Source organism: Dipteris shenzhenensis, chromosome 15 (genome assembly GCF_047967505.1).
Source record: "Dipteris shenzhenensis isolate YYH24624 ecotype China chromosome 15, Dip_SZ_1.0, whole genome shotgun sequence".
NCBI lineage: Eukaryota > Viridiplantae > Streptophyta > Polypodiopsida > Gleicheniales > Dipteridaceae > Dipteris > Dipteris shenzhenensis.
This window is the reverse complement of record NC_141610.1, coordinates 38,353,914-38,426,002: the sequence shown is the minus strand read 5'-3', so window position 1 is coordinate 38,426,002 and position 72,089 is coordinate 38,353,914. Positions and strand designations below refer to the sequence as shown.

The window sequence follows — 72,089 nt, the reverse complement described above, 5'->3', positions numbered from 1 at the left end:
TATTAAAAAAAAAAGAGATTAAAGTAGTTTTTATGGTATTTTTCAAATTAGTAAATTTTTTATTTAAATAAAAAAACTTTAAAATTTTATTTTTAAAAATCATCTTAAAAAAAAGAAAATAAGAGTTTAAAGTAGCTTGTATATTATTTTTCAAGTTAGTGAAGTTTTTATTTAAATGTCAAAACGTATATATTTTATTTTTTAAAATCATCTATTAAAAAAAAGACAGATTAAAGTTATTTTTTAAATTAGTGAAGTATTTAATTAAATATAAAAAACGTTTAAATTTTATTTTTAGAGACCATCTATTAAAAAAAAGAAAACAAGAGTTTAAAGTAGTTTTTATCTTATTTTTGCAGTTAGTGAAATTTTAAATTAAATGTCAAAACGTATATATTTTGTATTTAAAAATCATCTTTAAAAAAAAAAAGAGATTAAAGTAGTTTTTATGTTATTTTTCAATTTAGTAAAGTTTTTATTTAAATATAAAAACGTTTCAATTTTGTTTTTAAAAATCAACTTTTAAAAAAGTGAAAACAAGAGTTGAAAGTAGTTTTTATATTATTTTTCAAATTAGTGAAGTTTTTATTTAAAATGTGAAAATGTATATATTTTATTTTTTAAAATCATCTATTAAAAAAAAAAAGAGATTAAAGTAGTTTTTATGTTATTTTTTAAATTAGTGAAGTTTTTAATTAAATATAAAAATGTTTAAATTTTATTTTTAGAAATCATCTTTTAAAAAAAAGAAAATAAGAGTTTAAAGTAGATTTTATATTATTTTTCAAGTTAGTGAAGTTTTTAAAATTTAAGTGTCAAAACGTATATATTTTATTTTTTAAAATCATATTTTTTTAATTTTAAAAAAGAGATTAAAGTAGTTTTTATATTATTTTTCAAATTAGGGAAGTGTAGCATCTTTAACACAAAGTTTAAAATTTCTTTGAAAATGAAATAAGACCACGGATGTACATCTAAATCCTTTTTCAATAACACCGTTAAATAACTATTATGTGTGCATCTTCCATTGCAGAGTGGATAAACTTAGAGCATGCAGGGAGTGGATGTGTTTCATTTGCAACATAGCACTGTTGTAGGCATAGCCACACATTTGGCCCATCTACCGTTAGGTGCATAGGATGATCCCAACGACATCCTACCTCATCAAGGAGTACCTGAGTAAGTGTAATCAATCAAACAAATAGGATGATTTGAACAACACATTCACCTACACATCATTTTCAAATCATATGGTGCGAGAGGTTGATGCAAGGAGAGGGTAGATCATGTGGCTAGCAATCCCTTTAGGTGGCACGTGAAACTATAGAAATAGGGAACTAGGGAAGGTTGTAGATCTATGTATGGATATAGTTACATAGAAAAATACAAAGACTTATGTGATTCCATGAAACCTTGTCATGAGCTTTTGCAAAAATTCAATCAGCATTCTACCACCTTACACGCGGCACATACGAAATCGATTGCCAACCAAATCTTGCATGGATGTATGTCTAGGGTAGCCTAAGAGCTGTGCAAAGTTTCATCCTCAACAGATAAGTCCACATGCATATTTGGTTAGTACGTGTGTCATTTTTAATACGTAGTCATCACTAGTAGTGAGTGCATGCAAAAATGTACGCATTATACCTTTCATGTGGCACATATCAAATCAGTTGGAGACCAAATCTTGCATGGATGTATGTCTAGGGTAGCCTAAGAGCCGTGCAAATTTTCATCCCCAATAGATAAGTCCACATGCGTATTTGGTTAGTACATGCGCCATTTTTCATACGTAGTCACTAGTAGGGATTGTAAAAATGTACGCATTATACCTTCCACGTGGCACATACCAAATCAGTTGGAGACCAAATCTTGCATGGATGTAGGTCTAGGGTAGCCTAAGAGCCGTGCAAAGTTTCATCCCCAACAGATAAGTCCACATGCGTATTTGGTTAGTATGTGCGCCATTTTTCATACGTAGTCACTAGTAGGGAGTGCATGCAAAAATGTATGCATTATACCTTCCACCTGGCACATATCAAATCATTTGGAGGCTAAATCTTGCATGGATGTAGGTCTAGGGTAGCGTAAGAGTCGTGCAAAGTTTCATCCCCAACAGATAAGTCCACATGCATATTTGGTTAGTACGTGCATCATTTTTTATATGTAGTCACTAGTAGGGATTGTAAAAATGTACGCATTACACCTTCCACGTGGCACATACCAAATCAGTTGGAGACCAATCCTACATGGATGTAGTTCTAGGGTAGCCTAAGAGCCGTGCAAAGTTTCATCCCGAACAGATAAGTCCACATGCGTATTTGGTTAGTACATGCGCCATTTTTCATAGGTAGTCACTAGTAGGGAGTACATGCAAAAATGTACACATTATACCTTCCACGTGGCACGTACCAAATCAGACCAAATCTTGTATGGATGTAGGTCTAAGGTAGCCTAAGAGCTGTGCAAAGTTTCATCCCCAACAGATAAGTCCACATGCATATTTGGTTAGTACGTGTGCCATTTTTCATATGTATTCACTAGTAGGGATTGTAAAAATGTACGCATTATACCTTCCACGTGGCACATACCAAATCAGTTGGAGACCAAATCTTACATGGATGTAGGTCTAGGGTAGCCTAAGAGCCGTGCAGAGTTTCATCCTCAACAGATAAGTCCACATGCGTATTTGGTTAGTACGTGCACCATTTTCCATACGTAGTCACTAGTAGGGAGTGCTTGCAAAAATGTATGTATTATACCTTCCACGTGGCACATACCAAATCATTTGGAGACCAAATCTTGCATGGATGTAGGTCTAGGGTAGCCTAAGAGCCGTGCAGAGTTTCATTCCCAACAGATAAGTCCACATGCATATTTGGTTAGTATGTGCACGAATTTTCTTAGTCACATTTTTAAAATGTCCTAAAGCACAAAACACAATTACAACATAACTACTAATAAACAATTTTTTGTTTTACAGAAACAACAAATCCCATTGAGAAGACAACGGACATCATGTATAAAATAGAATCTAATATAATGATGTGTATGAACATGTATAAAACCATCATAGTGAAATACAAAATATGAGTCCATGAAAATTACAATGGTACGGTCACATAGTGAGCCTATACATATCGAATAAAAAAATATGTAATCAACTAGTGATACCCAATAAAAATCTATCTGATCAACTGATGATCCCAAAACTATGATATGTAATGTGCTACTCCTTAGGATCGGCTCTCATGCCAATATTTGCAAGTATGCTCTCGTGATCCTCCACTGCAAGGCACCATCATGGAGCGGACGTCGCCTTGTGAGTGCAAACATGACTCAAAGTAATCTTGATCGCAACAACAAGATGAGAATACATGTATGCCTCCTGATTAGCCATGTACTCCTAGAACTCAATATAATGACCATGCCTCTGTATCTACTAAAAATAGTGGCCACCTACGATCATGCTATGAGCATCAAAGTGCATCCCATGCCCATCCACTGTATCCTCATTCAGCACACTCTTCGCCATAGAGCATCGCAACAAGTAATAATCCAAACCCTCCTCATTGCCCTCTGAAGCAATGACCGTGAAGATATTACCAATACGCAACATATCTGTAAGCTGGTCATAATCTTTAGAGGAACTAAATCCTGCATCCTGATCATCATGTACCTCCTCCCAAGGCTGGAAGGGAGAAAGCACTTGTCGTGCCCATGGATCGGCCCATGGTATCATGGAGCACCCTCCCCAATCATCATCAATGCATGTGGAGCAAAAACATCCAAACCGTCGAGAAAAGATCATGGGGTGAGACTCACCTATGCTCCTGATGGAATGGAAATCAAGAGTGCCAGACACTGAATGACAATCAAAAGGCCTAGACTGATCAAGACTCCCAATGTCCACGCACCAAAAATACCAGCTCACCACCCTATCGTCACGCGACTGAAACGAGGAGATAGCACTAGTGGATAAGTGCTGGCTGCACCACCACATCACATCATGTGCATCCTTGAAGTGATCGGCACTGTGATGCAACTGGTATCGATGCAAAGCACACTTCACGCAAGCACCTGCACCATCGTGCTCTCCCTTCCTGTGCCCTGTCTCGAAGTAGCTCCATGTGATCGGAATGCCTGTCTCATGGTGCCAACTGTAGAACCAATAAAACTATCTAGCAGATTTGAACTAACCACCACAGCCGTCTGACCAGATCCAGCACCGCTGCCATGTGACACCATGATCCCTCAAGAAACTATCATGCAAAGTGAAGCAATGCTACACAAAATGGGCATCATGCAATTGATCATCACTAATGTAGAAGTGATACTCTCACACAATGATGCGTGAGTCCATGTGCTATCAATGCCATCCACATGAGCCTTTGCATGATGATAGCTAATGTGCACAACTATAGCAACCTGCAATATGGCATTGAAAAAAAATATGACTATTGAAATAATTCAATATAATGAGGCCATAAAAAAACCAATAACTTAATCACATGTCACCTGTTCGGAGAAATAATACTCCAATTGGATCTCATGCTATGATGCAAAGGTATAATTCTCCACAAAGTCCACCACTGAGATAACCACCTCTATAGGAAATGTCCTCAAACATGCACGGAACTGATGATCCTCCCACTTCGCAGTGTGCGAGTGGCGTATATAGCGGTATAGCTTCCCTCGAAAACTGTCAATGAATAGAACACATGGTGTCTCCTTCCCCACAAGCTGCAACCTCCTCGACTATGCACCACCATCTAATGTCAGGGTACCGTACTCATACTGCTGCTAGCGAACCATCTGCACATCACAAGTATCTAGTGCAACTCATGGCACTCTAGCAAAGTCACCACACAAAGTACACCTGCCTTCCACACAATCAAGGGAGTGGAATAAAGCATCGCCATCTCGTGTACACAATATGGAATGAATGAAGTCATGAGGGCTAGTAGGAACCACTCCCCTATGACCATCAAGGGAATGGAATACATCATACATCAATCCAAAATCCACATGGTAGCGACAACAGCACGTGTCACGCTCCTGAGAGCATCGCACAAACCATGGCCTGCATCGCTCAAATGAGGCAGTCAATAGAGCGAGTGAGAAAAAGTGAGCAAGCCCAAAAATGCGAGCGACAATTAGTTGAAGTGATTGGAAAATCAAGCAAGCAAAGAAAGAATCTAAGTTTTTTATAAAATAATTGCTTGAAGTATAAAGTATTCAAAAGAGTGGTTATGTGTCACATTTCTTGAAATTGAGTAGTCTAAAGCTAAGGACTATTGTAACATGACCCCATTTGGGTTTGGCAATTATCCTGGGGGGTCACTCACAAACATGTAACATACCACTTTTGTGCATTGAGGGGTATTTTTTAGTGGGGGGACTTACATGTTGTTTGTGTGCATGAGGGGATTTATAAAATAGCAACTTAATGTAATTTATATATGTAGATATTTTAAAATGTAAACACATACATGGGTTCAACCATTTACATGACAAAATGTAAATTGCAAGAATAGGGGTAATTTTTAATACATGCTTGCTTGCACATGCTTCATGGGTTTATGAAGAGTGATCTCCAGAGTGCAATTAAAAGGTAGAGGATGTCAAAATTTGGCTTTTTTTTTGCCAAAATAGACAGTGTCTTCTCGCTCCCCATTATGGGAAACCTTGCTTTAAACTTGGTGCAAAAAATTGGACAGAATCTCACAAAATTCATATTCCAATGCACACAATTTTTTTAGATGGTGCAAAAAGGCATGATATTGATCTAAATCATGCCTTGTCATTTGATTTGATATGTAACATTATGCCATTTATATTTGACAATAAAAAGATGTATGGATGTTAAAAACTCATCTTTTGGGCCAAAGAAATCATATGTTGACATCTTGCAAAAATACAGGGATGTGAAAATGCCCTCTTTTGGGCCAAAATAGGGAGCGCATTAAGATGTGAAAATGCCCTCTTTTGGGCCAAAACAGGGAGTGCGTTAACGCGCTCCCTGTTTTGGCCCAAAAGAGGGCATTTTCACATCCTTGTATCTTTTGATTTACAAGTCTAAACAGGGTCATGTTACATATCAAATCAAATGGCAAGGTGCACTTTAGATGATTATCATGTCTTTGTGCACCATCTAGTAAAATTTAATGCACCAAAATATGAATTTGTGGTTAATTTATTGCATTGGTTAGATTAGTGGGAGCTAAGAATAAATCATTAGGGAAGGATATTTTTCCAGTAACAAAGAAACATGGGTTTCATTCCAAGAGTGAACAGAGTTAAAAAAGCTAAGCATTTACATATGCATGGAATCTAGACTAATCCATGCAAGGAGTCCTTGGAAACACCCCACCTGTGTGGAAGGTTGCATTGATGATCTCAATTACTCTAGTGGAAAGAGAGAACTTGATTGTAGTTACTGTAGGGTTTGTCTTCAATGCAAACAATGAATTGGAAATTGAACATACAAACTATCTCATGGATGATGTGAAATTAGTGTTAGTGGCTCATAAAGTTATATGCATGTTTAACCTTCTAGCATTGAGGAAACATATGGACTTTTGAATAAGTTATTATTTTTTGCTACTGAAATGGGGGATTTATAAATCTTTTATTGTTTTTTATTGCTCGCTTTTTTTGGCTCGCTCGCTTTTTATCGCTCACCTTTTGGTAATCCTCCGCTCAAATGACCTCTGCCCACAATCCTGAACTCCGAGTGCATCTCTACAAACTGAGTGTACAACTCAGTCTGGGTACACTCCAAAAAACATGCACCATGCTCAATGTACACAGGGCGTGACACCCTCTTCCACAATGCCTTCTTGAACACCGGGGATACTCTGCAATGCTCCTCCCAAAATTGTTATATGAAGGACTTAGTGGAATCATCCAACAATCGATTGCTGTGAGGTGCACAACCAATCGAAGCCCAAAGAACATCAGTCTCACTATCCTCTAGACTCTGCCTCCTAATCATGCCTGCTCGGAATGTGCGCGGTGCAATCTGAAGAAGACGTGAAGCGGTATGCACATGGCATGTCATATGAGGTCTACTCATGGCAGCCACAATAGCACAACATGCTGCCAAGGCATCACTGGAGTCCTATGCTTAATAGAAGCGTAGGAACATCGAACACTGCTAAGGACCTCACTACATACAACCCTATCTCTGCGTGCACCAAGACCAGCAAGCCTCCTATACTCTACCAAGTCAAGGTGATCAATCAGGGACATGAGAAGAGCAGAATGCAAAGCTAGCATAAGGTCACTAAAAAAATACTACACAATCTTGCTAGTACGACGACGGATAGTGGACTTCGACAAGTTGCGTCGTGAAGCAACACTGCTGCTACAAGGTGGGGCAATGGGATCAATGGGAGATGGTAGGGTGGAGGGGGGAAGGGAGACGCCAAGGGGAAGGGGGGGAGGGGGAGGGGGGAGGGTGGAGGGGGAAGAGGTAGAGGTGGAGGGCAAAATGTAGGTGGCTAGGGGAAGGGCAGAGGCTGGAGGTAGGGGAGCGGATGAGGATGTGGAAGGAGGGACAATGGAGGTGGGGGTGGGGGTGGGGGTGGGGGTGGAGGTGGAGGTGGGATGTAGAGGTGGAGGTGGATCGGTGGTGGCAGCGCGAGCTCTAGCTCCAGAGGCTCTCTTGCACTCATGAGCCTTCCACTTGCGCTCCTCGTCAATGAGATTTGGGGGGGGGTTCCTACATCTTTCATGTCTACTAGCTCTATGGCTTTGAGAACCCATTCTCAATGAAAGTAGGATGGAAGGTGTGACAAAGTGATGGGGAGGCAAGAATGGCTAAGAATGGGTGAAATGAACCAAAACGTGGTGTCTTATAGAGAGCCTGAACTCATCCACTAGATTGCTCTTGATTATTATTGGTGGAGAAGGTGCTAAGATTGAAAATAATTGGCTATTAAAATTCCATTTGATTTTGTTTTGAAACTAATTTTTGTGGTCTAATCAAATAAGTTGATTTTAATCATATTATATATATATGGAATCCAATGTTAATTTTGAATATTTGCATTGTTTGATTTTATTTCAGTTTAATATTCACATAACATATGTGCCTATCTTGATTAATATTTTTGTTAATGCAATTTGAGAATAATCTATGTGATAAACCATGATAATTTGATTATTTTGCCACTTCCAAATATCTCCAAATACCTCGATCGTGGTCATAAACCATGACAATTTGATTATTTTGCCACTTTCGGATACCTCCAAATACCTCGATCGTGGTCATAAACCATGACAATTTGATTATTTTGCCACTTCCAAATATCTCCAAATACCTCGATCGTGGTCATAAACCTCGATCGTGGTATTCTATGCCTCACGTACTCAAATCACATGCATGTATAACTTACCATGCATGTTGATGATGTGGCTCACCATCATCATGATGTGTATACATGTGGCTGATGTGGCACCATGCATGGTGATGATGTGGCAATATGGTGTGGACTATATGAGGCTCTTCCATGATGTGGAAATGTGATGTGGCATGATGAGTTGGCATTCATGAGGTGGTAGATTGACATGGCAAATTGAGGTGGAGGGATTGGTGATGTGGCAATGTTGATGAGGTATGCCAAGGTGGCAAGGTCTGATGACATGGCTCCAAGAGTTCCTATGATGTGGAATGATGAGGTGTCACATGTAGCTGATGTGGTAGCACGTGTGGCAATCTAAGGTGACATGGCAATGAGTGATGTCACATCTCCTTGATGACATGGCACCATGCGGTCTAACAACGTGGCATGGTGGCAAGGCAAAAATAGATGACTCAGCCTTCCACATGGGCAGCATGCACACTCCAAAGGCTTGCCACTAGGGTCGGTGATGCTCCTAGCCTATCTCACCAAGCCTAATACCAAGCCTACCTTGTCTTGGTATTAGGCTTGGGTGGCCCTTTTTCCCCCACAAAAGGGAGATTTCACTTGTGGAGGCCATATTGTACCTTTCCCTTACTCAAATTTAACCAAATTTTTTTCCTCTTATTCATCATGCAGAGGACTAAAAATATTGACATTTTTGAAATGTTTGGTCATGTTTGAGAATTACGATTTATTTTTAATATTCTTTATTGATCCTCTAAGGAGTAAAAGTAAAAATTAAACTTCAATCTCCCTAAATCTAACCGTTGGATTTGGGATTTGATGATTAAACCACACACCCTTATGTGCCTACTAACCTTCCACTGAATTGGATTTGCTTAATTATTCAAAATACTAAAAAAATGTGGTGCGCTACTAAAATGCATGTATTTTATGACTTTATTTATTATAAATAATTATTTATAATTAGATAAATCATTCAAATAATTACCAATAAATCAAGTTAAGCTCTACATAATGTAAAGAGACCACCTACAAAGTTTCAATAACATTTAATCTAAAATGAGTGAGAAATTCAGAATTTAATATGACACTCTCTGTTCATGACAAAGGTGTGACCGCCCTAGAACCATGCCGTGTGACCCAAAGAAATTTTTTGTGTGTGCATGGAATTTTCGATCAGACTATACCATTGTGTGCACAATAGCATGCGTGATGTTGTGTCTGAAGACTTCAAAGACTAGATCCATAGGGAAGTAGGTGAGATTTGCATTTTTGTGTGCTAAAAAGCTTGTTTTTCCACCTCCTAAGGATTGGGGAGTGAACAAAAAGTGGACACCCTTAGCTTGCTACTTCCCCTTCCCTCATTTCATTTGGACAGACATTTAATGTCTTCTTCTTTAGCTTCAAACTGCAATGCTTGCATGTGTTGTGAATGCATTCAATCCTGTGCCACTCACGGTCTCCCTTTGGACAAACCACTAGCTCCCACAGAGATGTCAGGCTACAAAACCTGCCCTCCCTTGCTACACATGATGAGGATTTAGGTGGCCTATAGACTGCACATTCATTGGGGAGGCATGGGCATCGATCCCCATGGAGCAATGCTCCAACACAACCAGATCTCAAGTCATTCATAGCTTGCCAAGCTAGGTCAAAATCTATGTGTGTTTTGGAGGTGTTTTGCAACAAGAAACATTCTTGTCTTTGGGTTTCCTGACGTACTAGGGCTTACAATGCTCAAAGCTCCTCTGCCCAATTGAAATGTCCAAATTTTGATCCATAAACTTGAGATACAACTCTGTCTGCTGACCCAACATGCGAGAACAATAGAACAATGAGCCTCCTTTTTTATACTATTAAAAGAATACAAAGCACAGTCTAATTAAAATGTATAATGAAGCAAAACAATTTTCAACCACCACGCTAGTTTAGGGCAATCACAATTTCAATCACTGGGCTAGTTTAGGACACATTTAGGATAGTCACAATTTCAACCACCGGGATGGTTTAGGACACTGTCAGAGTTTCAACCACCGGGATGGTGAGGGGATGGTTTAGCCTGACGGTCTCAACTTCACATAACAAACAACCACTAGGCTAGTTTAGGCACCACTGACCTGCTTTGTATCTAGCATGTGTATGATGTGCTCCTCAAACACCTTTCGTCCCGTCTGCTTCTTACATATGTCCTTTCTATTTGGAGAAACTCTCGTATTTTTATGCCAAAATGTCGTCACTGTAGCAATGACTTCCGCACTTAGGATGTCTCTCCTTTTCTTGCATTCTGTTGAAGCCCACAGACTTCTCGGATCGGGATGATCATGTATTGCTTCTGCTCTACATTCAACCACTGGAGCCACGTTGGTCCTTCTTATTGATAACATCTTCGACATTGTGCGCCCAAGTTATTTCTCCTTTGTTTCAGGGGACACCAACATAGCTAATGTCGCCCTCTTTCCAGCTAGTTGATCTAAGCTGTGCACCCATTTCACTTTTTGTAGGCCATTTTGAGGTTAGAGAGCATCGCTTCTTGGGTGTGCATCTCCCGAGGTGTTGGTAGGGTTGTTACTCTATGAACTTTAGGGTGCAAGCTAACTCTTGTGAAGACTCAAGACTTGTAATCATCTGAATGGCCTGATGTTGTTGCCTCGAATGCTCCCACCAATCATGACACCACAGCTCATGTTCTTCACTCCAACGGTAATGATCAAATGCGTGCATCTGCAATCGCTTCTTACTGCTACTCTACAAGGAGTCTTCTTTGTTCTTGTTGTTTCTCCCTTCGTAGATGTTGCAAAAGTGTCTTCCGTTGCCGATTCGATACCATGCCAATGCTTTTCTTGACCCACACTCTATTCCTTGTGCCTTGACCTCGCTTTTCGGCTTTCCTGTCTCACAACCTCTATCTGCTTCTCTTGCAAGCCATGGAGAGCTGCATGTTGCCATTGATGCCATGGCCACGATGAGTCCAAAATACACCTAGAGAAGCTATCTAGTGAGGCAAGAAAAGAATAGAAGACAACTTACCCGAAAGAAGACAATGGCAAACCAAAGTCTACGCAAGGTCGTGTCGAGGGTACGTGTGGGTTGTAGGGCGTTTGCAAGGCAGGGGTAGGTTGCAGGTACTTAAATCTTCTAAGATTTGATGGGCAAGAGGTGTGAAAATTCAAAAGTCACGGGAATAGCGAAATTTCAACCGTCGATTTTTCCCCCTCCGACAATACACGTCAGTAGAATTGGATATCCCAAACAAGTGCAATATGGCCTAAAATGCATCTAAAGACAAATAGGTCAAAGGGCACGCTATTAGGTTTGATGCCAATACCAACAAATATCAATGTTTTAAGAGCACGATGCACTAGTCCCAATAGTTTGGATTCCAAATTTTCAATCCGTTTTGGTTTTCAACAAATCAAAAGAGCAAAAGAGTTTGGAAATTTATTCAGGTTGAGTATGGAGAACCTGTGAATTGGAAAGCTATTGTATTAGGAGAAGCTTGCAAAACAAGGCATGAGCCTTGGTTTCAAAGAAGAGCTCATGCACTATGGTTCATTTGGATCTCTACAGATAATTTTTAGTTTAATCATCATAAAGAGCTTTGTATTGATGTCTTGTTTGCTTCATGGTGGGACAAGAAAAAAGATGCCTTGATTTCCACATAAGTGCTTATAATCTGGAACACCCAAGGTTGAATGCTGATATCTCAAGACACAAACGTTACTGTTTTATCTCTGATGAACACACAAAGTTAGAAAACTCGTCTTTCTCACTTGGAGTAAGGTCTAGGGAAAGCATAGATTCAAGCTGTTGAGGACTAGTTGTTACCTTTTCTGTAGGTGGAGGGGTCGGAGACACCCCCATCATGTAAACTTCCTCCTCTAAGAACTCCTCCCCTCCGTCTGATCCTTCCATTGATTCAGACACCAAGGATGAGAGAGTATCACTATCTTGCTCCTCTTCTTCTTCTAGTTCTGTGGCACCTGGTTGCACCAGGATCTTCTCCTTAGAAGCACCAAAATACATGTGTCATGTCTTCCAATAGCTGACTGCATCACTCTTTCTCAACCATGGTCTCCCGAGTATGGCAGGGTAACTCTTGCCTGTATCTTCGATGTCCACTACATAGAAATTGACGGTGGTGGTCAACCCATTGATAGTGATGGGCAAATCCTCAATGATTCCCAAGGTCGCAAGTCATCGACCATCTGCTACCTTGATTCGAGTGGAGGAATGCCTTGTGCATTTCAAATTCAATTTCTTCATGATTTGGGGCACCATGATATTACATGCAGCTCCCCCATCAACACACACACTTTTGACACAGCAATTATCTATGATGACATCTATTGTATGTGGGTGTCGATCAATTTCTTCAGAGATAGAAGAGACCTCTCGTACCTTTCCGTTTTTCTTTCTCCTCCTTGTTGAGAGCCCTTACTGCAGCTCATGTCTCACCTTAGGGGTTAATGCTATTAGTTGAGGGAGTGTGATGCTCAAAGATCGATGAGCAAGGTCACCGAATAGTCCTCTTGCCCCGAGCTGATGGGAAAATCCAAGGGCGACCACTTACTCATGTGAGATCTTTAGTCTTCTCTGTTGGTGGGTCTGCCATCTCAGCATCTGAGGGCTCTGAGAATGACACCTTCTTCCTGGGGCGGCCTACTCCACGGTTTGGAGAGGGGTACGAGGTGGTACGACTTCTTTTCCCGAGGTCAAGGATCTGTACGTCAGAATCCTCAGTGCTTGATTCACTTAGAAGATTTACCCTTGGAATATTGGGACATTCCGTGCGATAATGACCCTTCTAGTGGCAATTGTAGCACACAACATTGGCACGTTCTCTTGGAGGGTGATTGGATTGATTTCTGATGCCCACCATCTCAAGCCAAAGATCCATTCAGGGCCTCGGCTAGGTCATTGACTCTGGGTTCTTTAGCAGGAGGGGTCGGGGGAGTAGGAAGGAGGGGGGCTCGTGGGCGAGGCTAGGGAAATCTTCCAGGCGGAGGTTGAGGATATACTCCTTGTTGAGGGTAAGCATCTAAGGGAGGACCATACATTTGAGGTGGAGGTGGTGGATACATCCCTGATGAGGGGTGGGGGTATGTCCCTGAGTTAGACCCCCCAGGTTGTTGTTGCAAGAATTGAGGGGGTTGCGGACGGACAATCGTCTTCTTTGAAGCAGGGTCAGACTGAACTTTATCAAACTTTTGAACAATCTCATGTGCTAGCACCATAGTTTCTAGATTCTCCCATTTAAGCTTGAGGCGGAATTTGTCACTTGCTCCTGCTACAAGGTAGCCCAGCACATGCTAAGTCATTCCAGCTTGAAATCTAGCATTGTCCTCCTGCATGGCAATTAAACGGTCCAGGATCACGGCTGCTCGATCCACATATCGACGCACCGTCTTACCTTCTATCTGCTTCAAGTTTGCCACCTGCAGGTACACATTCTCTGGCTCCTCTTCTTTGCCGAAATACTCAATCATCGCTACTGTTAACCTTGGCCAGCTTTGGCGAACTTCGTCGGCCTGCTTCTCATACCACACTTGAGCCAAACCCTCTAGAAATGTGGGAAGAACCAACAGCCATCTATCTTCAGTAAGAAAGTTGAGAGAAACACAGCAGCGCTTGAAGGCCACAAGATACTCATTTGGATTTTCTTCAACACGTCCACAGAACACGAGAATGTCAGCCATGCTTGGAAAATGGAAAAGAGAGAGACGAAATGAGGTTTATCTATGGGCACACAATGGAAAGAGGTAGCTTGAACTGAAAATCAGGTGAAGATACATCCACAAAGCACACATAGGTAGGGTAGGATGTGACTGGTGTATTGTGAAATACTACACGGGAAGAATCTTTAGCATAGAATAGCTCATAGACAATCTTAAAAGGACCAACCCTCATGATATCGCATCCATCTTTACAAGCAAGGGTTAGAGGCACGGTGCTGCATGAGGTTGTTCATCAAGGCAAAAAAGAATGCCATGACAAATGTCAACAGTTGGAGAGCTTGCACATCACCTTCAACTTCTTCTAGTTCTTGTAATCGCCATGCTATTTCTTCAAGGGGTGTGCAGTGTGGCATCCTTCTTTTGAGCAATGTCCTTGAGGACCTTTCTGATGATCTTTCGAAGTCGGTAAACTCGTATCAAATATGCCCAACACTTGGTTTCATGATGACCACAACCTTTGCAATCCTTACAAATGATCACCCTCCTTCGTGGCTTGTGGCTTTGTTGGGGTGGTGCTTCCACTCACGTCATTCGTGATTGAAGTACAAGCTTCACGTGCCAAGACATTAGCGACTATATTTTGAGCTCGAGGGATATGCTGAATTTTTACCTCTTCAAATTGTTGGTACGGTTCCAATGCTTGTTGATGTCGTGGAACCAAGCCTTCGCTCCACACCTTCCACCTTCCACTAACTTGTTCACACACGAGTTGAGAATCTCCCTGCACCTCAAGTTGCTTGATGTGATGCTCTTGTGCCTTTTGTAGCCCAAAAATGAGTGCCGAGTACTCAACTTGGTTGATGTGCAACACGCGCACGAATGCGCCAGTCGCGACAAAGAGATGTGCGGGTGCACCCAGGAGACGTACGAATATGCGCACAAGACCCCAAAGAAAGTGCAGATGTTACAGTTTTGCAGATGCGACCGGTACGACCACAAGATTCGCCAACCAAGACATGCACCAGAACTGCAGGCAGACTAGAGGCACAGAAGCAGGGATGCGCAAATGCACAAAAACTGCGACCAGAAGTAGATTGGAGGCGCTGAAGCTGAGAATAGCAGATGGAAGGTGTCACAGAATCACACCCAGTCGTAGGAAAAATGAATTTTACACCACTAGCTGTGGAGATTTTGATCCCAACAGCCACACCAGTTCAGTTACCTAGAAAAGAAATCAGGACATGAGGCTAGACACTAAGCATGGCGATGATCAAGGGCCATAGAGGAAAGGAGAATGTAAGGGCAAAACGTTATCATGGGTAGGGAAAAGGGATTAGAAGGGGAGGGAATGAAGAGGGAGACTATGGCACAAGGGGAAAGGGAGAGGGGAAAGAGAAGCATGTACATGATGGGAGGAGGAATGTAAAGATGGAGACATCAAGGGAAGAGGGCCATGCTTTATTTGAAAAGAAGGGAAGGGGGAAATCAAAGTACTCGCTAGGTGGCTTTACAAGAATGAGCGTGTCCCATCAAGGAATAGCCCCCTCCTTTTATAGCCAAGAGAGGGGGTCTCTCCCAATAAAGGCATCCTCCCACATGCATGGTGTGTGTGAAAAAGTCTCCCATGTGGGCTAGGCGGTTACACACTCTCAATTGTGTGCGACAATCCTTTGCCTCATTTTTCCACATACATCAACCCCCATATCCCAAGTCTAAGATACTTCCTTGGTCTCTTCCCAATTTTATAATACGTTCAAACATCTAGGAGGACAAGTGGAGGGTTGGCACAAGGAATCTTGCCACCTCATCCTACTTTCCCCATTATTTAACTTGCATTTTTGGACTATCTATACCCCCCCACATGGGCCTATCCTACATGGAGGGAATAATCCAATATAATATCCATCTCCACCTATTTTATATTACTTCTCTCATGGACTTTAGGCCATATCTCACTAAATGCAGGCATGGGACTGCCTAGGTGGAGGGGTGGCACATGGAGGAACCATGCCACCTTACATTTTATAATATTACTACCATGGATTATGTACATCACACATTATGGGTCCTCTTACATGCAAGGGTGGCACATGGTCATGCCGTGCCACCTCAACCCTGGGCCCTATGCACACCATATTTTATTATACTATTGCCACACATACAAACACACACACATATTTATGCCTTTTTCCTTAGACAAATTTATCCATAACAACACCTTTTGAGCATTTAAAAACTCTAAAATCTTGTAGATATGGCGTCACACATGACGCTACACATGCATGCATGGAACGTACATGTCCCTAGTTCATCGATGGAAGGCCAATGATACATATGGTGGGACCGTGGCAATGCACTTGTCCATGTGGCATAGGCATGCCTGCAAGGCTTTTAGTTGATGCGTGTCCATGTGGGATTCATGCTGCGATGACAATTGACGAAGGGGAGGGAGGGGGAAATAGAGAAAGGGAGGGAGGTAAGAAAGAAAGGAAAAGGAAGGGGAAAGGGGAGGGGAGGGCGAAAGGAAGGGAAGGGAAGGAGAAGGGGTAGGGAAGAGGAGGGAGAGAGAGAGAGAGAGAGAGAGAGAGAGAGGGAGAGGCACAGACAGAGAGAGAGAGAGAGAGGGGGGGGGGGGGAGGGGAGGGGAGGGGAGTTGAGGGGAAGGGAAGGGCAGGGTGAGGAATGGGGAAAGGCGAAAGGAGGGGAGGGAGGAAGGGGAGGGGAGCGGAGGGGAATGGGGATTGGGAGGAGAGGGAAAGGGAGAGGGGTGAAGAAGGGAAGGGGAGGGAAGGGGACAGGAAGGGGGATAGGGAGCAGAGGGGAAGGGGGAAGGGAGGGGATGCAAGGGATAAGGGAAGGGGAGGGGAAAGGTGAGCAAGGGAAGGAGTGGGGAGCGGGACTCCCTAATGCATGCTCTGGTAGACGCAGCCGCCAAGCCCCTCATGCATGCTATTGGAAGGGGAGGGGAGGGGTGAGGAAAGGAAGGAGAGAGGAGGGGGCTAACAAATACATGCTCTGGTGCTCACAACCGCCAAGCCCATGTACACAAATTTTATTTTATTTTTATTTTTTTTGCGCACAGGAGCTTGGCAGCCGCGGCCGCCCAATTTGTGTTTTGGGTTAAAAGGGGGAGGGGTGAAGGGAAGATAGAGGGAAGGGAGAAGAGAGAGGGAGAGAGGAAAGAGGAAAAAGAGAGAGAGGGGAGGGAGAAGAGAGAGGGAGTATGGAGCAGAAGGGAAGAGAGTGAGAAGAGAGAGGGAGAGGGGAGAGAAAGAAGAGGGAAGCGAGGAAGGAGAGGGGAATGGAGGGGAGAGGAAGAAGAGGGAAGCGAGGAAGGATAGGGGAATGGAGGGGAGAGGAAGGAGAGGGGACGGGGGAGGGGAGAGGAAGGAGAGGGGGAGAAGGGAGAGCGACAAGAAGGAGAGGCGAGAGGAAGCGAAAAGTGAAGGGAGGGGAATGTGATGAGCTCTCATTCCCCTACCTTCACCATGGAACCCTAAAAATTTGAATTTCCCTCTCTTTTTCCTCTCTCCCTCTCTCGATCCATCTCCCTCCCTAGAATTCAAAGGTCTCACTCTCTCTCCTCGCCATTCTTTCCCTTCCCTCTCCTAGAATTCAAACTTCCTACTCCTTTCTCCTCTCCCCATTTGAATTCAAAATTTCTAGGGTTTCAAGCCTTATATATCGGCATTCCCCTCCCTCCGCCTCCCTCCGCTCTCACATTCCCTGTCCCTCTCCCTCCCTTTGCTTTTCCCTTCCTCTCCCCTCCCCTCTCTCTCTCTCTTTTCTCCCCTCTCTCTTCTCCCCTCTCGTCCCCTCTTCTCCCTCTCTTCCCTCTTCTTCCTCTCCCCTCTCCCTCTCTTTTCTCCCTCCCCTCTCCCTCTTCTTCCTCTCCCCTCTCCCTCTCTTCTCTTCCCCTCCCCACTCCCTCTCTCTTCTCCCTCCCCTCTCTCTTCCCTTCACCTCTCCCCCTTCCAATCCAAAACACAAATTGGGTGGCTGCGGTCACTAAGCCCTTGTAAAATAATAATAATAATAAAATAAAATAGTAGGGGCTTGGCAGTCGCGGCCGCCAGAGCATGTTTTTGTGAGCCCCCTCCCCTCTCCTTCCCTTCCTCACCCCTCCCCTCCCCTTCCCATTTCCCTCCTCTCCAATTAGGCACTCGGCACCTGCGGCTGCCAAAGCATGCATTACGGAGGCCCCCTCCCATCCCCCCCCTCCCCTTCCCTCTCCCCTCACCTCCCCCTCCCCTCCCCTTCCCCCTTCCCTCCCCTCCCCTCCCCATCCCCCTTACCCTCCCCTTCCCTTCCCTTCCTCACCCCTCTCCCTTTCCCTCCCCTCCCCCTCCTCAATCCCCTCCCCCTCCTTAGTCCCCTCCCCTCCCCTCCCTTTCCTCCCTCCCCCTCCTCTCCCCTTCCCCCTTCCTCACCCCTCTCCCTTTCCCTCCCCTCCCCTCCCCATACCCATTCCCCTTCCCTACCCTCCCCTTCCTTCGTCCTCCTCCTCTCCCCCTCCCCCTTCCTTACCCTGCCCTTCCCTTCCCTTCCCCTTCACCTCCCCTCCCCTTCCCCCTTTCTCTCCCCTCTCTCTCTCTCTCTCTCTCTCTCTCTCTCTCTCTCTCTCTCTCTCTCTCTCTCTCTCCCATTCCCTTTCTCCTTCCCTTCCCCATCTCCTTCCCTTTCCCCTTCCTTTTCCTCTCTTTCTTACCTCCCTCCCTTTCTCTCTTTCCCCCTCCCTCGCCTCCATCAATAGTCATCGAGCATGAATCCCACACCAACAGGGATCAACTAAAAGCTCTATGGGCATGCCCATGCCACATGGACAAGTGCAGTGCACTACTCCCACCATATCTATCAATGGCCTTCCATCGACGAACCAAGGACATGTATATTCCATGCATGCATATGTAGCATTGTGTGTGATTCCATATCTATTAGATTTTAGAGTTTTTAAACTCTCAGAAGGTGTTTATTAATGCCGTTATGATATCTTAAAGATTTTAGAGGACTCTTATGGTAAATTAATGTCATGCATGGGCCATACATACATACATACATACATACATGCATGCATGCATGGATGCATGCGTACATAAATAAATGCATGCATACGTATAAATTTTTCATACATTTAAATTGCTTTTATTATTTTAAATGTAGTTAAACTATTATTTTTTATTAAATTATTAATTCAAATTGTTATTAAGTGCATCATTATAGAGAGATATTTTTAAATTTATGATGTGGAAATGACAGTGCCAAAAAGTAAACTTTTGATTCTTGAACAATATTTTCATAAAGTAAACTTTCCATTTGGGAAGGAGTTTTAGGATTAGTCCAAATGTAGACATATGAGTCCAAAATCATATGGTTCTCTGATGAGGGCTTGTGGGATTTTGAAGATCTTTTTTTTAAGGTCTCTAGAGTCGGCCCACTTCCGATAAACTGGCCCTTCAAAAAAGATGTGTATATAGAGCTTTGTATAATTGCATTTGAGAGGTCACTAATAGAGGCATTGTAGAGACCAACATATTTGACATGGTTCAATCCAGCCCTCCAACTACCATGAATAGACTCTGCTAGATTTGTTTGAGGTATCAAGTACTTCTCGTTATCTAACATACTCTGCAAACCAAGCATTGCAGAGATATCGTAATGGCAAAATTACATTATTAACATGATTAAGAAAATTTCAAGAGAAATACAAAACCAACCTCTATAATGTAGTGGCCCCAATGGGAAATCCTAGCATGCCACCATGCAAACCAAGTTTCAAGCCGTGGCAAGTCTGAATCACTTGCATGGCCTGCATTCCACCATGCCCTTAGGCTTCTCATTTTGACTTCTACAGCTTGCTCTGTAGAGGCATCCTTCCAACGTCTACATCAGATTTTAAATTCCTCTTGGCTGCCAACTTTTATACATGCCTTTGCATGGGAATGAAGACTTTGCTCCCAATGGAAAAGGCAAGAACGCTCTTTCCCTTCCATTATATTGTCAGGGCCACCATTGAAAGTGGCACATACAGCTCTCCAGTTGGCTTGGGCCTCATCTGCCATGAACCCTTTAAATTCAACATTGTCAAACCCTTCTAAAACCATTACTTTGTTGAGAGTATCCCAAAATAGAATTTGTGCGTCAGTATCTTCCACCTTGAAGTCACAAGTTGCAATTGTTTGCAACTCTTGGATAAAAGGATTATACACATGGCAAGCCATGGTAGTCCAATCTTTCATTCGCTTCACAAAGTCAAACAACACCCAACAATGACCCAATTCTCCTCCAAATCTCATTTTATTTACCAAATCAACCCTGAACCAGAACCTTGGGTAGACATTTTAAATACATGACACCTGTTGAATGAACTATGTTGCAATTGTCCAGGAAACACTACACTTTGGAAATAATTATATCTACAATGTCTTTTCAAGTATAAAATTCCATCTAGCCCATCTCACACAGGTCGAGAGTCACGTTGACCCTCCTCAATCCATCTTGATAATCTATACACAGACATAAAGTTGGTCAATATTCATTGTCAATAACATAATTTAATAAACCAATGCAATAACAAATATTATGGTAATTACCTTCTTTTGTCGAGTAAAGGTTCACATTGTTTTAGCAAATCTTGTAGCTCAACATCCGACATCTTAATCCCATCTTGCACTTTTTTAGACAATAAAGTTTCCATAATAATGTCTTGGACAATTATATTTTGTATTCCTTTAGGGCATACAGCACCACCAGCCCTCACCATTTCAGAAACTTTGGTTTTAATGGCATCCTTTGTTCTCCTAGTCAAACCATCTCCAACGGGATGATTATGATGGCCATGGTGTATGACTGCACGAGTAAGATTCACACCATCTCTACATTCTGGCATGCAGAGTAACATTTCACAGTAACATCTCTCCAAGCAAATTGGTGGACGACCACAATGTATACATGATAAGGAGCCATATGATTCAGTTGACACATTAGTTGGGGCCACTCTAATCAATCTCCCATCCCATTGTGTCTCATTCTCTATCCCAATTCTTTTTCTATAACCACAAGTTGCATTTATACAACGGAGGTGACCTCCACATTCCTTTCTATGAACCACACCAGGAAATACTATATTTGTTGTAATAGGATCACTCCAAACATGACCATCAAATTTTGACTCCGTACCTTTTGTGCAATGTTTCACTGAAGTAGTTGGTAGCTCAAAGAAAACATCACCATCATAAGTAGAAGGGAACTCATCCACAGTGACATGCATTTCAACCTTCTCATAGGCCTCACACAATTTGTTCTTTATAGGTAGTTGCATAATAATCTCAATGACACTATGTTGTTTGTCATTCTCAATGTTGCTAGCTGAATCATGTTTCCTTGCCTCATCATTTTTGTTGCAAACAGAGTAGAAATCTTTTTTGTTTTCGTGCACTAGAGTCTTCTGAAGTTCATTGTCATCAAGCTTGAATCTTTCTCCCTTCACGGTGAAAATATCACCAAACTACACATCAAGGTGAAACATTTTGTATCCATCGTCATGTACTTCGTATTGAAGCTCCATTGTCAAATCAGACCCATTATCACCAAAGTGCTGATGGACAGATATGGACCCAAGTGCGAATTGAAAATGGCTAGCAAGCACCATCTTTGACAACACTCCTCTACCTATGGAAGTGCGAACAAACATATGCAAAGATCTATCCTCATTTTGAATTGTGACAGATTCCATAAGAACGGAATGGTTGAGCTATGCAACTCAATGAGATGAAGTCCAAAGGGTGAGATGAAAAGCAGAGTGTTTGTTTCAAGAACTCATTTGAAACAAGAGTCTGCTACAAGAAAAGTTGCTCACAAATGCTTTGCACACACTGCCCATTGTTTATACTCATAACTTTGTAAGATAGGTCTTGTGAAAGTCGACACAAGTGTGACAATGGTACTGAACCATGATGTAAATTTTAGCCATTATTTGTTAACAACAATACTATAATACCATGGACTCTTAGACCTTTTAATCCCCAACCTTTCTTTGACACGTATGGGAGTTATTACAAGCCATTCTTGCTAGCAATGACATTTCATTATTGCTACATATTCATTCTGACAATTTGATATAAGTATTTTAAAGTTGATAGATAGATATAAATTATAATTGTGGTGAACAAGAAATGGTTGGTCAGCACATCTCTAACCTTTTGAATATAAATTATGATGTTAAAAATATGCCAAAAGAGTTTTTCATCGATGAAAGGGGTCTATTGGACTCTATCTTTCATCAATTATTTATGAAAGATAGAGGCCCACAGACCCCTTTCATCAAAAGACTGTTTCGTCGATGAAAGAGGTCTATTGGACTCTATCTTTCATCAATTATTAATGAAAGGTAGAGGCCAATAGACCCCTTTCATCGACGAAAGGGGTCTATGGGCCTCTATCTTTCATGAACCATTAATTAAATATAGAGGCTAATAGACCCCTTTCGTTGACCAAAGGGGTCTATTGGCCTCTATATTTAATTATTTTCTCCAAAAGGGGTCTATTGGCCTCTATCTTTCATTAACAATAAATAAAAATTATTTTTTCCAAAAGGGGTCTATTGGCCTCTATCATTAATTGAATATTAATCAAAAAGATATTTAATTGTATGTCAATAAAAGGGATCTATTGGGCTCTTTTTTTTTTAATTTTCAAAAACAATTATGAAAAATTATCAACCTCACATAGTAATGATGTTTAATTAAATGATCACTCATCATTGCTGCATTCTCATTAGCAATCGAATTCGTATGATAATCATTATAAGTCATGGTTCCTATTAACATCATAGTTTGGTAGCATTTCTATAGCCAGTATGTCGTCCCGTCATGGTGAATAAAATAAATGCATTGATTGTAATGATTTGAAATAATAAAAACGACAAAATAAATGAATTTTTGTGTGGTAAGGAGTGCTAGCTAATAAAGAGGCAAGGTTAAGTACTTGGGTCGGTCGAGGACATGTGGTGGTCCCTTGCTAGCAAAGGTGTTCTTTATCATGGAAGAGGGATGCATATTTCTACAAATATCAATGTGAACTTTAATTTTTATGAGAGCCCTTGAGAAAATTAAAGGCCAATAGACCCCTTTCGTCGACGAAAGGGGTCTATTGGCCTTTAATTCTCATGAGAGCCCTTAAGAAAATGAAAGGCCAATAGACCCCTTTCGTCGACGAAAGGGGTCTATTGGCCTTTCATTTTCTTAAGGGCTTTCATTTTCCCCTCCCTCGCTCCCTCGCTTTGCCTCCCTCCCTCCCTCCCTCCCTCCCTCTCTCCCTCCCACGCTCCCTCGCTCTGCCTCTCTCCCTCCCTCCCTCCCTCCCTTGCTCTTCCTCTCTCTCTCCCTCTCTCCCTCCCTCCCTCCCTCCCTCGCTCTGCCTCTCTCCCTCCCTCCCTCCCTCCCTCCCTCCCTCGCTCGCCTCCCTCCCTCGCCTCGCTCCCTCCCTTGCTAGGCCTCCTTCCCTCCCTCGCTCCCTCGCTCTGCCACCCTCCCTCCCTCCCTCCCTCAGTTCGGGTAGCATCGGATCAGCTTCTTCAATCCGATTGCCTTCGGCCAGACCTCAGGCAGCAGCAGAGAAGCTGTCTTTGTTCAAAGTTCAGTACACAAACCCATCGTGTCAGAGTCCTCTCACACTGATGGTTGTTGCCGAAGCTGGTAGAGACGATGCTCACAAGGAAGTAGAGCGAGCGGGTTTAGTGCTTGCTCTTGGTATGCTTTTGACCACCGCCAATCCTACCCGAGCTGTCACTACACAAGACATCACGACTGCGCTCTTGAAGGTAGGATCTTCCACCTCGTCTTGATGTTTCGAATTGCCTTCATCATCCCCACATGTTAGATCGCACCTCAACCTCCTCCTCTAAATACGTTGTTTTCTTGGATGGAGGAATTGGGAGATCTTTTAAAGGGTAGTTTCAATGCCATTCTGTATTCTTCACCATCATTTCAAAATTCAGCGTGCCATTCCTATGCAAAGTAGTCCTTCTGGCTAGAGCGCCAATCCCAGCTAGTGATGATGCATCCCGCCAAGTTGTGGTGGAAGAATGAGAGATTTTTTATTGAAAGAAGAATGAGAGATGTTAATGTTCGAGTCTGCTTGTACGGTCTTGGATTGTTCATTTCTCTTCAAGCCAGTTTGGATACTGCTTCTGTGCCATTTGCGTCCCTCCCTCGATAAATACACAAATGGCTGGCAAGGAAGCAATGGAGCTTCGATAAATACACAGATCAGATAGGTCTATGATTTTCTACTTTAAGTTTCTAGTCGCTCACGAGAAGCCATTGCTTGTGTTGCAAAACCACTAAAGTTTACAAGCATATATACATTGCAAAGTGAATAAGTATCCACTCAGCTACACTCGGGGAAAATCTTTTGGTGAGCTTTTTAATGTGAGCTTTTCTACCATTTCCTTTGTTTTTGCGAGCTTTTCTTAGAAATCCATATGTGTTTTTGTTATAAGAAAGATGGGGAGCTCATGACAAAAAGCTCACCAAAAAGCTCACCAAAAATTGAAAAAAAGCTCATGACAAAAAGCTCACCAAAAAATCACACCCCAATAAGATATCATTATCCACGAGATTTTAGGACTTCAACGAATTGCTGGACCTTAGGTTCTACCATTCGCCTCCCTCCCTCCCTCTGTACCCTCTCTGTGTCCCTCCCATGTACATCAATTAGGAAAGAAGTCTTGATCGTAAAGAAATCCAGCTCACATGTCACCTTGTCATGCAAGTGCTTATCCGGGTTCCCATTAGGTATGAATTCTAAGATCAATGCCTTTGTGGTAGAATTCACAACACTGCCAAGTATCCTTACCAAATTTCTGTGCCGGACCTTACCCAAGGTTTGGCATTCTGCCGTGAAGATTCTATACATTTTGGGTTCATGCTCCAGCACTCTTAGTGTCTTTATGGCAATAGCTTTACCATCGGGCAAAATGCCCTTGTATACAATGCTGGAACCTCCTTCTCCAATAATATTGTTGTCACAGAAGCCATTCGTTGCAGCTCAAAGATATGCTTCTATTAAATTCAAGAGCTTACTACACAAGACAGGTAATCTCCATCCTAGCTCTTGTGGGGATGCACCGGAGCAAACTGTGATTGAGACTACTACAAGCGACGTTACACCCACCAAGCAGGCTGCAAGCGGAACCACAACTTTCCAGCTGATTAATATTCTCTTTGTTATTGTAGTGTTAGCATCCCCACTTTTCTTACAAGATGCCAACGGAAACCTGCACAAGTCAAGGTTGCCCTTATAGGAAGCATTGGTAAAGGTGTTGAACTAATTGGTCTAGAAAGATGGTTGTTGCTGACATCGAAACTGGATAGTCTGTGTATTGCAGCCAGACTCCATGGGATCTCACCATCCAAGGCATTATTGGACAAATCCAAAGTCTGTAGATTTGACAATTTACCGAGGCTTACAGGAATCGGACCACGGAAAATGTTTCTAGACAGATTCAAGTAGGTGATGCCAATTAAAGAACCTAAATCAGAAGGGATGTCACCATCTAGAAGATTCCCTGACAACCAAATCCAGGGATGCCATGGTTCCAAAGATATACAAGTACTGTAAAAATTTGCCTTTTCCAAAAATTGTCGATTTGTCCAAGTAGAGAACTTCGGAACCATTCAAGTGCAAGGCAAGGTTAGGATTCCGGAAGGCCGGTAGATTAATTCTCTATGGAAGACTTCCTGAGAATTGATTATCGAAAAGATGAAGCACTTGGAGCAGCGGAGAAAAATTGAAAGCTATGTGTCCAGTTAGGGAGTTGTTTTGCATCATGAGGATGCGGAGGGATGGCAATTTACTGAGGACTGCTGGCAATGTCCCTGATAGGGTGTTGCTGGCTAGGTTGAGAATGGCCAAATTGAAACAATCTCCAAGTGCGTGAGGAAGACCACCACCGAAAGCATTCCCTGACCAGTCCCCCACATTGCATGTTCATATTGTAGCTACTCATGAGGCTCAATCAAGTTGGTGCATGATGAGCCTCTGAGAGCCTTCGCGGTACTCTCGCTCGCTCGCTCGATGTTGTAGCCCGATTTTCAATTTTCTATCCGTTTGTTGTGCAGCTTGTCTGTTGCAGCCATATGTTATGCTCGAAATGAGTCTGGTGTGCTTTGCCTTTAATTTTCATGAGAGCCCAAAAATAAGGCAAGGAGGGGGAGGCAAGGAGACGAGGAGGCCTTAGGAGACACAACACGGTATATTCAAGATATTGTATGCTTTTGTGGTAATAACTTGTTCTTGTATGCTTAATAACTTTTCCTTGTATGCTTTTGTTTTCCAGCAAGTCTCCTCAAGCCCCATCATCTTGTCAAGTGCAGCTTCAATTAGCAGCATCACGATCAAGCTTCAGGTATTTTCTATTTTGAAGCCTCTTGGGCTTTCTTTGTATGCTATTGAAGTAATGATGGGACTTAATTGACCTTGTAAGTCTATTCTATGCCATGCGATGACTTCTTTTTTTAAATGCATTTTTGTCACATTGGCAGGATGGTAAAAATAAAAACTTCTGAGAGGAGGGGGAGAGGTGGAAGAGGAGAACGAGGAGGCAGGAGAGGTGGAAGGACAAGTAGCAAGAGAAGTTTGCAAGTGGAATCTACACCAAATTTAGAGTTTCAAAAAGAGGTTGAAATTGGAGTTGAAGAGGATAACGAGATGGAAGACTTTGAAGGCACTACTATAATTGTGGAGGAATCTTCTAAGAAGAGAAAGAAAGAGGATAAACAACTGGATGAGGAGTTTGAGCAAGAGTTTCCTACTGCACTTGATATTGGCCAGGGGAAGGATGTTAGTGAATCTCTTGCAATCAATCCTTAAAAGATTGCTCCCTTGATCCCATTATGTCGTTGTGTTGTAAACACAAGAGTGAGAGGCCTACGAACTTATATGGATAGCCTAAAGCAAGCTCTAAGGCAGAAAAATATATTCAACAGAAAGGAATGTTTATTTTATCTACAACACTTCTGGATGGTGTTTCACAAGAGGTGACAGATGAAATTGAACAATCATGGGATTCTTGTTGGAGGGATGTAAATGCAGAATTTGAGGCACAGATTGTTGATGATGCTGATTGGTCATTTTTGTCTCGAAAGATGTTTTTTGTGTGGGAGGGAATCACCGTACTGTTGCATGGATGTCTCTAATTGAAGAGAAATTCAAGACATCAAAGGCATGGCATATTCGAGTTTTAGCAAGTTTTATTACTCCAGAGAAACCTTTTTTCGAACTTTTAAGGGTTTTGTGAACAATTCTTAATATGTTTGAAGCTATATATTTTTTATTTTTCAGCCTTAATGTAACAACAATTATTAAAACAAATCTCAAGGATTATTTGTACAACACGAAGACAATGTGTTCGTGTGATGAGAATGAGTACTTATCACTTTTTTCTGAGGAAGAAAAAAAGACACTTGAAAAGCATAGGGCAAATGAAAGCAGTAAAGGATCAAGTACTTGGTATTCTTTGACATCTCTGATTCTAGGGAGAATGGTATTTGCGGTAAGTTTCATACCATTTGTCATGGATGTCTTTTGAATTAGAACCAACTAATTCATTGTACTCATTCATTTCTTTGGAATATATTTTAGCCACTATACAAGCAAGATTATGAGGCAAAGCTAAAGGAACTTCAGCCAAATTTGAGTGTTGCTGATATGGAGAAAGCACTTAAAAGTATTCGAAAGGATGTGAATCTCAAGTATGGTCGAAAAATGATCAAGGTATGGTTAATTTAATGATTCTTAACATAAAGTTGATTTTTTAAAGTGTTCAAGTGTTTTTTGAGATTGATCATATGATGTTTGTTTAGAAAATGATCAAGGTGTGGGATATGCATGTATTGTATAATTAAAAAAAATATGGTTGAGTGTGACGATTACATGTATTATTTATATGTAGATTATGTCTATTGTCAAACCAACAAATGGTGAAGATTGGTTTAATATCTTGTGGAGCCTCCCATTTGATGATAAATCATCCATTGTCACATTGGAAAAGTTGTATAAGTTCATCTCCATTGCAAAAGTCTCAAAGGAGACACAACTAGCAACCCTTAGAATCTTAGGGTCAGATTCAAATTTGAGAACAAGTTATGGGATGCCAAAAGCTGATAGAGAATTCATGAAGTGGATGGCGAAAGAGGCATGGATGGATCAGTTGCTTTGTGAATCTGAGAGGTTACTCTCTCAGGTCTTGGTTGCTAGTCAACAAGCTAGCTTTGTGCTTCCTCAAGATCCTACGTTGAGAGAGTATTTTGGGGAAAGACAAGCAATGAATAGACTTGAACTTTATGAAGATTTAAAGGATTCAATGACTGTTGCTACAGCTGCAACAGGACAAATGGAGATGACGAGGGCATCTCGACGATTGGTATTTAGGTAAGCAATACATGTTTTTTTCTTTTCAATTAAAAATCCATCCTTAAGTATTTCACTTTTGTACTGAGACTCTTATTGTATGCAGATTCTTGCAATCCTTAAAAGCTGTTGGTAAGATTGAAAAATTGTTGCCCATATGTCGAGTATGGACAAATTTCAGGACTTAAAATTCTATATGTACTCTCCAAACATGATAGAAAAAGAAGGGAAGCAAGTGCTCTCTGAGTGGGAGAGAAAGAACTGCCCGTGGTGGCTCAATATGAAAAAAGGATGTTGCATCAAGGAGGAGGTAGAGCTGTACACACTGCATAAAAAGGGAGAGATGGGTTCATCAAGCTCAAATTCAGTCCACGAGGATGATGCAGTCATTGAGGTTCAAAAAACACTTGAGAAGATGACTAAAAAGGACAAGGATTCAAGTATGGAACTAAAGAAGGGTGGTAGGCCACCAAAAAATTCTGGTACTAATAATGGTAAGTTCTCTTGATCTTTTTTCAAGCTGTTATTTGTTTGTGTAACATATGTTGTTATCGCTTTGTGTCTTTATATATGTGGTGTGGGTACAGATGTGCAAGTACTGCAGTCTATACCCATTTTAAAAGGATGTAAATGGAAAGATAGGTCTGTCCGCTTTTTGTACATTCCATTGACCTCTCTAACTTTGAATCGGAGTGGCACATGTGATGCTTCACATTGCAAGGTTTGATGCTATGATTATGTCGAGTTTGGGAAGCAATTGTCTGTCTCAAACTTCACACAAGCCTATATAGACATGAAGGAATACTTTGTGGGTCTTGGAGGTGAAAGAAAAACAAGAAATGGTAAGAGTGTTGCTTGGGCTGCAGATTTTGTCATTCTTGATCTGCCTACACAGCTAGAAGCTCTTGGAGTAGAGGATTCCACATCTCCATCTTGGAATTTATTAACAGAGGACCATGTACGCTACTCCTTGCTAGTAGCGGCCATAGCTGTTTTAGATTCTGGCTGGATCCTAGTTATGTGTGCTCCTCATGTTCTTCATTTGGTTGAGCATTATGCTAGGATTTGTAGATTGGAGTTTGCATGTCGAATGTACATGCAATGCTTGGATGCATATTGTACAATCAAAGTTGGTGGTATTGATCATAAGGTGAGACAATTGTCTTACAATGACCTGTTGAAAGAATTTATGCTCTTGTATAATGAAATGGCTTGTAATAAGTGTAAGTTTAATTCTTTTCTTGTCTTTAGGTGGATGTTGTGGTTTTATGCCTTCTTCATCGGGTTGGTATGTCTTGTGTTTGTAATCCTGGAAATGCTTCCATGGTTGGTACCAAATTGGGCATTGCTTTTGGAAGTAGTTTGTTTCATCATTATTTACCAACAAGTGAGCAGACTATAAAACATGGAGAGAGTATTCCATGGAGAGGTGCATTGGAGAAGGCTCCATGCATGATGTTGTGCTTCTTGGAGTTCTTGTGTCCAATTTTTGGACATGTGGTGGACTTAGGCGCTGGGATTGGTTCTATGCAAAAAGCATGCGTGCATTCTGGGAGAGCATGCTTATCTATTGAGAATGATCCTGACATTTGCAATTCTATATTGCAACCATTTTTGGATGGACAGAAAGGAAAGGGAAATGTGTTAAGCAACTATGGGACTCTAAATGATTCTGAAGATGTGGAAATGGTTGTTAATCTTCCAGACAACTAGTAAGTATGTTACTCTCATGTTTTATCTTTTTAAACCTATTTGTTGGAGAATATTATTATCAATGAGGCATTGATATTGATTGATCTATTTTAGCTTTTTACCTTCTTATGTAGGTACTATGGCTGAGATGATGTGTAATGACATTGCATTCAATGCCCCCATCAAAGAGAGAAGGCATCATCGCAATATCTATGTGGATGACATCAGTAGAGAAGATTGAGTCTAGTGATTTGACATGAGTTTTTCCCTTCAAGCAATTCATTTTTCTTGTGATGCCCTAGTATTGAACATGCATAACTTTTGTGGTGTCTTGCACCTATTTCATTTACTAGAGATGTAGTAATCATATTGAAGAACTATTAGTACATCATGTGAGTACCCACCATGAATATTAATTATTCAATTTTGAGCATGTTGGTTTCATAAAACTTTTTCTATTTGCTAGAGATGTGATTGATCCTTAAAGTATCTCCTTGATGCAACTAATAAATGTTTCGGCATAGATGCATGCAAATTTGCACCCTAAATTCTTCACCATGTGACTTGCAATCATTTCATCGATAAATCACTATCTATCATGATAGTATGAATGATGGATGATATAGGTGGAGGGTGTTGAAATGAAGTAGACATGAAAAGTAGTTTTGTGAATAAAGGGATCTTATAAGCTATAAATACTATTGGAAAGAAATGTAATTAAATGTATATAGCATCTTTGTGGGGTAGTTTTATGACTAAAGGGTGTGATGTTAGCGGCATCTTTGTGGGGTAGAAATGTATATAGTATCTTCTTGGGGTAGTTTTATGACTAAATGGTGTGTGATGTTATGATAAAATTGTCTACGAAATCACAATATAGGCCATGCATAGAAAAATGTGCTCAGACCAAGACGCTCAGAGAAAAGACGTACCCCCTCCCCTGTGCCTCTATTGTTGTTGCTCTGTCCCTCTCCTTCTCCCTCTTTTGTGCCTCTGTTGGAGCTATTCTGTCCCTCCTTATCCCTCTCCTCTGCCTCTGTTGCTGCTACTTTGTCCCTCTCCTTCTCCCTCTTTTGTGCCTCTGTTGGAGCTGCATTGCCTTGTGTAGAAGTCCCATTCTTGCTGTTGCAACCTCTGCAAGCATGGTGAGGAGAAAGGCTACAAGACCACGCAATGTTGTGACCTCTTGTGTCTTCCACAACACCAAAAATGCATTGGATGAGTGGATCCCTTGCACCTACAGCTTAAATGACTGGATAGTGATGAAACAATCGACCAAAGGTCCACATAAACTTCCCAAGAGCAAGAGAGGTGACATCTTGCATGAGTGGAAGGGGCGCATCTTGAAGTTCAAGTTTGGGAAGAAAGGATGGCTCGCAAAAGTGCAACATGTTTACATGGGAAAAGATATGTGGCTTCCTCCATCATTCAATCAATCTAGGATACCATCACACTGTGAGCCTTTCTATCTATGTACCTTTTTCACCTGTAAGTATAATGAGTCCATTTGGAAATTTTGTGTTTGGTTTCTAAGAGCTCTTATTCATGGTGGCAGATGTTTTCCCTTCGGACCTCGAGGAGTGGGAACTAGTTGAATCATTCATAGGCAAGTTCACTCTAGTGTGTTCTGGAGGCATGGCGAGGAAGAAAGTGACACAAGCTGGCAATATTGTGAGCTCTAGTGTGTTGTGGAGGCATGGTCGGGAACAAAGTGACCAAAGTGGCCAAAGATGGCAATATTGTGAGCTCTAGTGTGTTCTAGAGGGATGGTCAAGAAGAAAGTGATAGAAGTTGACAATATTGTAAGCTCTAGTGTGTTCTAGAACATGAAAAATGCATTGGATGACTTGAACTTAGAGATTGACTAACTAGATAGTCATGGAAGGTTTTGCCAAGGGTCCACATAAGCTTCCCAAGAGGAAGGATGTATTTCTTAGACTATGTGCCTTCCTTGCCTATCTTCTTTACAAGATCCTTTTAGTCATGGAATCTTGATATAACTGACAATGGACTGTTTGTAAGTTATGTGCAGGAATACCTTTTAGTCATGGAAAACAAAATGTATATTCCTTCAACTTTACTTGAAATGGTGAAATAGCAGGCAAGAATCTAGAGAAATGCATGAAAATGTCCATTTTATCCCTCGTGCAACATCAAACAATGTGTTTGACTAGTACAAGCTCTCCATAAATTGTAGGTTGGGCATTTTGGAATTTGCATAGGTTTTCTTCATGACTTGGAGGACATTAAAAGCATTGATGAATTTTATTTTGATGGTTTTATTGTGTGGTTTCGTGTCCAAAGTTTTCAAGTAATATGTATAAAGTTTTCATGCCTAAAGTTTTCATGTCTAAAGTTTACAATTTATACCTATTTGCCTTGCTTGCATCATTAAAGGAGACAATGTCATGACGGTAAGCATCCTATGTATTGATTTATATTTTATGGTCTTTTAATGTAATGTGCTTTGTTAGGTTTACTAATGTAATGATTGTTGAATTGATGCAGGAGGCATTTGAGATCTCTCATTGGTGCACTATATTAGTTGAGCAGGAGGATACGTTGTGGTCTTCCACATCCAATTTTTACAATGGCCTACTTAACTACTAAAGTGCATCAAAGTATTGACAGCTTGATCATTATGATTCACATCACATGGCTTCCCCTATTGCATTGTATCCCATTGGCAATGGTGTAAAAAACTTTGTGCCCGGCTACCCTAAGAAGAGAGCCTTAATGGTATTAGTATTAGGATCTTACTTGGGGATTTCAAAAGTCTCTTTTTTCTATGTATTAGAGGTAGCAAAGAGGAGGTATAGGCTATGAAGAGTCTTTGTATTTGAATGGAGGATTATAATACAAAGAGGTAGCAAAGAGGAGGTATAGGCTATGAAGAGTCTTTGTATTTGAATGGAGAATGTGATAAAATGTACATTTTATCACATTCTCTTCCTTGCAAGATACCATGTCATGAGCAATAATTTTGATTGAGTCATGGTTGGAATTTTGAATGTGTTGTTAATTCAATATAAGGTAATGTTGCCTTGAATTGTAGAGTATTGAATACACCACCTCCAAGTTTGTTGTGTAGAGAGGTGAACCTTTTAGATGCAAACTTGTCCCTTTTCCTTCATTTTATGACCCCCTCAACTTGTGATTGATTTTTGAAGGTCTTCTACATTGAATTTGAACATTCGGCATAGACCATATTTTTGTAGTCAAATATCATAGAGCTACTCATGCTCTCGATTTTGAACTTAAAAATTTTGCAATCAGAGTTATAGCGCAAAAGTTATAGCTATTTTACTATTCTCTTCATATTCCATGCAATTAAGTTCTATTACTTGTATATATAGACCCCATGATGTCCCGACCAACTTTGCCTTCTCTGATTTGCTGAAAATTGACATTGAAATGGCCAAAGTTGTCAAATTTCTTCATCTACCCCTTCAAAATCTATATTTCTTCATAGAAAATCATGAAATGCATCAATCCTTTACAAGGTGATGTAGGAAAATCTCAAATTTTGGTTTTTAAACACTCCATCTAATCAATGTGGTGCCATGGTCAAATCCCTTCTACATATGTATTGGAATGGCCAAACTTGGCAAACAACATTTTATTGACTTGTAAGTTACATCAAAATGTGATATGACTTTTGTGTGCAAGGTTTTTAAACACTCCATCTAATCAATGTGGTGCCATGGTCAAATCCCTTCTACATATATATTGGAATGGTCAAACTTGGCAAACAACATTTTATTGACTTGTAAGTTACATCAAAATGTGATATAACTTTTGTGTGCAAGTTGATCTAAATAAAGATGCAATATTAAAAACAACAGATAATTAAAATAGACATAACAAAAGACTCACCATTTGGCCATAGATACATGAAATTTTTTTGCTTTAGATAGAAGAATATTATTAGAAATAGGTGTTTGTATTTCAAATTGTATCACAAAGAGGCTTCATAGCCTATTTCTCTTCTTCTTCAACTCTAATACACCAATAATAAGGTCTTTGAATCCTCAAATAAGTCCTTAGAAAGACCGCTATGCTATTTGGAATCTCACATTCAACTCGTAAGTTCTTATAATCTCATGTACAACACATTGGAATGGATCACGTAGGTTGCCTTGGGTCAATACTGTGAATTCTCCATGCCTTCTTGTTCCAAATGGATAGATTCTCCATTCCTGCTTGCTACTACACACATGAAGAAACATCATTTTAGAAATTTAAATTTAAATAGATGTAATGCAGCATGTGAATTCTTCTTCTTCAATAAACTTTTGGACTTCAAGACATACATTAGTAGCATCACAAGCTCCAGGCATCTCGTTTGCATCACCATTCCCTTCAAGTCCTGCATCACCTCCAAAACAACTTGCTCATGCATGACTTTGTGTCTTTCGATATGAACAGTCCATATCATCCATGCCCACCATTCTCATATCATCCTCCACGAAGGTCCTGAAAGAACAACTAAGCGAACCTTAGCAAAAGCAATGCACCACTGTGGATAATCCAAAGTAAGAAATTACATTGAAACACTACGAAATTAACATTTTATCTCATATTCTCCTCTTTAGAGCACATATTGAGGTTCAAGATGCTTCTTTTCTTGAAAAAAACAATCATGGATCACATATTGATCCTGCAACTGTAAAGTCACATAGTAACATGGGAGATCTCCTCAAATGGTGCCATCAATAGTCGCAGAGTTTACAGAGACTGTGATAGGCCATGATAGAAGATAGGTGATGTTTGAGGAGGGATGAGAAAGACCATGAATGATTACAAGGGAGGAGAAGCAAGTGGAGGACTAGGTATGAGGATGAAGGCAGACGAATACACATGAGTAGGAGGAGTAGAAGCAATAGGAGCAAGGATGTTTTTATCGAAGCTATGCCTATATATTAATATAAAATCTTGGCGAAAGTTTTCAAGCTCATTTTTTTAGTTTCACAATATTGGTAGAATGTAGTACTTTTTTATATTTTGAATTTTGAATTTTGAAGGAAAAAATGTAAATCCTGGCGAAACTTTAATTTTTTTTGCAAAAAAGTTTCAAATCTTGGCGAATGTTTCAAACGTTTATTTTTATTAGGGCATACAAACTTTCAAAGCCAATATAACATTTTAGTTTATTAACGAAACTAACTTGAAAAAATCATCCATGAATAGGAGCAGGCGTGAGCATGAGGAGTCAAGAGGAGCTTGCATGAGTAGGAGGAAGGAGGAGTAGGCATGAGCATGAGGGAAGATGAGAATGGATGAGCATGAGGGAGGAGGAGGAGCAGGAAAAAGCAGCAGGGGGGGGAGGAGGGAGGAGGAGGAAAAAGCAGCAGGGGGAGGAGGAGGATGCATGTGGGAGGAGGGAGGAGGAGGCGTGTGGAGAAAGGGAGGAGGAGGGGGGGAGGGAGGAGCGAGGCAATGGGAGGGAGGAGGAGGAGGAGGAGAGAGAGGGAATTCAAATTCGAAATTTGAAATTTTGACTTTGGGAAAAGTGCCCCCTCCTTGGTGTAAGAGGTGTAAGAGGTGGCCCCCTCCTAGGTGTAAGAGGTGTAAGAGGTGGGATGAGGGTGGGATCAACTGGGCTTAACCCACCTAGGTAGGGGGGGTTAGGACTCCCTTGGACCCCACAAGAGGACTTGCATTAGGCCTAATCCATTTCTTAACCCATTCCTTATGAGGCCCTTTTGAGACCCCATTTCTCCCCTAATGATTTCACGGGCGGTGTAGATAGCCACCATGGTTGCTCCATGTGTTGAACATGCACTGAGCTAGGTGTGTTTCAATGGAGACTTAGTTTTTTAGCTACAGGATTGATGTGTTCTTAAAGGTGAGCTTTTAACTAAAACCTAAAATGGTTATGTGCAAAACTAGGTGGAAGCCAACACTTAAATTAATAAGTGGTCTAATTTCCTTTAAAATGGACATGTAGCCATTTGTGGATAAAAGGCTACATATGTGGAATCTTGGAGTATCAAATATGGAATTAGAAACTATGTTTGAAATATACTTTGTGAGAGATAAAACACATTTTGGTTCTTTTCATTAAAATAGTGGAATATAAAATTTCAACCCCTTTTAAATTTGGTGGGGATGAGTTTATTTGTAATATGTACTTTAGTCTGAACATGCATGGTATTCTATAGAAGAACTTATTTTCCTCTGAGGAAAAATAAATGGGCTATGTTCTTGTGTGAAGAAGAGACTCCATGAAAGAATATGAACATGTCAATGTATGTTTTCATCCCTATGTCGGGAATTTTTGAAAAGTAGCATTCATGATCACATGCTTGTGTGCATTTTATTCCGAAGCTTTGGATTACTTTGCAATTTTGCCATGTGTGGATCACACAAGCCATCTTCATTAAAAGCAACAAAAGGTATAAGTACATCTATAAGATACCAATCTTTTTGGGGGGGAAAGTTTCGGCACATATGTCAAGAAACCTTTAAAGAATGACCATTAGCTAATTTGACATTGTATGGTGCCGTTATTCCAAACAATTTCATAGAGAATGATATCCTTTTATGGAAGGGTATCCAAGAAACATAAAAACAAAGACCATGTACATCTTTGTAAATTGAAATGTGGTATAACTTACTCCCTTAATTGTAGTTAGGGATTTTGAAAACTACTCCAAGTATAGAAGTTGAATGTGTCACATAATCTAAAATCCCATATGGGACATTTTAGCTTCATTTAGACTTTCCCTATGGTCAAATGACTCTATAGCTTACGATTCGTTTTATGACGCCTCGCCTCTATGATACAACATCACTTAAAGCATGAAACTCATAAAGCTTAACTATTGCGCTTCCATCTAAAATATACATTTGAGATAATTCTCTCAAAGGGTTCACTAAGAAACATTCAACAATAAATAAAATAACCCTCTCAAAAAGAGAAAAAATAAAAAGAACCTTTCAACATACTCATTCAATAATAAGGTGTTTTTGGCCTGCCCTCCGGGTAGCCTTAGCAATCGTTCTAATTTTGTAAAGCCGAAATTCTTGAATTGTTTGAAATATGAAAACCCTTGAATTTTCATTGGCTCCTCGATGGAGGCTTTATTGCCTGGACACTTAGTTTCAAAGTTTGATCCTATTTTTGGCGTGGAAGGCTATAGTGATGGTTTGACTCTTCATAAAGGAAAACTTCATATTTTTCAAATGCCTTAAATCTTGTATTGTTATTGGCTACTTCAGACCTTGCAGAGTATTTATGAGTTAGGCCCATCCAATTTTAATTCTGAGTAGCGTTCACTGGCAGTAGCTGGCAGATTTCCTCCTAAATTTGGAGAGTGATGGACAGCTATGAGCACCTTCCTCCTCGCCTTGGCAACAGTTGTTGCACACGATACCTGTTTCTTCTCGAAACCATTGCTGCAGCTTCTATCCAAGATACTCGAATACTTCTTATAGATTTTATTCCTCCTTCAAGGGCAAGCTCAGTCCCTCCCAGCTCCTCCACTTCACCCTCGTCAACCTCGCCTGGGCTGTCCAAGGCTTGCTGACCTATTGTTGGTCTTCTCCAACCGAATCCCCTCCTAGACCTGCACCTCCCCTCTTGGTTCTCCCTCCTCTCCCTCTACTCCATGGCCTTCTCTCTTAGCCAGTCCACTGTCTTCGAGTGGGAGCTCTTTTCTGATGACGACTGCAAGGTGGGCTTTGTGCAATCTATTTTCTTTGCGAGAGCACTGCGTCTGTTCTCACTATATCTGAGCTTTTCTACTTAAGGAGGCTGTGCTAGCTGTTTTGAGTCCCTCTTCAAGCAGGCGGTAGTGTTTTTGGCAACGTCTCCAACTCCTCTCTTGGTCGTAAGGGCGTTCCAGCTCTCTACTACTCCTTCAATGGCATCTTCAATTTCCCTCCTCTCCCAACTATTAGGTATTTTCTTCTCCAGAGTGGCGTTAGCCTCTCTTCCTTCATCCTCACAACAAAGCTTGCCGGACCATTTATAAGGTCCGTGGTCGGCATGTTAGCGTTTTTGTACGTCTTCTCCACCGGCATCATGTTGTTGTTCGCTCTCACCTACTTGGCTGCCTCTTGGAGATATTTCCACATCACCATTTCAGGTCCAACTGTTCCTTATTGTGTCCTCATTTTGCCATTCATGACCGTATCCCCCCGCTGTTATCAGTGCGAGGCAGGGTTCTAAAGTCCATAGCAGAAGGGAATGGGAGAACCATAGTGGCAGGACAGCGAGCAGAGAGAGAGATGCTAAAACATATTTGGCACTTAGCTTGTCTGACGAGTCTCCATCGCGGAAAGATTTCTTGCGACTATAAGCCTTTGCCTGGCCTTCTTACTGGTTTCGTCACAGCTCTCCTTTGCAGATGACGATCTGCTCTTGGTGTGCAATCATCCAAAATTCAACAGCAAAGCCAAATTAGCGTTAAATGAGTTATTGATTTCTAGAAGGAGAAGAAAGCGTAGTAGTAGAAGAAGCACCTTTTTCATCTGCAACAGACGGGGGAGGAAGCAGTGGCTGAAAGATGCGAATGCACATGGAAGAAGTGGAATGCATTCCGCTTCAATTGTCGCTGCTTGCCTAAGCTCCTTGGCTTCGATTGTTGCTGTTTGCCTATGCGTAAAAGAACGCATCACCTAACATAACGCTCTTTCGTAAATCATACGTGGTTCCTTCTCTTGGACAGCTATCTAATCTACTGCTGTTTTGAATCAACTACAAGGCTCTCATACTATGGGCGTAGCTCATTGCTCCAACTTTGTATATCGCTTGTGGACCCATACTTGGGAGTGCTGCTCGCTACCACTCGAAAGGCAAAGTGCCCAAGGCGTTTCCCAAGCAATGCATTTGCAATAGATACAACCAATTTTCTGTTCGATAACACGTACTTCAGGAATGTTAATCTCACTGGTAGCATCATATCTTTACGTGAGCGTTTTTTTCTAAATGTGATGCGAAAATCCCTAGATTCGGAGTTGGCAGGCTTGAGGGTCATTTTGTCTTCCGTTTGCCATGCTGTCGATAGTAACATGTAGCATAACCTAGCACTTTCTTCTCTTTCGACCAGCCATTTTGTCTCACGTTGGAGTATTCAGACTTATCGAACCAATTGATGACTTGGAACTCAAGTGGAGTGTTTGAGGAGGCATTGGCAATGGCAGGCTCGCCTGGTAGTGCACCATTAAAGGGAAAAGGCTTTGGAAATCTGAAGGCAATTGTTCTATATGGACTTGGATGAGATTTTTGGGAGCCTAAGGGCCTTAGCACATGGATGGGGCTAGCATGGGTTTAGGATGGGAATATTTTTGTCATTATTACTCCCATCCTACACCAAGTGGTCTAGGATGGATTTAGAATGGGAGTAGCCACTTTTTTCCCCATCTTGGACCATGGCCTCTAGACCCTGGTAGCCAAAATGGATTCCCCTTTTTTAGGGATTCAAAAACATGGAAGGATGACATGTGTCCTTGTCCCCACAAGGTCCCCACCTTTTAAACACATGAAATGATGCCATGTGTCCTTCCTCCTAAACCCATACCTAGTTCTTTAGCACATGGTGGGATGGGAATAGGATAGAAATATGCATGGGACCACTTGGGACCACCTTTTCCCATTCCCATCCTATTTCTTCCCATGTGCTAAGCCCCTAAGTGAGGATGAACAAGGTTCTCGGGATGCAAGTGGAGGATCGAAAAAATCTCACAAATGGGAGAGCAAAAATTGCAAATTAGAGAAACTAATTCTTCAGCAAATCATTTTCGCCCCTGCTTGATGCATATCCACTTCTTGCTATTGGCTTCCCCTCCTTTCCTTCCTACCTCACTTTGCTGCTAGGGAGATCATCCACGAGTGGAAGAGGAAATTGTGTTATGGGAGGAGAGCGATCTGGACTGGAGAAGGGAGGGAAGGTATTGGAGAAAGGAGAAGGAAGAGGGCAGGTAGGGAGGGGGGAGCAATGCGGAATGATAATGGTTGGCTATGGCATATGAAGGAAGGAAAACAAGACAATGAACTAAAGCCTTTGCAAATCTCTACATGGTCTCATCTCCTACAACTTCTCTCATCCCTCCAATTGTGTTCCCTCTCCAACAATTCCCTCAATTTCTCGAATCTCCTCTGATGGCTCCTCTTGCTCTCCAACCTTCTAGAGTCCCTCCTCAACTTGAAAGTCCTAAACGTGGCCTACAATCGGAGTCTTAGGCTTTGGGTTGTTCCTCTCTTGCAAGGCAAGCCATTTGAATGATACCAGCCCGTTGAATGATAAAGAATGATATCATTCACCTTGTTAAATACCACTTGCCATAGAAAGTCTAAATACATAAAGGGTTTATTTAGAGAGTTTGAATTTTTACATTTTAAAAAAACTAAAATAACCCTCCCAAAAAGAGAAAAAATACAAGGAAACATTCAAGACATGCATTCAATAATAAGGTGTTTTTAAATACCACTTTCCATAGAACGTCTAAATGCATAAAGGGTTTATTTATAGACGTTGAAAACATTCAAAAAATTTTAGTATAAAGATATTTGACATAGTATATGTAGGTAGATATTTTTTATATGCACCTTCAATGTAGACATTCTATATATTGAACCCTTTGAGGATAATAAATCCTAGTGTCTTTATAGTGCAAAATTCTTGATTCCAATCGGCATATCAAAACAACTATGATGTTCGTATCCCAAGTAAGCACTTTTGCATAAACCAAAATGTTTTACATTGACAAAAAGGAATAACTTTACTCTTTGGCTATCATCAAAATGTTTGTGTTGGCTAAATGCATGAATAATCAAAAGAGATATACGATGACAACTTTCACAAAGCACAAGATCGCCACTTGCCTAGTATTCGCATCAAAACACTTTTTGATAATGCTGAAATTTTGCAACATTTAACGTTGATGCATAGAAAAATGAAGAAAATGTAGAGTTTGAAAAGGAGATGGGTTAAATGAAGGTGCTTACCAATATTGAGCCGACTTTACCCTTTCATCAATTTGAGTTCCATTGTGTGCATGACGTTAGGCTCACAATTTTCGCTCATGCAATTTGATGTTCCAATGTGTGCATGATGTTATGGGTGCTCATGGGTGGCTACAATTATCCTCATGGGATCTCTTCATATGGGAGTGGATGCCCATGACGTCGGGGAAGGGGGCCGGGAGGGGGAGTAACAATGAAGGGATTCACCAGGGCTCTTGTAGTTTATTTAAACTACCAAGTACCATACCTTATACTTCATGCCCTCCAATTGGATTACACAATTATATTGATAAGTAGCATACCTAATGCCCTATGACCCATCTTTTCCCCTCCTAGATTGGTGGCTATTTAATGCATTAATCTTGCGCCCTTATTGCATTTGAATTTACATGTTTGAGACATCTCTCCCATGCCAAATACAAAATTTGCAATTCACCCAAATAGATACTCTTGAAAGTGCTACATTAAATGCTTAAATGGAACGTGAGCATAGATGCCATGTGTTTAATAAAAAAAACTCAAGAGAACAATGCCCATTTTTATAGAAATATGTTTCAATCAAGGGTGATCAGCCAATCCAATCCATATAGTTATTTTTTTGTTGTTGACTGTAGAGCCACCTCATCACTTGATCAATCGTTCTCAATGGGTATAGAAAAGAAAAGGCATGCACTACAACTACGACTGAAATAATTGAGGCCTTGGGAAAAGCCATACCATGTCCTTAAGGTCGGATCCAAATAACCAAGTTTGGCTACGTCACCCATGACCTTCGAGGCTTTCCCTTACTTATTATGGAACCATCCTCTCCGTACCTCCTCTACAAACTTTACCTTCGCTATTAAGGAACTCTTAGCACTCTCCTACTCCCTCTTTTAGGTTATTTCATATGCTTGCTCATTAGATTTGGTTAACACATATCTTTAAATATCGGTGTTTTGAAATAGATACATCAACAAGAAGCAAAGGGCCAATGTGTCACCATCCAACCTTTACCCCACTTCTCAAAGTCAAATGAGATCAAAATGTCCTTAGTACCCCCTCCATGCTCACCTAAATATCTATCCACCCGAGTACCTCCCACCCATGACTCTTACGCATGACCAAAATGAAAAAGAAAGAATTCTTCACTTTCCATCCTTGTGTAGATATAATATAAGTCATTTAAAGAGAGTCTCTTTCTCTTTAAATTCCCCACCTACTCCCCTTATCATTAACCAACTTTCCTCCCCTCGCAACCACGTGCTGGATTCCTCCCCCACCAACAAGCAACTAAGAATTGACTATGCCTCCATCTTCTATGCCTCACAAGATGTTGTATTATAAGACAATTTGTGCCTAGCGTTTTAGTGTCACTTCCCTTTTTTCACAGTCTCTTTGAGAAAGGGTAATGCTCTTGGCACCTCGTGCATCCTTGTGGACCTTAGTTATTAATGTCCCATGGCCATAAATTTTCCTAGCCCACTAGAGTGCTTATGATGGAGGCATCAACCTATTTGATGGCATGGGGGTGGGCTAGGTGACACCCTCAATAGGGTGCTCTACCCCATCATACAAGCATGATTTGGCAAGTTTTATTCATGCACTCGACATATTATGCATTTTCACCTATGTAGATATCTTCTCAAATGTAGTCTTTAGACCAAACTTTAAATAAGAGGAGAGAGAGAGAGAGAGAAAGAGAGAGGCTCTCTTGGTAAGGCAATAACCAATGGTTTAAATTGAAGTCCAATGGGGTACCATTGGTTGCACAAGGAATGTGAGTGCGTGCGTGTGTGCGCACACGTGCGTGTTTGTGTGTGTGTGTGTGTGTGTGTGTGTGTGTGTGTGAGTGAGAGAGGCTTTCTTGGTAAGGCAATAATCAATGATGTTAAACTAGATTCCCATGGTAACATGTGACCCAAGCTTCTTCATGGGGTGTCATTGGCTCCGTAAGGAACGTTTGAAATGTTTTGATTGGAGCTATATGTATAGGTTATGATTTTATGTGTAGGTTTAGAGAACTTGTTTGCAAGATGCTTTTAATAAGTGTTTGGTAGCCAATGTGTATTCCTTAGATGTCTTACGTGGAGAGTTGTTCTCCTTGATCTAAGAAAGATTGAAATATTGCAATTGAAAGGTTGAATCCATCTGTGCATTGGCTGCAACAAACCCAAATGGTGTTATCATGTTGTTGCGATGAACATCACTAAAGAACGATGATGTTAACAGAGCTCTTTTGAGATCCTTTCAACAACACAGCTTATCATATGGGGTCTTCTAAGTTGATAGATATCCCTAGCGGTGCAGGAATGCGTTGTTAGGATATAAGAGCTGGGCAACCGGGGCAAAAAAGGCAAACGTGAAAAAGGAGGGGATGGGGAATTTTGCAATATATAATATTATTCATCCTTTTTTCAAGCCCCGAAGATAAGACATATTCATCCTTGATAGAAAATAAAATAATAAAAAGGTGCCCTCTAAATGCCGCTTGCGTTTGACGCAGAGAGGGTCAACAAAGTGGGCCCGACGACATGCTGGGCCAGGTCAGATTGGTCGACCCCAGAAGGCCACGTGTCTGTGACGGATTGGCGGGGAGGAAGATTGGAGGAAGCCGCGTGGCAGGCGAGGGTGACGCGAAGCAAGAGGGGTCGGCCAGGTCAGCAAAGCGGACACCTCTGGGGTTCTGAAACATGCCAGCAGGGCGCGGACGTGTCTACCACGGAAAGAAGGGAATGAAAACGTGGAAGGCAGGAGAGGCCAAGTGGCAGGCGAAATGGGGGGGAGCTGGAGCGACGCAGGGGGAGGTGGTTTTGGAAAGGAAACTGTCTACAAAACCAGGAGGGGGAGGCGGTTTTGGGGGAGCGGGAGTGGTTTTGGGCCTTGAATCATCACGCCGCTTTTCCTTTGTCTTTATTCTTCTTCTTCTTCTTCTTCTTCTTCTTCTTCCTGATTTTCGTCTTCTCCATCGCCGGAATTTCCTTCTTCTTGTTACAGTTTGTTGCTTGCTTCCTTGCTCCGCCATCGCCACCATCTCCTTCTTCCTTTCTTTTCACTACTATCATCTCCCCCCCCCCTTCTTTCTTCGCCTCTGCCGAACAATTCTTGGTGGAATTCGCGGTGATCATGATCACGAAATTTCCCTCCTAGCTTTTACCCTCCCGATCCCTTCTCCTTCTTACCTCCTCCTCCTCCTCCTCCTCCTCCTTCTTCTTCCTCCCCCCTCTTCATCTCGCCGCCCATCTCCACCATCGTCCGTCTCTCAACCTTCCTCACCACGCTTCGATCATATTTCAGCAGTACCAATCTGCAGCCTCCTTCATCTTCCTTGCATCAGACGCGCTCTGCTTTCCTCCCGCGCGGCCCTTTGTTCGAGTGAAACTGGTGTGAAAATGGAAAATTGGAGGCAGTTCTTCCAAGGCAGCGGCGTGGACCTGTGGACGGTCTGCGAGCGCGCTCTCACCCTGGCTTACTTGGACAGTGCGGAAGACTTTCCTGCTAAAAGAGATCGTCTCGCCCAGAAGCTCTTCGCTCCTGAAAAGCTTGATTTCCACGTATGTGAGTTCGATGCACCGCAGCTATCCGGAAGCAAACGAGGCTTTGGCAGCGACGTTTTGGCCAAACGTGAAGGCGCTAGCGTTGAAGAACGTATTCTTACCCCATGTCGAGCTTACGATGAGGCGGAAGCTCTAACAGAGGAACTGGAGGAAGAGATACTGTCCAAAAGAGATGTTCTCGATATCAAAGAAACACTTCGAGACTCTTATCAAGTACGTTTCGGAGAATGCGTTCGCTCCTCTAAGCTCTTCTAAGGGACATCGTCCTGACGGTTGCCACATTGCATTTATTTCTCAAATTTTGATTTTAGTGCGAGGCCTAGCTGATCGCTTTTCGCAAAACGATCCGATTTTTGCTACCATATCTGATTTGGTTACTTGTTGGAGGATCTGTAGTCTGAGACGGAAACGTTCAACTCATTGAGGAGACTGGAGCTCATGCATTTGTCTTTCGATGTACTGAAGGTATGATCTGTTTGAACTCTCTCTTTCGCACCAGACAATTGCTGCTTCAGCCGATTGAATGGTCGCTGCCGGATCGACATGCTGTAGGAAACGGAGATCGGGAAGGTCGTGAATAGCCTCCGCAAGCATTCTTCCAAAAGGGTAGCGATTCTGGCGAAACGGCTTGTGAGGTAAAAGCCTAGGCAACAATTTTCATGCTTACAATACCCAATTATGTTCCATGTGTACCGTTGTGCCGGGCCCTGCGAAATCTTCACAGTTGATCGGCTTTGTCTTGCTCTTTAGTCGTGTCGTGCAACTTGATAATCTATAATCTTTACTGCATCCCTGTTTCTAATACTTCTGGGCACTACAGAGGATGGAAAGAACTCGTTGAAGCTTGCTGTAGAAGCGCAGTGGACGTCGCTGCAGCGGCAGCGACAGGTATGACTGTGTACAGTAGTTCAGCATGTCTTCTCCTTTACATAGCCCGAGATGCAAAACTGCTTCTATTTACTTTGAAATGGTTGTGATTAGCAGATACAATTGCATCCGGCTCATTGGTAATTAACGAGGACGAGGAGGACGGATTACCCTCACCTCCGATGGATGAGGCAGCTCTGTTGGTAGCTCCGACCGCTTCGGTGGAGATGCTGCAGGTTCCATCCTTAAGTCTTAACCCATTCAGAGATGCTGCAGGTTCCATCCTTAAGTCTTAACCCATTCAATAACCTTAAGGAATGTAACTTTTCTCAGATTGATTTCGAAGTATATCTTACATCTTTGAACTGTGTTGTGTGCATGTGGAGCGAAGCTTTGGGACTTGATGGACGACGTCACATGTAAGTATTCTTCATTCTAGCTAGGCTGTACCTAGTTCAGAATTCTTGGCTGTGTTTGAGACCAGCTTCCCTTTTTAATAGGCTGTGGACTGTGGTTATCGTGTTGCAAGATATCCCTGTCGATTGCCAGTGATTGCTTGCGTTATTCTGGACTCTGGAGAATCTTAGCACTATGTTAGTGAGTTTTCGAAAGCTGCTTGATATGACTTATGTGTGAAGGGAATAGGGGATCTTATTCGTCGGTATCTTGGTGCAGCAGCAGCAGGCTGTGATTATCATGAAGCTGTGGAGTCAAGGACGTCCAGCTCCAAAAAGATCTCGGAATCGCATGCTTTGACAAAGGACTCAGAGCGGGGGACTGTCATATCAAGGGCATCGACTACCAACGAAAAGGACACCGCAAGCAAAGACCTAGACCTCGGTGCTACGAGGATCGGAATCACAGAAGAGCCATCTAATCTTAAGGAGTGTAGTACTCTCGTCATTGCCCATCGATTTGATGAAAAGAATGAGCTAAAAAAGGTCTCCAATGGTAGTCATCGCAGCCTCAACGAGGAGTCTACAGAAAGAAGATCATCTAACAACAACAGTGTAGAAAGAAGAACTGAAGCTGTAGCTCCTCAAAAGGCGCAAACCTCCAAGCCTTCTATCAGTTCCTCTTTCTCTGTGAGCACTGACTACACTTTATTGATGCATGCATTGAAGAAGAAATAAGGCATAACATTAATATGAAAACTGTTACTATGATTCCGGCATTTTCACGTTCTAAAACAGAATTCTGTTGTTTTATGAAGGATGAGAAGATGCAGGCTACCAAGAGAAATCTGCGAGAGAATTACGAACGAGAAGAACACGGTCAGTTGATGCTTCTCTCAGTCCTTTTTCGAACAGCAGGTTTTGTTTCTTCCTGTCTGCAAACTCTTTTCTTATACTTTAAACGGAACGTACTGTAACAGCAAAAAAGCAGCGAACCATACAAGTTTTGGACCTTAACGATCTACCAAAGGGAGGTCTAGGTCGAGTGAAGAGTTCTCATTTGATGCACGGCAGACCCAGCTCCCAAATTCGACCTCGGGCAATGAGCTGCAGGTAGACAGATCAGGGGGAACAAAGTAAAAGGATTTTGCACGTGATAGATGAGGCAAAGTTCTGAGATTTCTTGCGAGGATCTGCAATTGCAGATCTTGACATGTTTGTTCGCTCCGTTTATGATGCTATCTACCAATGTTCTCCGATTAGCGATGTGCAGCAGTCATAATTCAGCCTCTGAATTTCGGGCCCGATGTATGTTGAGCATCATGCTCACCTGAGTAGGAGAGAATTGGAAGCCTCTCCCCTTTGGAATGAAAAATAAGTTTAGAGAGGCAAAGCTTCTGAAGAAGTGTGATACACAGCTTACTTCAGAGACACATATGTGAGTTTACAAAACTCCTTGAGGCTCGCAGTGCCTACAGCAAGACCAATTCACTCCTGCAAAACCATTTGCAAACAGTATCTATTTATTATACCCCTCCAAAACTTGGGAGGTTAGAACATTGATTCCGGGTTCATTTTTGAGCAGGATATCTATTTAGTACTATCTCCAATGGGCATTCAGGAGGAGTAGCCCCTCAGGCCTTGGATCAACAACTTTTAGACAATATGCCACATGAGAAAATTATTCTCTTTTAACACATTTTTCTACACATTTCATGTGTGAATCTTTCCACATATGAATCTGAATTTTTGCTTATGGCAATCAATTCTACTTAGGTGACAAACCTAATTTTCTCACATGAGATTAAATTCTATCATGGTATTGTTATTTGCCACTTTGCAATCCCCCTTTTCCATATGTGAATGTCATCACCCACATTTCTAGTCCATGTGGTAATGTCACTTTTATCACATGGCAATGGTGTCCCTAAAATTTTCCTTGGTATTGCTATTTGGCACTTGGCAATCCCCCTACTTCTTGCATATGGCAATATCATCCCTCACATTTCCCATGTGTCAGCTTCTACTTTTCCCATGTGGTAATGTCACTTTTCTCACATGGCAATGTTGTCCCCCATTTTTTTTGCATGCGGCAATGCCTAGTTTTACCATGTGGCAATGGCTAATTTTCCCATGTGGCAATAGTAGGATTTACCACATGGTAAAATTGGAGAGCAACATTGCCATATGAGAAAAGCCCATTGCCACATGAAAAATAGGAAACCACCACATATGACACTGTGCATGTTAAAAATATTTAACATGATTAATAATGTTGGAAGCTAATTGGAGTACATAATGACCTAAATACAATTGACATAGAAAAGTTTATCCAAGCAACGTAATGAAGGAAAAGACATTGAAAAATCAAGGCAAATGTTAGTCGTAATTGATGATCTTTACTAATTGATGATCTTTACAACTCTCTCTAATGATGAAAGGTTGTGACCATTGTATTCAAGAAATTTCTTCATCTAATTTAGAAGGAAGAATAAATTGGCTCTAATTGTAGGTGAAATATAAGTTAGGATGTATGAATGATTATTTGGGTTCGATATTCTTTAGCACTATAAGTTTCAAGGAGAGCTGTGGTGAAATTATCTGACAAATTCGTTTAGTAGAATAGGTGTCTGAGTTGAGACGCCCACTCAAGGAAAGATGTGAATAGAAATCTAGGTGCAAAACCAAATTCATAATGTTATACACGTAAGCTCTTAGCTTGGCTAAAAGTATGAGAAGACCCACAGATTGAACTTTAGTTTGACCCTTATATAGCTAGCACTTATTCTAGCCATAAAGATTATGAACGATTCCATCTCCACTAGAACAAAAGGGACTTGGCTTGATACATGCTCCTAGAATACTCTTTTTTGAGAAAGCGGCTGAACTGTAGGGAATTGGAAACTAGATACGTTTAATCAAAGTTGTACCTTTGCTGAGCCAAAGTGCATGTGGATTGGAATGGGAATATCTTTTAACCTTCACAAAGTAGTAGAAGAACGCTATAGCCATGGTGGTTGCATTGATGGTGACATAACCTACATATTGGCCAAAAGAAACTAGTCCAATCTATCCAATTCAAAGTTGTGAGATCAGTCAGGAGTATAGCCCAAACGGGTACAAGGAGGAAAAAAGACTTGGATTATAGTTAAGAGCAAGAGGATATAGCAAAAATTGAGATGCCCCATTATGACTGGCTATTCAATTGTTGCCTCTCACATATCTTAAGTACAAAAATAGATCATGATATGTTTGGAACATTAGCAGCCACGGAAATTCATTTGACAAGCGAGTCATATAGTACTAACATTGTTGAAAATCTTGCCTCTTAGCAAGAAGCAATTAGATAGATCCATCTTCATGATTTTTACAATAACATGTGACTTGCATTTAAGAATTTATGGCTTGGTGTCATATGTAAATCATGATTTATGATCACAATCCTAAAATGCTAAATCAAAGAGCTTGCATGAGTAAAAATACTCACATGACAAAATAATAACTCTTTATGACATGGTTATTTTATAAGCCCCGTGTTGCATTTAAAAGTTTCATGGGTTTGTTCCACACGTAAAGCATGCTTCTTAACTACAATACATGAATTTTTAAATCAAAGGATATGCACTTATGTGCGTGAAAAAATTCATATGAAAAATAAATGGACTCCTAACCTGACTTAATAATAAGTGTAAGAATTATCATATTTAACAAAGTTGCAAAACATTCATTCACATAGTATTGAAAGAATAATGTTTTCTCTCAATCATAAGTGTAAGAATGCCAAATCTAGATTTTAAAAAAAACATAAAAACTTATAAAAACTCACCAAATTTAAATACTAACATCCATCTTAATACATTTTCTACCTAACTCCTCAACCAAGACTTAGTCCATAAGAGCTAGTTGTGAATACATATGTTCTAATAAAACTGAGTATATTAAATACCAAAACTTCCCATACATGAGATAAATGCTTACATGTAATGAAAAAAGCTTGTACAAATCAAAATGAAGCTAACTCTTAGGTCTTATACCAAAATTGTGGCCAATAAAAGTTCATCCTAAGACACATCTGTACACAACTAATACTCAAGAAAGGAAGCCTGCATACACTATCTTGCATACATCTACATGATAGAGAAAGGAGACTGCATTTAACATTTTTGAATTCTCATTTGCACTACATGTATATTTTGCTAAAATTGACTACATTGAATACCAAAACTTTCAACACATGAAACACATGCTTGCATATATTGGACAAAGATTATACCGATCAGATTTGGACTAATTGTCAAGTCCAAAACTGTGACAAACAAACGATCCTCCCAAAACATATCTTTGCATAGTTGAAGAAAGGCTGCACAAACTATTTTGTATAGAGCTACAAGGTAGAGCAAGGAGATATCACAATAAGGCTACATGTAACATTCCTGTATATTCTATTAAAAGTGTGTACACTAAACAAAATTTCATGTACATGAATGACATGCTTGCAAGCACTGACAATTGACAAAGCTTACACCAATCAAAATTGGACTACTTCTTAGGTCATGTGCCATAACTATGGTCAGCAAAATACCCTCATAAAACACATCTCTGCCAATAAAGGAAGGCTATGTACATTGCTTTGCATGATTTTCATGGTAGTAGAGTAAGGGGACATCACAAAAATTTTAGACTCTCATTTGTACAACACTTGTACGAAACAAATGAGACAAAATGCACCCTTCCAAATTGACTATGTTGTCATGGTCTTGGGTGACAAGTTAACCACTCTTGACTCCACCATTGGTTAAAACTATCATCGTGTCCCGTAGCCAATCAATGCACATGCCCATCCACAAGCATTAGTCAAACTTGTCACCCCTCAGTCACATGCAACCACTCATGGAGTTAGCAGCCCTAAAGGACATCAACATTGTCTTGAATGACCCCACCAACTCTAGCTTTCTTTACATTGATTTCATTGTTTACAAAAGCCCATGAAAGTAATAGATCTAACATATGTCGTTCACTTGTAGTTGATTTCAAGTCCTTGCACCAAAAATTTTTAGACTTTCTTAAAGTCTTTAGGAAAACCCCCAACTTCCCATACATAATGTCAACATCATTTTTGTTTAGAAACTTTAAAGATATCGCCTCTTTCTCCACTAGATTAACATCTTTTGCCTACGAAACATATCTTTAATATGGTAGTTATTTCTTCATATTTAACAATTACTCATCATTTATCATATTTAGCATTGAACATCATACAGTCTAAATCACTTATTGCAAGCAGACATCCATAAAGGCCATAACCATAATTGAATTGAGAGAAGTACAACCAAGCCAAGCATACAAAGCATCAATCAACACTTAAAAATAGTAGAATTTATTGCATGGAAAATAGAGCTAGAGGTAACCTCCAATATATCAATCAATACAATGTAGCAAAGCTACAAGTAAAGTTACACAATGTATCTTTATCAATCTTACTATAATAAAAACACTTAGTGAACTTGAGCAGGCTATTTCAACCTATCCAATTTGAGATCCAGTCAAATATAAGAGGGAGGGAGGGATTTGTTAGCAACAAAGATCAACGTTATCATGGTAGTTCCATGCTATAGAAGACTTCAAAGGCATCACACTCTCTAGAATCTCTCTCAATGTAAGCACTAGATGGACCAAATCACAAACTAGAAATTAATAACAAAAGTAGAAAAGCAAGGAATTGGAAAGAATTGCTCTTAAGTGAGCTACGGTGCACCATTTACACTTATTACCCCTACTAGGCCTCAACTCAGCCAACTGGCCTCCCCATCCCACTTTGGGTCTAGTTGTTGGCCAACGTGGTTGGTTAGTCGACCACTCGAGGGGTTCACCTCACAAAATTTTAGTATACCACGTGCATTCAAAAGGAGGGGTATTTTAATAGAACTTTGGGAAAAAATTTAACAGATTTATAATAATAGCAGGAGTTTTTTAATTCAACTTTAGAAAAAAATCCGTTAGTTCATAAGTAAATAGGGGTATCTTTATTGGGGGAAAATTTTCAATTGAGGGGTTGTTTAAATACCCCTTGAACGCACATGATACCTAGGGTTTCTTAGTAGTGCATCCCCGGAGGCCGACCAACCTAGTTGGGTCCTACACACAAGGACCAAGGGCATTTCCATTGCATCCCCCTTTCCTTGTTGTTCCTAGGCCAAAGATTGCCCTACACTTGTCGGCCTTTTCCAGGCCTTGGTACTCCTTCCAAGGTTCCTTATAGGCTATTTTAGATAGTTGGACCTATCTGTATATCTATGCCACATGTCTCAGCTCCCTTTCGGTGATTCTAGCCTATCATATATGTGATTCTTTACCCCATGTAGTCCTTGAATGTTGCATGGCAATTCCATGTAGCCCCATGCCTCCTTGACAGCCACAATAGTACTATGTCCTTGTCTTGTGTATTGCCCACTATGTGCTACCCATTTGGCCCCATGTCCATGCCTCTATGAGCTTGTATGCTGCCCACATAGTAGCCACATTAACCCTAAGTCCACCTCCCCCATGCTCTGCTCATATGGGGGATTATGGATGGGAAGGTGACATCTCCAACATTCCCTCTATCCTCTATAGTGTATTTTAGTAATGAGGAGCCTTACATAGCCTCATTCTAGTCCCTAAGTGGGACCAAATGTAATAGCTTGTAACTTCATTGAGGGAACTAATAGATTGTACATTAGGTGTCTAGTGATTGCCAAGCATGATTGTAAAAATAAAAATAGTAGTTCACATAACTATCTTTGTGTAATGTTTTTCATACATGTCCTCTTTGTTTCTTATTTATAGCATATCATGATTCTAAACCCGAATAGATAGTATGGGCTCCGCTATAGATAGAGTGATATGGGTCTTCTTTTTTTTGTTCGTGCAATAATTTGGGAGCTCCTAGGCCCTACAATCGGAGCCCCCCAAGGGGGAATAAATCACTCTCTAGGGACCCAGCTTTAGAGTAGATTAGTACTGCTTGGAGCCTGTCTCAACATCCTCTAGAGGAGCACAAAGTTGCAGCAAGGGAGTACCTACTACAAGGATCAAGGAGATCAAAGTTCTTCATCCTTTCATTGTCATCCAAGATAGCAAAAAGAGCAAGAGTCAGGAGAACCTTGGGCCTCATCATTGGCAACACATTAGGGCAGCAAGGAGGTCAAGAGTTCATGGCATTCACTACTTCACACTGGTTGTCCGAGAGGGATAGCTTGGAGGTGTGTTTGCGGGGCATGGCAACAAGGCCCACCTAAGGTCATTGGCAGCACACAAGATGAGTGTTTTGGAGAGAACAATAATTGGTTGTGCACAGGAGCCACATTTGGGTATCACACTACTACTATAGGGTAAGACACTAGACATACATTTTTTATTGTGTTTGCTATGGATGGAAATAAGTTTTGTTGGTTCTACATCTCTCTTGTGCATTTCTCATTAACTTATTGCACATTTATGTTGACATACACATAAGTAAAGAAGTTTTAAATTCCATGTGAACACCCTTGGGTGAATTCTTGGGACACTTTGTCAGTCTTTCCGTTGGACATACCCTCTATTGCAATTTCTAACATGGTATCATAGCCCTTACAGAAGTGAGGGCAAGACCTTGCTAAAGGACGACCTTGATTCAGAGCTTGGGGAAATCATATTTGATGTCTAAAGCATAATTTCCCTACAAGGGATGCTCAGGTTCAAATAGGTGTATGAATTCCTAACTCTATCTCTTCTCAATTCATTATCATAGCCCTTACGAAAGTGAAGGCAAGAACTTGCTAAAGGACGACCTTGATTTAGAGCTTGGGGGAATCTTATTCGATGTTTGAAGCACAGTTGACCTATGAGGGATTCTCAGGTTTAGATGGGTATGACTTCCTAACTCTATCTCTTCTCAATTCATTATCATGGCCATGGGATATGCTATTTCTAATTTTGGGATAACAAGCAAGTCAGATGCGACCAATTACCCATTGTGGAATATGAAAATATGGAGCCATTTGGTATTGAGGAAGACATGGGAGATTGCAATCGGCAAACAATTAACTCCTCAACCCACTGTGACTCTAGCCATAGCTATTGCAATGGTAGTGAATGTACGGACATATGCTATTTTAGTGAGAGCATGGCATATGCATGATGTGGAGGCCTTAACCATTATCATTGGCACCATGGCTGGTTGTAGTACTTTCTCACATTGAGATTGTGGACACTTCAAGGCATGGACCACATTGAGACATGTGCAAGTTGAAAAACAAAGCAAGGATTCTTGACCTTGAGGCGGAGCTCTATGGCATGAGCATGGATGAGGGAGATTCAGTACAAATCACATCACAGAGATGGTGGTGAGAGATCAACTGGCAGTAGTTGATCAAAGGACAGGTTCAACCAAGATGGCTAGGCTATTGCCTAGCATGCTTCCTAGGTGCTACAATAGAGGTGTGACCATGATTATGGTAAGACAGAGGGAGGCTCTAGTTACATTTGAGGAGGCAACAAGAAGATTGATGGAAGAAATACTCTAACAGATGTAGTAGTAGTGAGGATAAAGCCCTTATAGCTCACACCAGAAGCAAAGGTAAGGAAAAGGCTGAGCTTGGCAAAGGCAAGACAAGAAGGACAAATTTGATCTCTTCACATGAAGAAAATAATGATAAAAGAGTGGAAGAAGAAGAAGTGGTTCTATTGTGATACGCCAAGTCATTTTGCAAAGGATTGAAGAAAGAAGAAGGGGGATCAAAACAAGAAACGAACCAAATCAAATTTAGAGGGTCGAAGAAAACAACTAATATGGCGGTCAATAGTGAGCTTTTCTTGGTGAAATCTCCAACATTACTGAGGTAAGATATGAAGACCCTGGTGTCACAGTAAGGATGTTTGACATTGGGATGCGGCTAGATGAAGAGCTAAAAACTTTGGTAAAGATGAAGAACAATGATTCATCTAAGAACTTGGCTAGTATTACTAACTTGAAGGAGCGTTCCTCGATAGGACCTATGGATTCAAAGTCAAATAGAGGCCGTGGCTTAGAGGGGGACATATATGACTACACATGGAAACTATGTGCTCATTCCAAGGTTATGGCCCAAGTAATATGGAGTTATTCTTGGAATTTGATTTCTCAAGATTGTTGTTTGGTTGTAGACTGGTGGATGAAATAGAGCCTAAAAGGATGGTCCTTAGAAGACTTCAAACTGGTCATCAGTTTTGAGGGGGACAGTTGGAATATGGTGGTAAATGGATTGCTCAAATACAATGGTGGGAATGTGATTGAAGGAGATGGCACCATCTGGTCCTACTAGTAGAGATGGACCTATGTACTAGCATGGACATAGAGTTGCCACATTGGCAACACATAGGCTGCCATGTGGGTAGGACACAAGAATGTTGAGGCTGTCAAGGAGGCTTGGTCCTATACAGAATTGCCACACAACAATCAAGGACGAGGCTAGAGTGACCAGAAGGGACCTAGGACATATGGCGTGAATGTGCAGACATGTACAACTATCTAGAGAAACCTATATGAAAGCAGGGAAGGAGTATCAGGGATTGAGAGGTCTGAAATAGGTCAGCCAGGTACAGGGCAGTATTTGGGCCAGCCAAGTTGGCCAACCAACACACCCTGTCAAGTCCCACAGACCCAAAGGGGGGCTTGATTGATTGGGCCCAATAGGGCTGATATTAGTTAGGAGTCTTAGGGACTCACAACCACTATAAAAGGAGCCCCTCAAGGGGGCATAAAATCACTCTCTAGGGACCCAATTTTGGAGCAAAATGGTACTGCTTGAAGCCTGCCCTCAATATCCTTTAGAGGAGCACAAAGTTGTAGCAAGGAAGTTGTCTACTATATGGATCAAAGGGCTTAGAGGTCTTCATCCTTTGCTGTCATTTAGGATAGTAAAGAGAACAAGAGTCAGGAGAACCTTGGCAGTCACCATTGCAAGTCAAGAGTTTGTGGCATACACTGCTTCACACATGGTTGCCCAAGAGGGATGGCTTGAAGGTGTGTTTGTGGGCCATGACAACGAGGCCCACCTAAGCTCATTAGGAGCACACAGGCCGAGTTCCATGGAGGTAGGATAAGAACTGCTAGTTTTGAGAGTTCCATGGAGGTAGGATAAGAACCTCTAGTTGTGCATAGGGGTCCACATCTTGGTAGCACTGTGCTACTAAAGGGTGAGACACTCAGCATACACTTTGTATTGTATCCATTGTGGATGGAAATATGTTGGTCATGTGCATTGCTCATTTATTTATTGCGCATGCATGTTAAAGTACACATAGGTAAATAAGTTTTGGATTCCATATGAAAACCCTTGTGTGAACTCGTGGGATGCACTGTTAGTCTTTCCGATGCACATACCCTTTGTTGTGATTTCTAACATCAAAGCCCTAACAGAAATTCACAAGAGGTGGAGCTTGACGGGAGGACGACTTTTCCAGAGCTTGGGGGAATCGTCTTCTATATCTGAAGGATAGTACCCTTACAAGGGATGGCTAGGCTATTGCTTGGCATGACTCCTAGGGGCCACAATGGCTTCATGACACGATGATTGCAAGATAAAGGTTGGTGCCGGGTACAATTGAGGAGCCAGTACCATTGCTTTTGTGACAACAGGCTCGAGAGAAGAAATGTTACGATGGATTTGGTAGTAGCGAGGATAAAGCCCTTACTTCAGGGTGAGAACAAAGGCAAGGGAAAGGGGGAGCCTTGTAAAGTCAAGCTCAAGAAGGAAAATTTTGACAAAGGAGAGGCTCTTCACAAGAAGAAACCAAGAAGAAAAAAAGAAGAAGAATTGCTTCTATTGTGATACGCCATCTCATTTTGCAAAGGATTGTAGAAGAAAGAAGGTGGATTATAAGAAAGAGAAGGGGGCTAGTGCGAATTCAGAGGTGTCTATTAATAATATGGCTAATGTGGTAGTCATAGGTGAGCCTTTCTTGGTGGCATCTCCAAGTGTTGTTGAGGTAAGCTATGTAGACCCCTGTGTCATAGTAAGGATGTTTGACATTGAGATGTGGTCAGATGAGGATCCAAAAATTTTGGTGAAGTTGAAGGATAGAAATGAGTGGCTAGATTCATCTAGGAACTTGGCTGGTAAAACTGACATGAAGGAGAATTCCTCGACCAAACCTATGGATTCAAAGTCAGATAGAGAGTGTGGCTTAGAGGGGGACATTAGCGAACTATACACGGATGCTGAGAGCTCAATTTGATTTTATTATCCAAGTAATTTGGAGTTATTCTTGGGATTTTATTTATCAAGATCGTTATTTGGTTGTAGACTTAGCTAGATGGAGGACAGAATGAAACAGACCCTAAAAGCATGGTGCCCAGAAGACTCCAAACTGGTCACCTACTATGAGGGGGACAACTGAAATATGGTGGCATGTGGATTGCTTGGATTTGATGGTGAGAACATGACTGAAGGAGATGGCACCATCTCATTGTGTAACAGCATGGACCCCGGGGCTGCCACATGGTTGCCATGTAGGCAGCACACAAGACAATGACCTAGAAGAGTTGGGAGGTGGCCTGGGGATGTATAGAGCTGCCACTCAACAATCAGGGATTGTTTGGGGCAGAGAATCATAGATCTAATGGGTTGGATTTCCAAAAAGGGACCCTAGACATGTGGCACAAATCTATGGACATGTAGAATTGTATGGAGAAGCCTATAAACCATGGAAGGAGCATCATCCAGGATCAAGTCGCCTAGGTGCAAGGCCAGGAATAGCACTTTGTGGGGTTGGTTGACTGAGTTGACCCAATAGGGGTGACCAATCAAGTGTTTTGGGGCCTCCCAACCCCTATAAAAGAAGCCCCTCAAGAGGCATAAATCACTCTCCAAGGACATTGGATTCCATACAGACAACACACAAGACATGTAGCTAGTAGTGTTGGAAGTGTCAGGGAGGCATGGAGCTGATTAGAACAACCACGTGGATGATAGGAGCTGATCTACGCAAGCTAGATAGTATGGCAAGTGATCTCATCATGCCAACAACATGGGAGTCTACACTAGCGGGGTCTAGTTAGTAGTGCTAGTGTACAAGTTGCTGTTGTAGACATCAGTATGGGCTTGCATGGAGGTCTAGATCAGGGTATACAAATGTGTCATAGTTGATCAAGGGAAGGAATAGGATCTGAATAGAGCTAGAACAATAGAACATATATTACGCCTATTTTTTAATAAGTTTAGTCCCAGGATTACACCTATTTTTGAGTAAATCTAGTCCAAGGAAAAGGCATGAAAGAATCCTCGAGACAGGGCATATCTGTTTGACGTGCTCATCCTGATTGTATACCTCATGGGCAACCTCCTATGAAACCAATATTAAAACCCCACCACTCCTACCAACTATGGGGGACTAGACCTCAAGGCCTCTCCCTGAGAGAAGAAGGCACTGGAGCGTGATATCTGATGCTGAAACATATGGTCTTGTAGCAAGAGGAAGTTCAATGTCTGTCCTACCATGCTCTACTAGTATTAGGATTCTAGTTGCATTATATGCATAGGAGGGCCTTACAGAGGATGAGTTGCATTATATGCAGAGGAGGGCCTCACGAAGGATGTGTTGCAGATTTGCATGTGTCATTTGCAGGATGGAGTAAGATCTCCTCTCCTTATGGCAACATCCCTTTTTCATATTACTGATTTACATCATACTATCACTAATACTAGAAGAGATGAGATTCTTGGACGAGAGATTGGTCTCATGCAATAGTTAGCGGCTCTGTAGAGAGAAGAGCATAAATGGTCAATGGATTCCTTGATTCAGGAGCATCTTACCATAGCAAGGGCTCACCAACAAGTTTTGCTAAATGAAAGAGCAGAGTATGCCTTTCATGTTAGAGAGTCATCTTGGATACAAATGGAGGAAGACTCAATAAGCACTTTTTATCAGCTGATTGTTTCTCAACTTATTGACTCAGATGGGGTTCTTTAATCAAATTCTAATGCCACCTTACACATAGCTATAGATTTTTATGCATCCCTCCTCTTAGTCAATCTTGAATACCTACCAAAGCTGATGTTGGATTTAGAGTTTCATAGGATATTCTAGCTTTGCAGAGGCTAATCCAATCCTGGGGATTGGATTACCATGCATCCCTATGGAGGGCTACATCCTCGGGATCATATTAGCCCAAGAGATGCAAGCTAATCTAATCCTGGGTATCAAATTAGCATGTAGCCTCCACAAGTCTACATGCTAATCTGATACTCGAGATTGTCTGCATCTCTTGGCTAATCTAATCCCGAGGATCGAATTAGCCAGCCGAGTCAAGAGGGGAGGCTACTAAACCGATTAGCATGCTTCTACACAATAATCTGATTTCGAGCATTGATTGAGATTAGAAATCCTATAGATAGTGTTTTTGAACATAAATCTGATCATTGAGATTGGATTTGATTTAAAAAATTATATATTGTGACCCTAAATTTGGTTTTTGTTAATAAAAGAATTGTGCAGTTTAAGCATATTTTGGGATATCCCTTAGTGAAACTTATTTGCTAAAATATTATTTTTTAGTAGCTTTTATAATTTCTTTTAGCATTAAAAACATCTCCTTATCCTATAAAATTCAAATTGTTCTTACTTTTTTGTCTTTCTTGCATAACTTTGCCAAATTGTTAATCGATTGGTTAACAATATGCCACCACTAGTTAGTGGCAAGTCCATAGAGCTAGGATTGTGTCTTGGATCCAAATAGGCCCAAGGAAAGAAGTGGTATAAGAGATTAAGGTTGGACCTCGCTTCAAAGGTGGCATGTATAAAAGGCCAAATGGTTCACTTTGGTCTTCACTTGTTGGTTGCACACATTGAAATACAAGCTCTCCTTCTCCTCTTTGGAGTTATCTCTTGTTCCCTCATAGTGCCTTTCATGAATCCCATGTTCTCTTCTCCACTTTCCTTCCTCTTCTTCTTCTCCTCGTCTCCCTACTTCTCTCCCCTCTCCTCTCCCTCTCCTTCTCCTTATGGATTCACGATTGCAACAAGCTGAGAGCTGCTAGAGTGACACTAGTGGATAGCATTTGCATGCATTGCTCTCAACCCAGAGTAGCTTGGAGGAGTACTCCATCAACATTCTTGTAAGATCCCCACCACATGTGAGTCACCACTAGAGACGACATTTTGGCACTGCTCTATTGGGGAGTTCTAGGTGTGCTTTTGCATTGCATTTGCTTCTCTTGTTGCCCCCCATTGCCCAATGCTGAGTATTGTAGAGAAAAGTTATTGGTTCTAGTGTATAGGAAGGGTCATTAGGGGAGAATTGGGGTCTCAAAAGGGCCTCATAAGGAATGGATTAAGAAATGGAATAGTGCTAATGAAAGGGCCAAGGTAGGTCCAAAAAGTCCTAACCCCCCCTCACCTAGGTGGGTTAAGCCCAAAAGTGACCCCACCTCTTACACAACTCTTACTCCTAGGTGGGAACCAAAAATTCAAAATTCAAAATTCAAAGTTTGAATTCCCTCCTTCTCTCTCCTCCATCCTTCCCTCCCCCTCCTCCCTCCCCCTCCTTCACTCCCCCTCCTCACTCCCTCCTCCCCCTCCCTCCCCCTCCCCCTCCCTCCCTCCCTCCTCCCCCTCCCCCTCCTCACTCCCTCCTCCCCCTTCCTCCTCCTCCCCCTCCCTCCCTCCCTTCTCCATGCCTACTCCTCCTGCCCTCCCCCTCCCTCCCTCCTCTACACCTATTCCTCCTCCCCTCCCCCTCCCCCTCCCTCCTCCTCCACCGTTGCTCCTCCTCCCCCCTCCCTCTTGCTCCTCCCTCCTCCCTCCCTCCTCCTCCATGCCTACTCCTCCTCACCCTCCACACCTACAGGTCTGGCCCCCTTTCCTCCTCTTAAACTACTGGTTCTCCCCATCCCTCCTCCTCCTCTCCCTCCCTCTTCTTGCTTGCTGCTCCTTCAAGCCTGTATCTCCACACCTTCTCCTTCTCTACACTCCTTTAGTCATGGCACCATTCGAGGACATCGCCAGCAAGTACCAAGTTCACTTAGAGTTGGAGGCTGAATATGCAAGCACACGTACTCTGGGATTGAGGGGAGCTTCCAAAATCCACAGTCTTCGTTCACAAGGAAACAAGCATCTCGACCTTTGGGTAGAAGGATCCTTGTATCCTTTGAATCCTACCAACCAAAAGAGCCCTCCTTTCCATACAATGCATGAGCTAGTTTGGTTTGTTGGAAATGGACATGCGGGGTTGCTTGGTTATTGCAATCGGTTAAATAATGCTCAGTTAATGGCTATGCAAGCAAGCGAGATGCGCAAAGCCCAAGCAGAGATGCTAGCACATTTAGGAAATAGCACCATTATTACAATGCATAACTCTATGCAGGATCTTCAAAGGAAGAACCAGGATCCTCATGATAAAGCCAAAGCATTGGACTTGGAGTGAAATGCATTGGACTTGGAGTGACATAAATTAGAAGAGTCACTCTGTAAGCTAGCTGAGTCCAAAAAAGGCTTAGAAAGATCTATATACAATCAAGTTTGATGAGCCGTAGAGAAGGAATGAGAGAAGGCAGAAGAACGAGTGCAAAAGATGAAAGAAACTCCTTTGGGATTGAAGGAGAGGAAAAGAAGGTACTTACATAACATGGATGCATTGGCACTTACTGGTGGTGCTAGAAAGAGGAGAGTCCGGGCTACAAGGTTGGTTATCAATAGTTCCAATGAAATTACACTCTTTTGTGCTACACTGTTTGTGACTAAGTTTTTCTTGTGTTCTTCTTTAGGAACTTCATGGAAGATGTGATGGGAAGAATGGACGGGGATGATATTGAATGTTCATATGCTCTAGCTAGTTTATTGAAGTCAAGTGATGTCATTGGGATACTAAGGGACCCAAGACACAAGCACCTACGTGTGCTTGTTGGCTGAAGATGTGATGAAGGACTTCAAGGATATTGTGGATGCAAAGGAGATGCTTGCAGCTTGTGATACTGCCGGTGTCAGTCATGAAGCTTACACATCTGTTTTCAAAATTTTCAAGTCTGCTATTTTGGGAAAGTATAAGAAGTCTACAGTGCCCCTACCCACACCTTGGTCTATGAGACGTGCACGGCAAGAAACAAACCAATGTGTAAGAGAAATGCTTGGAGGGTACCATTGCGTAAGGGGAACAATGACTTGGAAGAGAAAAGAAATCTGGCTTGCAAACCTTTGAGATGTTCAACAATGTCTACTTAGATGTTGAGAAATTGCAATAAGCAATGGTCAAATTCTATGGCATGTAAGAAGATGGTAAGAGGAAATCCATTATAGCATTGCACTTTACTTAGTTCATTTCCTATATCATGTTTATCCTAATGATTTCTCTTTTATTGTACAGATTGCAATGGAAAGCTCATATTTGTCATCAAAATGCATGAAGCTCAATTGGTGAAAGAACACAAGTTAGAGAGAGTGAGCATCTGCATTATGAATAAAGCCTTACCCATTTTTCAAGGGAACAAAGAAGTAGAGCAAGATTTCTCAGTGCAATCAAAGAAAGATATATGGTGGCTTGCAGCATTTGAGACTCCAAAAGAGTGCCATGAGACATTGAAGTGGGTTCTAGATAGAATAGGAATCCCATCGATGATCCGAAGACAAGAGGAAGGGAAAACATTGATAGTTGATGGCCATGGAACATTTCGAGTTGAATGGCATCTTGCTGGTGATTTGAAAACCCTCAAGTGCTTGCATGGTTGTGATACAGGGGCAAATGCATTGAACACATGCCTTTATTGCATGTGATCGCAACGTAAGCAAAAGGCTGGCTTACAATGGGAGAATGGCATTCTATCTTGTAGCCAAATGCAAGCTTCCAATCATGACAAGAAGGATCCAAAGTGGGATCCCATCTTGCCCATCCCACTTGAGAGAGTACACATATGTACTTTACACGTAGAACTACACGCACTTATGATAAGTTGTTGTATTTGCATCTTGTTTATGCTTGGAATTTAATTCCGCAAGAAGTAGCCACACGGTGTTGAGATATCGAGCTTTACTCGTGATATGCCAGGGTGACCGTTGTGCATTTATCTCACCGACTTGTTAGCTGCAAATGCGGTTGGTAAACCGCCCATGAATAATAGCTGGATGATAGCTATCCTTATGTACTCTAGTTCGTGGCTTAGTTAGTATGCCACCTTAGTTAGCTGAGTTGGGTTTGAGACCCACATATAGGGTTCTTCTATTTCTTTGTACTAGAGTTCTTTTGGCTTTCACAACTAAGAAGAGGAAAACTGTTTTCAGCCTCCACCTTTGTGTGTATTCCCCCATTGTGTATGTGAGAAAGCCGTAACTGAGACTCCTTCCTTCTCTCCCACTATCTTCACATGGTATCAGAGCCTGGTTCGTGGTAAGGAGCTCAAGAAAGCAAACCAAGTTCGCGGTGTCCTAGTAAGAGGACCAGTGTTGCTTTCCCTTTTCGAGTTTGGGAGCAAATCTCTGCAGGTAGCACAACCGGAAAGTGCAAGAGTGCATTGTCTCAAATTGAGACGCCCTGCGTGGTGTGGCGAGAGGGCAATATATTCTGCGGGTCAGGGCAAAGCCCTAGGTGACTTTATTTTTCTGATTCGAGGCCATTTCGGGGCCCGTTTTGGAGGCGGAAGTTCTCTGCAAACACTGAGAAAAAGGCCCTGTTTTTGCTGTGCGACCACTGCTCTGCAAGTCGGTGAAAAGTTGCCGTAGAAATTGCATCGTATGCTTGTTCATAGAGATACTAGGAGTTACAGAATCATCCTTATTTCCTGTTGATGCAAAATCCTCACTAGGAAGTGACTGTGTGGTCAAATACCACTTTCGTCAGTTTTGCAGATTTGCCCTTGTGAGGCAGAAGCTGTGTTTTTTGTAGTGACAGAATATTTTGCAGTGTTCTGTAATGGCGTCTGATTCTCTCTCATAGATTGTCACTGAAAAGCTTGACAAGAACAACTTCCAAGCATGGAAGTTTAGAATGACGAATTTCCTTATGGGAAAAGGCTATTGGGAGTTCATTACAGGAAATGAAGAAGAACCAGTTCTTCCTAATGTTCCCAATCAACAGGAAATGCAGGCATTTAAAGGATGGCATGAGAGAGCCAAAAAAGTTATGTACTGGCTGTCTATCAGTATTTCAGATTCTATGATTGTGCATATTCAGGATGCAAGTATGCCAAAGGAGGCATGGGATACTTTGGCAAAAATGTACAGCACAAATACACAAGCCAGGAAAATGCAGAGCTCAAGCAGGAGTTGCACAACGTGCCGAGAGAAAATATGAGCATCAATGACTACCACATGAAGGTGAAGAAAATTGCAGATGCACTTGCTTCCATTGGGTCACCAGTGGAAGATGATGATTTCGCTTCTGTGACCTTGAATGGGTCTAGGAAAGGATTATGCACAGTTTCGGACATCCATTGCCGTCCGTGAAAAATTTCTTAATTTTGAGGAGTTGTTTGCTCTTCTAATTTCTGAAGAGCAGAGAAATGGTGGTGCATCTTCTTCAGGAGGAACTTCAAAAGAAACTATCTTCTACTCAAATGCTGGAAGAGGTAGAGGCAGAGGTAGAGCAGGCCGATCTGGAGGCCGTGGTAGAAATTAGAATATGCAGCAAACTCAAGAAAACCAGTCCTATGGAGAAGGACGTGGTAACTCTAGAGGCAGGGGGAGCCAAAGAGGTCATGGTGGATGGCAGAGAGGCCAAAATGCAAACAGCAATGTTGAATGCTACTACTGTGGTAAAATGGGTCATATGGCTAAAGACTGCTATAAAAAGCAGAATGACATCATGAATGGAAAATTGCAACAAGGGAATTATGCATCTTCTAGTAGACAGGGTGATGAGAGAAATGAGCATATGTTTATGGTGCAGCACATGACCAATTCTGTGACAAGTGCAGAAGAAAGCAATGATGTGTGGTATGTTGACTCAAGTGCGTCAAACCACATGACAGGTCATACAGAATGGATGCAGAGAATGCAAGGAAAATGGAGAGACTAGGATTTGTGGAGACTGGTGATGATACTGCATATCCTATTGTGCAGATTGGTAAAATTCCTTTGTCTATGCAGGATGGGAAAAAGAAATACCTGTCTGATGTATTTCATGTCCCGAATATCACCAAGAACTGGTTTCTATTGGTCAAATGGTTGATCCGAGCTTGCAGGTCAGATTTAATCCCCATGGATGCTTTGTTGAGGATATGAAAAATAACAGTCGCTCGATAGCAAAAGGAAAGAAGAAGGGCAGGAGGTTTACGTTGGATGCGAACATGCCTGAATTGAGTGCAGCAATGTTTGCACATGGGACCGGTGTAGTTTCAAATATTGATATCTGGCATAAACGCATTGGTCATGTTAATGTACAGCGACTTAAATCAATGCAAACCCAAAATATTGTTGCAGGATGCCTAAATTCAAGGTTGCAGAAATGCATAAAGTATGTGAAGCCTGTCAATTTGAAAAATAGGCAAGGAAACCATTTCCTAGACATGTTCAAGAGAGTAAGAAGCCATTGGAATTAATCCACTCTGATGTGTGGACTACTAAAGCTACATCTATTGGAGGCTGTCATTATTTTGTCACTTTTATTGATGACTATAGCAGAAAAGTTTGGGTGTATTTTATGAAAAAGAAAAGTGAAGTGTTTGGGCATTTCAAAGCTTTTAAAGCTATGGTTGAAAAAGAAACAGGCCTGCAAATAAAATGCCTAAGGTTAGATGGAGGGGGAGAGTACCTCTCAAATGAGTTTGCAAGGTTCCTGCAGGAGCATGGCATAAAGCAGCAATATTCATGCAGCCATACCCCACAGCAAAATGGACTTGCAGAAAGGAAAAACAGGCATATTGGAGAGGTATCTCGGGCCATGCTAAATGAAAAAGACCTACCAGATTATTATTGGGCTAAAGCAGTTGCTACAACAGTTTACATAATGAACAGGACTCCCACTGTAGCAATACATGGCATGACGCCAGAGGAGATGTATACTGGTAGGAACCTAGATATTTTTCATTTGAAAATGTTTGGTTGCATTGCCTATGTTCATGTGCCAGATGAGTTGAGGTCCAAAAGCTAAGAAGTGCATCTTTATTGGTTATTCTCTGTAGTAGAAAGGGTATAGATGCTATAACTCTTCTACTCGTAAGTTTACAGTGAGCAGAGATGTTGTTTTTGATGAGATGAGTAGCTGGTATAAACCAGTAAATGTAATTGATGATGTAGATGCACAAAATGGTAATGCTGCACAGAATTCACAACAGCAATCACAAAATATTAGTGGACCTGCAGTGTCCTCTGGTAGTGGTTCACATGTTTCGCCATGGACAAGTAGATTGAGATCAGGAGAATCTCCTCAAAGCAATGCAGATAGTGGTATGCATGTATCACGAAAAGGAAAAGAAAAGGTAGGTCATCCCATGTTTGATGTGAATGCAGGTCACTCTTATGTGGATGGTGAATCCAGTGGCTCAGAACAGAGCATTGATGATGAGTTGGGTATTCCTTCTATTGTTACACCTAGAGTAAGGAAGACCAGAGAAGTTTTGAGAGCACCTGGAAGTGAGCCTATTTTGCGCAGGTCTACCAGAGCTAGGTATCCTGTGGATAGGCTGAAATATGATGGATTTACAGCCATTCACTATGCCTATATGGTCAAAGTGATACAAGAACCAGAACCCACTTCTTTTGAGCAAGCCATGGGAAAAGAAAAATGGGAGAAAGCCATGGATGAAGAAATGGATGCCTTGGAAGAAAATGCTACATGGGAATTGGTGCCCTTGCCTAAAGACAAGAATGCAATTGGCTATAAGTAGGTTTATAAGGTGAAGCACAATGCAGATGGTTCTATGAACAGATACAAGGCAAGATTAGTTGTCAAGGGGTATGCACAGACATATGGCATTGATTATGAAGAAACATTCAGTCCGGTTGCAAGGATGGCAACCGTAAGAGCAATCATTGCTATGGCTGCATCAAAGGGATGGTCTTTACATCAGATGGATGTAAAGAATGCCTTCTTGCATGGTGATTTACAAGAAGAGGTCTTTATGGAGCAGCCACCAGGTTATGTTCATGCTGTTCATCCTGAGTTTGTTTGCAGGGTTGAAGAAAGCCTTGTATGGCTTGAAGCAAGCACCTAGAGCATGGTCTGACAAGATAGGACAGTATCTTGTCACTATTGGCTTTCATATTTCCAAGGCATATTTCTCACTTTATGTGAGAAAAATAGAGAAAGGTATTATGCTGCTTGTCATTTATGTTGATGATTTGATCATCACAGGTGATAGTGATGAAGATATCCTTCATGTGAAAATGCTATTGGAGCAAAAGTTTGAGATGAAGGATTTGGGAGAGCTGCGTTATTTCTTGGGCATTGAGGTGATTAGATCACCAAGTGGGATATGGCTCTTGCAGAGGCAGTATGGATTGGACATGCTATCCAAACATGGGATGACAAGCTGTAAGCCTATTTCAGTTCCTTTGGAGCAGAATGTGAAGCTAAGTGCAGATGCAGGTGAGCTTCTGGAAGACCCTACTATGTACAAACACATAGTAGGAAGTTCGATTTATATGACTATTACCAGGCCAAATTTGAGCTATGTTGTTGGATTGGTAAGTTAGTTTATGCAGGCTCCAAGGAAACCGCATTTGGATGCAGCTAGATGCATACTTAGGTATGTGAAGTCCACATTGCAGTATGGACTATTTTATGAGGCTGGGGTTCAAATACAGTTGCATGGATACACTGATGCTAATTGGGCTGGTAGTATTTCTGATAGACAATCTACCAGTGGATATGTGTTCTCTTTTGGGAGTGCTGTAGTCACTTGGAGCAGCAAGAAACAGCCTACAATTGCCTTGTCGATCACAGAGGTTGAGTAGAGGGGTGCAGCAATGGCTGCATGTGAGGTAGCTTGGTTGCATAAGCTACTTTATGATATGCATCAGTCTTTATTGTGACAACATGAGCAGTATACACTTGGCAAATAACCCAGTCTATCATGCTAGAACAAAGCACATTGAGGTGCATTATCACTATGTGTGGGAGAAGTTTTTACTAGGTCTTATTGATCTAGTTTATGTCAGCACAGAGGATCAGGTAGGTGACATATTCACAAAGGCATTGGGCACAGAGAAGCTGCGCAAGTTCAGAGACTTGCTTGGTGTGCAGGAATTGGGATTGAGCTCGAGGGGGAGTGTTGAGATATCGAGCTCCACTCGTGATATGCCAGGGTGACCGTTGTGCATTTATGTCACCGACTTGTTAGCTGCAGATGCGGTTGGTACACCGCCCACGAATAATAGCTGGGATGACAGCTATCCTTATGTACTCTAGTTCGTGGCTTAGTTTAGTTTGGTTTGAGACCCACATATAGGGTTCTTCTATTTCTTTGTACTAGAGTCCTTTTGGCTTTCACAACTAAGAAGAGGAAAACTGTTTTCAGCCTCCACCTTTGTGTGTATTCCCCCATTGTGTATGTGAGAAAGCCGCAAGTGAGACTCCTTCCTCTCTCCCACTATCTTCACACACGGTGCATTGCAGAAGCTGAGAAGTTGCTGTCAGAGATGGGATTCCATGGAGGACATGTCAAACTTAAGGAGGATAAGAAAATGTTTGGGGCAACACAGAATCTTCCTGCAAAAGTGGCAAGGAGACTCCTATCGAACCACAATCTCGACAAAGACAAACATACATTGTCTCAAAGCAGTTTGGGTTGGGAATACTAGAAAGCATTGTGTGAATGCTCGACCGATAAGGTTTCTCATCCTCAAGTAGCAGCTTTGAGAGCTAAATTATGGACAAAGGTAGATGCATTGATAAAATTGCTTCGCCAGGTTCAAATCGATGAGATGTATTATGAAAGGTTTAGTATGGATGTGAAAGAGTTTATGCAATTAATGGTGAAAGCATGGGGGGAGTTGCATATTACACATTACATGGTAATCTTGGCAGCATCATAATATACATTGTATCAAAGCAGTTTAGGTTGGGAAGATACATTGTCTCAAAGCAATTTGGGTTGGGAATACTGGAAAGCATTGTGTGAATGCTCGACCGATAAGGCTTTCATCCTCAAGTAGCAACTTTGAGAGCTAAAGTATGGACAAAGGTAGATGCATTTAGGTTTAGTATGGATGTGAAAGAGTTTATGCAATTAATGGTGAAAGCATGGGGGGAGTTGCACATTACGCATTACATGGTAATCTTGGTAGCATCATAATATTTAACACTTGCTTTATAAATAGTTTTTATCATTGAAATGATTCTCATCATGTTTGCAGCATATTCTCTATGCACACGGACCATGGTTTTTACAAAATTGGGGCCTTTTGGCGATTTGGAATACACAAGGCATGGAGAAGTCGCACAATAGAGCCAAGGCAGCCTACTTCAAGAACTCAAGGCATGGTGGTGGTGTCACTCACAGCAATGCATTGCATGAGATGTTCGACTGGTTTTTTAGATGTTTACTAGGAAGGACTTTGAAGTCTGAAAAGGAAAAGGCATCAGAACTTGCAGAAGCAGTTCGAATTGTATCAAAGAATAGAAGGCATAGTGCTTGGAAAGCATCCACAGGGAGTCGAGGAGTCGCATGTTGGTTGCAAGCTAGAGTGAGAGAAGGGAGCAGATGGGTCCAACCACCAACAGAAGCTATGGTGTAATTGTATACAAATATGAAATAAATATATTGATTATTTTTACCTCAATTGGTGTACACACTCTTTAATATCTTGCTTATTTTGACCACAATTTTTGTACTCACATGACATTGGGGAAAGTGGGGACATGGTGAAGGAGGGGGGAGAGAAGAGAGCGGCATAGGGCAGGGCAAGGGGAGGTGTGGAGTGGTAGCAAGGGTGGGGGAAGGGGGGTATGGGGGGTATGGGGGAGGGTGACAGGCGTGGGTGGGGCAAGTAGGGGGAGGGCAATGGGGGGGGAGGGCAACGAGGGGGGGCGTGGAGGGGTTAGGGCGGAGGCAAGGGGCATGATGAAACCCTAAACATAATTAAAAGGGTGTCAAAACATGATGGGCCTATATAAAATGTTTAAAAAAACCCTAACTCTCATTTTTTAATGGCAAGAGTGAAGAACACTGCTAGACCCATGGGACGCCACCTCCACCCTTCCCCCTCTAGCTCCACCACCTCCATGGCATCTATGCACATGAACCTATCCGGGTTTGGTGGCACCTCCCACGACTCTCGTGAGCCCTCCCCCAACTCTCGTGAGGTCTCCCAGGACCCTCCCCCAAATCTCATGAGCCCTCCCCCAAATCCTGTGAGCCCACTCCCCAGTCTTATGAGCCTTCTCCTCCTCCCAAGTCCCATGAGCCAACTCCCAAGCCCCAAGAGCATGAGCCTTCCCCTCTGCCTTCCCCTCAGCCTTCCCCTCACCCTCAGCCTTAGCCTGTGACCCTCAGCCATCCCCTCAACCTTCCCCTCAACCTTCCCCTCCCCACATGAGAGCACTCCTCTAATCGACGAACAAAATGTATTCAATAACCTCATGGACATAGAGAGGCTTCTTGAGGGCCAACAGATTGCTAGGAAGAGCACAATCTTTCATCTCCCGGTGATACAGCCCATCATAGAAATGGTACTTGTGCCCATGAGGAGGGTAAAGCAAACGCCGAGGAAGCCCCATCCCAAAGAAGGACAAAGCTCAAGACATCCACAAGAGGAGGATTTGGAGGAGGATCAACATAGACAAGAGTAGCAGAAGAAATTCAAGGCAGACAAGAGGCCATGGGATCATGTTCGGGTACCTGTAAAGCCTCCACTAAGAGTCAAGAAGCCGTACAGAGAAAAGCCAGGAGCGAGGGCCCTAAGGGAGATCAAACAAATGTAGAAGACCACCGACAACCTGATCCTGCATGCTTCCTTCCAACGTATGGTACGGCAGATAACACAGGGATACAAGGACAATGTGAGATTCAACACAAGAGCTATGGGGGTGCTCCAAGAGGCTGCGAAGCAAGTGACCACCGCTCTATTCGAGGATGCCAACTTGTGTGCCATACACACAAAGCACGTCACGATCATGGACAAGGACATGGCTCTGGTGGAGTGGCTATGGAGTGACCCAAGCTTGAAGCCCTAGATTCTCTTACAGAACACTCTTAGGACTTAGACCACCCCCTGTCCTTGAATGCACTATCTTGTATCTAAGGCCAAAGGGCTGATCTTTTTAAATAAAATACATCCACATGCTCTACACTATCTCATTGTTATGTATTCTCCATTTCTATGACTGAAGTAACTGATCATTTTAATGTAAGTTTTGAATTATGTCAAATCCTGAAGGAATCTCACCGTTGCGCAGAAGGGAAAAGTGTCCTGGATGTCGCCAGGACCCTAGAAAGCCCCAAACCCACCACAGCACAAATTTGGGCATTTTGGTAAGTCAAGAATGCCCAAATTCACACAGTGGCAGGTTTTGGGCTTTCTAGGGTCTTGGCGACATCCTTGACACTTTTCCCTTCTGCACGACAGTAAAATTCCTTCAGGATTTGACAGAAATGAACTTTCGATACCTAAAATTGGTGAAAATGATACTAAATTGGCTAGAAATGTATTAAATTAGCACAATTAAAATGATGGAGAAAATATATCATCAACGACTTAAACAAAATATAATGGAATTCATGACGAGCAATGATAACTTAAAACAAATAATAAAAACATGTAGTCATATATCCATTTAAATATATGTTTATATATACAAAAGGCCTCACAAGCTATCTTTCTTCTTGGCTAGTTCGAGTACATCGAGAATAGGGGTCTCTTAATCCCCTAGTGGATTCCTAGATATAAATCTAGCCGCAACAGCACTAACATCCTTCTCTCCTACTACCAAAGACATAGTTGTTGCCATCAATGCCTTGCCATGAATGTTCGATCCAAAGGCATTAATAGCAGCCAAAATGACTTTGTCGGCATTTCAAGTAATGTTGGAGTATCCAAAAGCGCGCAACAATGCCTTGCACTTCAGCAGGTCGGAAGGACCTCGAGGAGAAAATTTGCTGTGAAAGACCACGATATGCTCTGTGACTTTGCTAAGGTAATGGGCCAAAGAATGATCTCACCCAAATGCGCTGTGAACATTACCCCGTCAAGATGAGAATTCATCAAGCTCAAATGCATCTTGCAACAATTCAACAAACATTAGA

General features: G+C 41.7%; 2 protein-coding genes and 1 pseudogene across 3 annotated transcripts; all 3 read left to right on the top strand.

The window, feature by feature from the left end:
* The first annotated feature begins 27,915 nt into the window (after window positions 1-27,915).
* LOC147893776 (uncharacterized) lies at window positions 27,916-28,647 on the top strand. Its single transcript, XM_087386354.1, has 3 exons — window positions 27,916-27,924; window positions 28,002-28,480; window positions 28,566-28,647. Exons 1-3 carry the CDS (start codon window positions 27,916-27,918, stop codon window positions 28,645-28,647), a joined length of 570 nt encoding a protein of 189 aa, XP_087242480.1.
* Window positions 28,648-28,655: 8 nt separating this feature from the next.
* On the top strand, window positions 28,656-30,172 carry LOC147893775 (uncharacterized; annotated as a pseudogene).
* Window positions 30,173-44,059: 13,887 nt separating this feature from the next.
* On the top strand, window positions 44,060-47,433 carry LOC147893774 (putative mediator of RNA polymerase II transcription subunit 26b). 2 transcript variants are annotated; one of them, XM_087386660.1, is made up of 9 exons: window positions 44,060-44,872; window positions 45,056-45,124; window positions 45,212-45,294; window positions 45,480-45,547; window positions 45,644-45,762; window positions 45,918-45,945; window positions 46,205-46,611; window positions 46,740-46,800; window positions 46,902-47,433. In XM_087386660.1, exons 1-9 carry the CDS (start codon window positions 44,495-44,497, stop codon window positions 47,036-47,038), a joined length of 1,350 nt encoding a protein of 449 aa, XP_087242786.1. In that variant the 5' UTR covers window positions 44,060-44,494; the 3' UTR covers window positions 47,039-47,433. The 2 variants fall into 2 exon arrangements, with proteins under 2 accessions (XP_087242786.1, XP_087242785.1); XM_087386659.1 differs by having other exon boundaries at window positions 46,202-46,611.
* The last annotated feature ends 24,656 nt before the right edge of the window (window positions 47,434-72,089 follow it).

Coding starts and splice junctions, on each gene's coding strand:
- LOC147893776 (XM_087386354.1), top strand. Junction 28,481..28,565: donor TCTCGACGATTGGTATTTAG/GTAAGCAATACA, acceptor TATTGTATGCAG/ATTCTTGCAATCCTTAAAAG.
- LOC147893774 (XM_087386659.1), top strand. CDS start 44,495: ATGGAAAATTGGAGGCAGTTCTTCCAAGGCAGCGGCGTGGACCTGTGG. Junction 45,295..45,479: donor CTGGCGAAACGGCTTGTGAG/GTAAAAGCCTAG, acceptor TGGGCACTACAG/AGGATGGAAAGAACTCGTTG. Junction 46,612..46,739: donor CTATCAGTTCCTCTTTCTCT/GTGAGCACTGAC, acceptor TGTTTTATGAAG/GATGAGAAGATGCAGGCTAC.